This window comes from Hordeum vulgare, chromosome 5H (genome assembly GCF_904849725.1).
Source record: "Hordeum vulgare subsp. vulgare chromosome 5H, MorexV3_pseudomolecules_assembly, whole genome shotgun sequence".
Lineage (NCBI taxonomy): Eukaryota > Viridiplantae > Streptophyta > Magnoliopsida > Poales > Poaceae > Hordeum > Hordeum vulgare.
In genome coordinates this window covers 517,287,001-517,359,089 of record NC_058522.1, presented here as the reverse complement: position 1 = coordinate 517,359,089, position 72,089 = coordinate 517,287,001, and the positions used below count along the sequence as shown (strand labels likewise).

The following is a 72,089-nucleotide window of genomic DNA, read 5'->3' as shown; positions in this document are numbered from 1 at the left end:
GTCCTGCTCTTGTACTCGAATGATGCGCGGCCGGCGACAGTTTCACGAATCATCAAGCGGCGAAGAAGAAATATTGCGCGACGCCCGACATGGCCGACGATAGTGAAGACCTGGCGTGTCACGGAGAAAAAAAGCCAGGAAGCTAACTGTCTCAACAGCGTGAGTGCAGGTTTGTGTGTTGATCGTAGTGATCTATCCAGCCGATGGTGGATTGCTGAATGCGTACATACAGTGAGAATGTGCAGCCCTGACCCTTGTCGTTTTGGGCTTGATAAAAATTTAATCCATACATATCTTTACTAATGGACTTATGGCCGGATAATTAAGCCTAGTCCCCGATGCACTTAGTTGGGGGTGGCCGAAGCATAGGGGGGTCTGGCCCCCGCTCGCCCTCCACTGCCTCCGCCTCTGTGTGTCTAGTACACACCTTGCCAACCGCGCAGCTTTCCCAAAAGCATGGAATATCTAACCTCTCACGCTACGCATGGAGAAAACATGCATTCATATGTGTTGGCTAACATTCTGTTTCCTTCTTGAAAAGTAAAGCATACAAGCATGCTTAGAGCATCTTCAACAGACGCGCGGTCGTGCTAATTTTATTTTCTCAAAATAGGCTTTTCCCCACTATATATATATGAAATCACTATTGGGGCAAACACCACATCCACGCTTAAAACAAAAGAAAGAGAAAACAATGCCAACACCGACGGCTTAACAAAAACGATAATGACCCGCAACCGTTGTGTCTCCTCCGGAATATTCCCACCACGATCCAAACACCTTGATCCATCGCGTACCAAGCAACACCTTCAAGAAGGATAATGATGATGACGACACTGCTGCCCGGACAGGTCCTAGGGTTTCCCCCGATACGCTCCGGGGCGTGGGGAGGAGGAACACCCGACACCCTTCAGGAAGGAAGGGTGACACTCTCAAGCGTCACCGTGTCAGTGTCAAAAGACAAGGATTTCTCCCGACCCCCAAACCACCACCTCCCGGACAATCAGAGACGCTCCACCAAGCATGCCATCCACCAACAAACGTCACCACGGTCTTGTAATCACCATCGTCGTCTCACCATGGCCAACGTAGCAAGGCCAACTAGTCTGAGGCGAACCACCCGAAGACAAGATCCGACAGGAGGACAACCACGCATGAGGGGACCACCTCCACCATCCAAGACGGTCACCGTCCGGACACGATGACGAGAGCACACCAAACCATTGGGACCAGAGGGCGGCAACAGCACAGCCACCCTGAGAACGTCCTCCACCGCCATCGGCGTGTGTCGACCAGACACAACAACTGGGACACACTAGGCCAGATAGGCCCGGCCGAGCGCCAGCCAAGTCACGGGGCTCGTAAAGTCCCCGCCACCGTGCTGCTGCACGTAGGCCACCATCGCCGCTACCCTCATGCAGCCCAAAAGCTCAGTCGGGCATGGACAAGCCCGTGAAGCTCCCATCATCACATTGCAGCAGCGCGACGTCAACGCTATCATTACCACCGTGAGACACGCCGCAGACCAACCAGAGGCGACGAGGAAGGCCCGACCTGACACAGATCATGCCCGAGGGGCCAGATCTGGGCCAGCAGGGCCAGAGCGCCGCCACCACCGCCAGCCACCAACGACAGTACCACCACCACCGAGACCACCCGCGCCGCACCAAGGGGAGCCCCGTCGCCGCGCCGGACCGTTGCCGCCGAGATGCAACATAGGCCCCGGGCTGCCCCGCGCCAGTCGAGCCAGGAGGGCAAAGACCGGAGGCCTGACGCCATCGGGGCCGCCTGACCAAGGGCCGGCGCGATGCATCGGTGACGACGGGAGGAGGGAAGGAAGGGTGGTAAACCATGTGAAGTTGTACACAACTTCATTTCAGGGAATCACTGTAAGGCAAGGGCCTACTATATAATTTTATTAAAACATATGGAAGTAAATATTCCAATGAAATAGGAAAAATAAATAAAAACAAAATTGGCTGCTAAGTGAGTAACTCAAAGTTGGGACTCCATACATGGCATCAAAATATCATAATTATTGGATCGAAGGAGTTGCATTCCTAAAGATTTTGTAATTCATTCGGATCTAGAGATTCCAACAATAAGTGATTGTAATGTCCATCGAGATACCTTTTCGCACTACATATCAAGTGCATAAACACTCATCATAAAAGGAAATACCCTTGAGTTTCCTAGTGGTAATTTTGTATAAAAAGAATATATTAATATGACGAATATACCAATTACGTCCAGCCTCCTCAACAACGCAATACCCTAACGACATTACGACTACACACAGCCAAAAAAAAAAGAAGCTAAAAAAAGCCCCGCTACAGAGTTTTAATCCTTGCAGCAGCAGTACAACCACCGCCAAAACAACACCTAAAATTCAAGTTCTCCAAAATCGATGCCTCAAAGAAGTAAACGGTGCACAAGCACCGTCGTCACCCGATCGTAGATCTTGGTTTTCACCCTGGAGAAAATCTCTGCTCTCAAAACAATGTCTTCAACAAGGCCATTACTAGGCACAACCAATTAACGTCAGACCTTGGATTTTCATCCTGAATTGTAAGACCTTGGACAATCACATATGTTGTCGCCTCAACTTACATGCCACTGCTACGAATCCCGAAACTCCAAGCAAATTCCTTAGTGCCGTAGGCTCCAATCACCATTGCCAGTCCTCAACATCGGCTTCCATGATATTCTCCGCCTTTGATTTCACCATGGAGAAAAACATAACTCCCGAAGGCAACAGATAGCAGAGCTTCGCGCCGCCCCCTCTTAAACAATAACCAATGGACACGACCGAATCCCACCCGATCCAGCAGTCTCGAGGCATAACACGCCCATGGGAGCCTTCTGGAACCCGACACTCCAGCCAGATCACTAGGACATGCGTCAGGAAAATCTTCATCTTGACGTAAGAGTAATCCTAGGACCGTCGCCATTATTCTATAGCCTCGCAGGCCCCGATGCCGCGAAACCACTCGCAGCAGGAACGACAAATCTGTTGCCGTCCGGTGCCATCGACCTATGTCAAAACATGTAGATCGAGCCTTCCTGGCCACGTGTCCAGATCGAGCCAATCTGCCCCATCACCGCTGTCAATTGCCTGCTGCTGGCCGCCTGCCGCCGACGTGCCTCCGATGCCGTCGTCGTGCCTCACCGCGGGTGTAGGTATGTGGGTCGGCACCGCCTGCACATCCATGACTGCAACCACCAGGAACCCCACCTCCGCCATGCCACACGGGCTTTACCCAGCGACGCCTCCGACAACGACGAAAGGAGGGGAGGGGATGTAGGGAGTAGGGCTTGAGGGGCGCGCTGGACTCCTCGGTGCGGCGCGGCGCCGCAACACAGAGGAGGTCGTGGGGTGGGGTGGGTTAGGCGCTGGAGGAGTCTGGATCTGGGAAATATGGCCCAACTCATCAACAACAACAAAAAAGGAGTTTTTCATAGTGGTAATAAGTGTATGCCTGAATCTTGAGGAAACGGACATCCATAATGCAATTGCAGAGACTTATCGTTAAGAAGAAAACCAAACGAAACAATTTGACAATGTTGAACGGGAGTAGAGGATTGGTGGAATAGTTGTTGTACTGCTTAAGCCTCATGGACATATTTATAGGAGTACATGATCAACTTGGAGTACAAGACAAGCCAAAATAATTCCTAGTCTATTTTATCTTTCCTAAATAATCAATATACTCAACATCCCCCCGCAGTCACAACGGTAGCGACACGGACGGTGAGACTGGAGAAGGTAAGCCAACGGTCATCCCCCCACAGTCGTAACGGTCGATGCATCGCAGTAGTTGTGGCTAGAGTGGAAACCTATGAGGTTGCGCGAGATAGGCGGTAGCCCTTTGTGCCAATGTCGAGGTAGCCGAGAGCGTAGGGCCGTGTATCCCTGGTCGAGGTAGCCGTGCAAAGAACGTCGTGGTCGATGTCGAGTCAGGGTAGCCAGTGTCGAGGAAGCCGTCGAGGAGCCGCGGGCGCAAGGAGGCACCGAGTTAGTCATGGGGTGCAGTGGTGTTGAAGAAGTGGTGCGCCGGGAAGAAGACGTAGTTGACGACGCGTCTCGTCGGGTTTGCCAAGCCCGAGGACACATCATGGACGAAGGCACGCATCGGTGTTGCCAGCACCGCGCATACGTAGACGGACGAAGTCGATGTTGACGATGCGTAGCTACAGGCTTGCCAGGCCTGGGAACACACCGGGGACGAAGGCACACGTCGATGTTGCCAGCACGGGGCATGCGGAGATGATGGATCTGCACAAGCTGGACGTCATGTCGAGGAGTCGGGGTAGACGACTTCGACGCTGGCGAGGAGCTGGTGCTGGACGAAGATGAAGGAGGTGAACGGGAGGCGCGGCTCGGTTGAGCGAGTTGCGGCACAAAGGGAGAGCGGCGTCGGCGGCGACGGCGGCCTTAAGAAGGCGGCGGCGACGGCGACGGCTGGGTAGATACGCGACGGCGATTCTCGAAGTAGGCGAGGAAGAACCCGACAACGTGACGAAGACCGGCGCGGATGATGGCGTTCCCGCACCAAAGGAGACGGCGCGACGCATATCACATGAAGTCGACGAGCGGGGACGGCGGAGTGGACCGTGCGCCGCGTGGCCGGTGCAGGACGACGACGGGAAGACATGCGGTTGACGGCCAGAAGGGGCTGCCGCGTCGCCGTAGAGGCAGGATCTCGCCGATGTCGAAGTAGAGGCGCGGTGGACGACGGCGGCGGCAGGCGACGCAAACCGATCTTAGATCGAAAAACCAAAAAGAAAGAGCGCCGATCAAGAGACCGACATGAGAGAGAAAATCCGGATCAAGAGATCGGGAAAAAGACTCTCAAGGGCAGCCGGTTGATACGTCTCAAACGCATCTATAATTTTTGATGGTTTCACGCTGTTACCTTGTCTTGTTTGGTTGTTTTATGTACCTTTTATATCTTTTTGGGGACTAACTTATTAATTCAGTGTCAAGTGCCAGTTCCTGTTTTTTCCGTGTTTTTGACTCTTTTTAGATCTGATTTTGGAACAGAGTCCAAACGGAATAAAAAACCCAAAATGATTTTTTCCCGAACAGAAGAAGACCAGGGGCTTTTGGGCCAAGCCAGGTGGACTCCAGGGAGCCCACAAGCCCCCACTCCGTCACCAGGGGGGAGGCGGCGGTGGGCAGGCTTGTGGCCTTCCTGGCCGCCCCCTGACCTAGGTCTTTGGCCTATAAATTTCCAAATATTCCGCAAAAAATCAGGAGAGCCTCGAAAATACTTCTCCGCCGCCGCAAGCTTCCGTTTCCGTGAGATCTCATCTTGAGACCCTTCCCGGGGCCATGCCGGAGGGGACTTTGGAGTTGGAGGACTTCTTCATCATCATCATCGCCCCTCCAATGACTCGTGAATAGTTCACTTCAGACCTACGGGTCCGTAGTTAGTAACTAGATGACTTCTTCTCTCTCTTGGATCTTCAATACAAAGTTCTCCATGATCTTCATGGAGATCTATCCGATGTAATCTTCTTTGGCGGTGTGTTTGTCGAGATCCCATGAATTGTGGATTTGTGATCAGATTATCTATGATATATATTTGAGTCTTTGCTGATTTCTTATATGCATGATTTGATATCCTTGTAAGTCTCTCCGAGTCTTGGATTTTGTTTGGCCAACTAGATCTATGATTCTTGCAATGGGAGAAGTGCTTGGTTTTGGGTTCTACCATGTGGTGACCTTTCCCAGTGACAGTAGGGGCAGCAAGGCACACATCAAGTAGTTGCCATCAAGGGTAAAAAGATGAGGGTTTTATCATTGGTTTGAGATTATCCCTCTACATCATGTCGTCTTGCTTAAGGCGTTACTCTGTTCTTATGGACTTAATACACTAGATGCATGCTGGATAGCAGTCGACGTGTGGAGTGATAGTAGTAGATGCAGAAAGTATCGGTCTACTTGTTTTGGACGTGATGCCTATAGACATAATCATTGCATAGATATCGTCACGACTTTGCGTGGTTCTATCAATTGCTCGACAGTAATTTGTTCACCCACCGTCTACTTGCTTTCATGAGAGAAGCCACTAGTAAACACTACGGCCCCTGGGTCTATTCACATCCATCGTTTACAACTTCGCTTTTACTTTGCTTTCTTACTTTGTTGCTTTCAGTTCTCACTTGACAAACAATCTATAAGGGATTGACAACGCCTTCATAGCGTTGGGTGCAAGGTTTTGTGTTTGTGCAGGATCTTGAGATACTCTTCCGCCGAATTGATACCTTGGTTCTCAAACTGAGGGAAATACTTACCGTCGCTGTGCTACATCACCCTTTCCGCTTCAAGGGAACACCAACGCAAGGCTCCAAGGCCACGGGGGAAATCCTTTGCATACTTGCCTAGGAAGTCCCTTAAGGCGTAGCCGTAGCTGAAGGATTCCTGGTGCCGTCTACACAACTATTTCCTGACACCGTTGCAAGGGATACACAACAAACATCACCGGTCAACAGGAAGGTACGGGCGGCGCGGCCCCTGGGGGCGGTCATGGAGGCCGACCGCCCCGGGGGCGACGCACATGGCGGAAGTGGTGGTGGCGGTTAGGTCAAGAAACTCGCGGCTGATACCATATTGAACGGGAGTAGAGGATTGGTGCAATATTTGTTGTATTGTTTGAGCCTCATGCGCATGTATATAGGAATACATGATCAACTTGAAATGCAAGACAAAACAGAATAATTTCTACTCTATCTTATCTTTCCTAACTAATCAATATACTCAACAGACAATAACGAAGAAGTAGCATGCATCCCAAAGAATAAACGGACGGTGGATTCATGCCCGGGATGTTCCTTTCACACTAGATAAACAACTCTCTGTTACATCAACAACTCTTAATTTCAGGGTGAGCACTCTATGGCAAAGTGAACGACACGAGAAAAGTAAAACCCATCATTCGGCTCATAATTGAGCGCGTGTTTGGTGTGTGCAACTTCTCAACGCGGATCTATATATAAAAAAGAAATGGTCGACGCGGATGGCCTGGAATGCTCAACAGTGTGCGTATATATCTTAGAGTTAACCGTAGCACAACAGTGAAGCTCAAGCAAGAAGAAGCACCAAATATATATGATGCCAAGGAAGTCGGTGCCCATGGTAATCGCAGTAGCGCTGCTGCTCTCCGTGTACATGGGCATGGCGGCCGCGGTTCGCTTGCCGACTGCGGTGGCGCCGGACTGCAACACCACCTGCGGCGACGTCAAGGTGCCATACCCGTTCGGCATGGGGCCGCCTCACTGCTACAGGCAGCCGGAGTTCAAGCTCACCTGCGACCGCAGGAGCACGCCCCCGCGGCTGCTCCTCGGTGACGGCGAATTCGAGGTCGCAGACATCTTCCTGGAGAACAACACGATGCGCGTCCGCAGCAGCCACGCGCTGAACGTGAGCACCAGCACCGGGCGCGGCCGGTGGAGGCTCGGGGCCGACCGCGTTGGCGTGGAACCGCCGCCGTACCCGTACGTGCTGCTGCCGGACTTCAACGAGTTCATCCTCACGGGGTGCAACGTGCAGGCGACGCTGGTCCGGGATGGCAGCATCGTCAGCGGCTGCGCCTCCTTCTGCTCTGCCACCAACGACGGACAGCTGGTCACCGGCGCGTTTGCTCCCGACGGCAAGATCTGCTCCAACATCGGTTGCTGCCAGTCGAGCATCCCCATCGACGACGCCTCCTACGACGTGCGCATCAGGCGGCTGGACCTCGACGATGGCGGCCCAGGGCCGAAGGTGGACGTAGCCGCCGGCGGTGACTTGCCGCTGAACGTGATCATCGCCGAGACGGGCTGGCTGAGCCAAGATATTGCCACGTATCTCAACGACCCAGAGCATTCCCCACGGCCGAAAGCAGGTCTGCGGCGTGTCCCCGTCATTCTCCAGTGGGCCGTGCCGCACGGCGCGGCAACGACTGACTACGACACCCGTGCATGCCCTCTCGACGCTGCCCGGAGCATTTGCAAGAGCACCAACAGTGAGTGCAGAGACGAGGCTTATTATACACTTAGAGGCTACTCATGTCAATGCAAGGAGGGTTACCAGGGCAACCCTTACCTCACCGATGGATGCCAAGGTACCTTGTTTTCTTTAACGGCTTTGCCATCTATTCCCTCCGTTCGTAAATATAAGTCTTTTTGTATATTTTAATACAAACTACATAGAGCAAAGTGAATGAATCCATCCTTTAAATTATGTCTGTATAGATTCGTTTGTACTTTATAGTGAAATAACTAAAAAGAAATTATATGTATTTAAAAACAGAGAGTATCAAGTTAGAAATAAATATTTTAAGCAACCTGTCATGTCAGACTTTAGCATGTGTGCAAATGAAAATGAGTGAGAATCTTGATCTAGGGGCATGTCAGACTTTGTCTTTTACTTGAATTCTGCGTGCCTTGTTTTAAACAAGACATATCTGGTTTCTACCTTTAAAAAATAAATAAAAACATAACATGGATCAATTTATATACAGATATCAAAGAATGTGATAGGAAAGAAGAAAATGGGTGCTTCGGCGATTGTGAAGAACTACCAGGGAAGTTCCATTGTAGGTGCCCGGAAGGAACTTACGGGAACCCCAAAGTACGCAATGGTTGCGTCAAGCCCACGATAAACACAGGTATGAACACCACGTTTGTCGTACATTCTGTTTTTTTATGGGCAGCTGTACATTGTACTCCCTCGGTTCCTAAATATAAGTCTTTCTAGAGGTTTTCATAAGGGATTACATACGGATGTATATAGATATATTTTAAAATATAGATTCATTAATTTTGTTCCGTATGTAGTCCCCTAGTAAAATATTTAAAAAGACTTATATTTAGGAACGGAGGGAGTACTATATTACTCCCTCCGTTCCAAAATTCTTGTCTTAGCTTTGTCTAGAAATAGATGTATCTAAATACTAAAACTTGACTAGATACATTCATATCTAAACAAATCTAAGACAAGAATTTTGGGACGGAGGTAGTATTATGTTACATAGTGCATGCAAACAATGGCCAAAGAAATTGATGTTAATTATTTCAGGTCACAACCCGGGTTTAATCATTGGCTTATCGGTTGCTAGTGGTCCATGCCTTCTAATTTTGGTTTTTGGAGCAATCATATTAATCCGTGATTTCAAGCAACGCAAGGTGAATATGTTGAGGAGGAAATTGTTCAGTCAAAACCGTGGGCAACTGTTGAAGCAATTGGTATCTCATAGGACAGACATTGCAGAGAGGATGATCGTTCCATTAGCGGAGCTAGAGAAGGCCACCAACAATTTTGACCAAGCACGTAAGGTTGGCGGTGGAGGGCATGGCACTGTCTACAAAGGGATTTTGTCGGACTTGCATGTTGTCGCCATCAAGAAATCAAAGATCGTGGTGAAGAGAGAAATAGATGAGTTTATAAATGAAGTTGCCATACTCTCCCAGATCAATCATAAGAATATTGTGAGGCTTCATGGTTGTTGCCTTGAGACAGAAGTTCCTTTATTGGCCTATGAGTTCATTTCCAATGGAACCCTCAACGATCATCTTCACAAAGAATCACTCAAGTCACTGCCTTGGAGAGATAGGTTAAGGATCGCAAGTGAAATAGGCAAAGCTCTTGCTTACCTCCATTCTGGTATTTCAGCCCCCGTAGTACATAGAGATATCAAGCCTTCCAATATACTTCTTAACGATGCCATGACAGCCAAAGTGTCGGATTTTGGAACTTCGAGGTATATTCTTATGGATCAAACAGGGGTAACAACAACTTTAGTGCAAGGAACTAGAGGGTATTTGGACCCTATGTACTATTACACAGGTCGACTGTCAGATAAGAGTGACGTTTATAGTTTTGGAGTCCTTCTTATTGAGTTGCTTACTAGGAAGAAGCCAACTTTGTATGTATCCTCTGAAGGTGATGGTCTTGCTGCACATTTTGCTGCATTACTTGCAGAGGGCAATCTGTACAAAATAGTGGATCCGCAGGTTGTAGAGGAGGGAGGTAGGGAAGTCGAAGAAGCAGCCGCTCTAGCTCTGTCATGCATAAAATTAAGAGGAGAGGAGCGACCAACTATGAGGCAGGTGGAGATGGCATTGGAGGCCCTGCGTGCACCGGAGGAGCATGCTGTTGAAGATTTAGCAGCAAAAACATGTAAGGAGAAACATGTTGCACTGAGTTATCCATCAGCTACCGGAAGAACAAACACAGAGGACGCGAGCAGATGTTACAGCCTAGAAGAAGAGTTCATGTTTTCTGCGAGGTACCCTCGATAGGGTTTTTTTCTTGTGACTAAATCTATGCATGATGCGTTTTTTATCCTTATCTTTGAAATAAGTGTGTTTTTAGTGAAAATATAATTGCAATGCTTGTGTATATTTGTTTTCTGGAGTCAAATGGACGATGTATTACATTCATTTTCTTTCTTTTAGCCTTAATTACATGAAACAGGTCATAAACCAGTACAGACGCACAACGCACCAACACCACGCGCATGCGCGTGCGCGCACGCACACACGCACAACTACACACACCCGTTATGCACACACGCACAACTACACACACACGCACAACTACACACACGCGCACGCACACACGCCAACACTACGTGAACCAGCGGGTTGGGTGGCCACAGCCGCTACCACCCAAGGAGCTACAGGCGTGTAAATAAGCCTTATTTTAATATGAAAAATGTGTAACAAGCCTTATTTCCCGAAAAACAGGCATGCACATCTCTCTCACTGACTGAGGAACCTCAAAATTAGGCTGTTAGCGACAGCTTATAAAGTGTCGGTACTACTTTACATGGAATAGTACAATATTTGCATGTATGGGGCGTGAGAGAATGTTGTTGTTTGGTTCACATCTCACCAACCAAAAGGCCACAAAAAGTACTAAAACTCTAGTCTGATGGTTCATCATTCAAAGATAAACTAAAACTAAACGAAAATGCTAACCTCGAGTTGGCAGGAATTTAGAAACAGATTCGGACGATCTGTAACCCATCCATTCTAGGACGAACGGCCACATGAACTCAACACTAGTTTCTGGGCTTGAAAGAAGAAAAGGAAGAAAAGGGACAAGGATGGGAATCGAACAACAAACCTTCGGGAGGAACACCACTACACTAACCACTCCATCTAAACGTTGTTGTTGGAATAATTACCCATGCTTTGAATTTAATGTGTAACGGCTCTTTGTTTAAGACCAAAAATCTAAAAGAGCTGCTCATTTGATGGTGCATTTAGTTGTAAGATTTTCAGAGATGTTGACGTTAACTACCGTGATTTTTCCTAGATTATATCCACCACTATATTTTTTGTACACACCACAGACCTGATGAGTTCTATCTAAATAACATAATAATATACACACCACACACATGATAACTTAGATACAAACATCGTGATTACTTTGACCCATAAAAAAGTTTTTGAAGACACACCCGTGATAACTTTTATGTAAATAGCGTGGTGATATACGCGTCAAAAATATTATAGCTACCACACAAACACCATTATAACTTTTTCACCGGGAGAAAAAGATGTTGAAACAAATCTTGATGCTAGCAGTTTCCATACTTGTAGGTTTTAGTCTAAAAAATCAAGCTAAAGCTGAGAATTGAACTCAAAGACTTCAATATTGAGATTGAGATCTTAACACACTAGCCAATTCACCCACTACTGGCTCCTCACAAGTTTAAATAAAATACCACATTTTTGACCATCCGAGGTGAAAAAGTTTTTGAAATATACCCCTGATAACTTCTGTGTAAATAAGATAATAACTTACATCCAACTAACCTGATAACTTATATATAAACACACTGATAACTTTACACCTTGGGCGAAAAGTTCTAGAAATATCCCGTGATAACATAGTGCAAATAGCAAGGTAATTTACGCACAAGACACCCGATAACTTACATACAATACAATGATAACTTTTTACCAATTAAAAATACATTAATGAAACATGCCCATGTAACTTCTGTGTAAATTAAATAGCATGGTCATTTATGCACCAAGGACCTCATAACTTACGTTCAACCACCATGTTAACTTTGAATTTAAGGAAAAAATATTGAAACATAACTCTTTCGATTACTTTCATGTAAATTTATGATAATTTTATGCATGGCAATTTATCCTGTCAAGTAGTCTAATCATCCCCCTCTAGACATACTTTCGATCCTACAATAAGCGATGACGTACAGTTCAAAACTGCCTCGATAGTAGCCCTTAGATATGAGGACGGAAAGCCTCTCATCAAACCTGAGCAGTTGACGGAACTATCAACGATGATGCGAAGACTACATGATTGATACTTGAAAGCCTGGAAGGATGGGACCAACATTATCTATGTGGGAATTAAAGATGGGCACTTTTACAATGGAAACGGGTCGTTGTTTGTTGAATTTGACGAATTATTTCAGTTATAGAATCAAGACGCCCTCGACAACACGATTGTGAGTTCCTATTGTCTATAAGTATTATATGTGTAATTAAGTCTCTAGCTCAGCTCCTTCATTATTGCATGTGCAATTATCCATACTATATTATGCAGATTGAAGATCCTTGAATATGCAAAAGAGGACAAATATATGACATTGGGTTCATTAACCCAAATACCGTAAATGCACATAACCCATGTAAGAATACCATGGATACAGAGAACAACTTGCTAACTGCGTTACTTCGACAACATGACAGAAGCGATAAATACTATTTCCTTACAACTTCGGGTGACTGTTACTAGTTGTCTTCTGCACATTCTGTTTCGCTTACTCGAGGTTAAGTGTAATTGATGAGTTATGCGTACGCAGGTTTCACTTTGTTCTGCTAATCATTAGGGTTGACGAGGGATTAATACTTGTTTTGGACTTGCTACGTAAAGACCCTATAGAGTTGGCGTCGATTACTGAAATGCTTCAGAAGTAAGTTCAATCATTATCGCACCATATCAACAACTTTCTTTTATTTATCAAGTAATCATTTTCTATGCCGTACAGGGTTTGGAAAAAGTTCAACAAGAAAGCTAAAGGTGAATGGAATAAGGAGCTGCGATTTTCCTTCTCCAAAGTAAGTAGTACAAACTAGTTTCGTGCATCTTAATTTTCATTCATTCTAGTTTCAATATCATAATAATGCTTGATTATTATTTTGTTTAAACTCTATTCTCGTAAAGTACTGTTTGAGGCAGGAATCCGAGAATAATTTATGTGAATACTACATTTGTAAGTGGATTCACCATACGAGTGTGAGAACGGCAGATCTTTTAAAGAACTTGATGTACGTAAATAATATTCACATTTTTATTTTATTACCATCAACTGTGTTGAGTTTCATTCATATATATATATATATATACAAAAATGAAGATATAAAGTTTTGCTGGAGCGACTGCAATCAGTGTTGCACGTTATGTGTTGGGATCTGGTCCCTTCTCTTTCCTCTTTTTCATTTTCTATATATTCGGTGGTTGATTGTTATTTCCTCATTTAGATGAATTGGACCATACTTCACTGTTCATTTGTCAGATACGCGCATGTGTGTGTGTGTGTGAGAGAGAGAGGTTGTTAACTATACAACAAAACTTATATCATATGTTTACCAAAACGGTCCATGATCAAAGACCAATGCTAGAAAGGGGCATGTGTGCATTCTCTGAATACTCCTGCAATCACATATCATAGGCTGATGTTTTGGTCCGCTGCTTTGTAAAGGACCCTTACATGGCTTCCTCTTTGGTAATTGACATCATCCAAAATTCAAGAAATAGGAACCTTATCTACAAGAAAGTTCGAGTCTCGATGCAAACAAAGGGTTCAGATAGGAACCACCCTAGCTAGTGTTGATAGCAAATCCATACTATATATTTCGTAATCTTACCTCACTTAGTTTTCTTTCTTATCTTTGACCGTGTCCTCATCCAGAGTTACAAATAGCGTGACCCTATAGAAAGTCTATTCGTCATCCAGGGTGCATAATAAGTTATTCTTTACCCAGGTAATCTTACGACAATTTTATAAATAAATTACATTTGGAATAACAATAGTTACATTAATATTGATTCATTACGTAAAATTTGATGTAAAAAAATAAAAAATATAGGTCATCAGACCAGAAAAATTGCATTTCATGTACATTTTACATTATGTTTTTATGTTTGTAATTTTAGGTGACATAAAATATTTTTTATGATGACTATATATTTTCTTACGATCTCTTTTTACGTATGAAATAAGAAAAAAAATTGAAACATAAAATTACGGTGCATTGATGCAAAAATAGAGGGGTGTGAAGAATAACTATTCTTCACCCAGGGTGCCCAGGTGCCCAGGCGAGTTGAATATGCACTCATGAATATATTGGCTACTTTCAAATTTCACGTCAGGGTATATACATTTACGAAGATATGTACACATAAATTTTATGTCAAGGCATATACATTTATGGGTATGTACACATAAACTTCACATGGGGGAATATACATTTATGGGTATGTACATATAAATTTTACGTCGATGTATGCATTTTTTGTGTATACATTTTTTTGGCGACTTGCATATGCATTCACGAATATATTGGCTACTCTCATTTTTGGCATATCTCTAATTTATTTTTCATGGGGACTTGAGTATGTCACATGCAAGGCTATAGTTTTTGGAGGGACTTGAGTATGCACATGAATGATATAACATGCATCTTCTTTTGAAAATGAATCAATTGATAATGAGCAAATGGTATGTGACCTTTTTGGCAAGAAATCAATTATCGTGAAGGTCTAGTGCATGCATTGAAAATTTGGAAAGTGATCCAATTAATGTGGATGGAAAAGAAAAATCCTACCATTATGATCAAGGTGCCCAGGCACCTAGGTGCCCCAAGCATTTTACATATAGGAAAAATACATCCTACTACCCAAGGGTAGTTACCCCACATGTTCCATATACTACCACGCGGGAGTATATATATTAATTTATCATTTTCATTCTGTTCATATACTATATATAAGATTTTTCAAAATGAGTTACATGAAAAAATTACAAGTTGGCACATAGTTTTAATTATATTTGTGAAATACATATATTTTTGTACGTAAAAAACATACACAAAATATGATACATACTACCAAAATAGTAATATATATACTAACTAAATAGTATTATATACCACATACTACTCGTACATACTCTCCGATTTGATAGATATTACATACAACATACAAAATGCAAGTGGTGGTAACTACCACCGGTGATAGATAAAATTTGTCATATATATATATATATATTGACCCCCTTCTTTAAATTCGATCGAGCGGAAGCGGGAAGAACTCCTATCAACTGATCACATACGAGCAATTGAAGAGGAATTGATGGGATTCTTTGTTGAGCATGTCATACCCACAGAAGGGGAATATCATCAGGATTTCCTTATCGATGTTGGTAGCTACAAATAGATATTAGCTAGTTAGAGATCGCCAGAGATGTTATATATCGTATATATGCATGATCGTGTACTATATGTAGTAGTGTCCAAGCACGGAGAAAGAGAGGTCACTTCTCTCTATATATGTTCATGACGATGTTGTGTAACTAATGGTTCCTTCATTTGCTTACTAGCTAGCATGGAGTTCTCTCTATATGTAGTAGCTGCCGTCGAGCAAGCATGGAGAAAGAGAGGTCACTTCTCTCTATATGTAGTAGCTAGCAAACACAATTTGAATCCCCTAAAACCCTCCAAAACCTCTAAACCCCTCCCTTAAAAAAACCAACGCTTGTGAGCTGCTGACGCGTGGCTGCCTTTTAGTCCCGATTGGTGTTACCAACCGGGGACTAAAGGTCCTCCTACCGGGGCGCCCTGCAACGGCCACGTGAAGCTCCTTTGGGCCCGGTTCGTAAGCCAACCGGGACTAAAGGTTTGAGCCTTTAGTCCCGATGGTTTTGTCCCGGTTGAAGAACCGGGACTAAAGACCCTCTGAAACCGGTACGAATGGCACTTTTCCTACTAGTGTAGTACATCTTGCTAATATGTATGTTGCTGACTTCTCTACATACGAAGTTACTTTTTTCCTTAGGAACCAACTAGACTCATTCGTTCGGGAAGCAAGAGCTGATTCACATTTGATGAATTACAGTGAACTTGGTCATCTTGCCATTAATATGGTTAAAACTGATATGAACACAACTTTTCCCTTGGTTTATCGTCTTGTTGAGTTAGCAATGATTTTACTTGCAGCCACAACATTTGAAAGAGCATTCTCAACAATGAGCATGATCAAGACTGGATTGAGGAACAAAATAGGTGATGGTTGGATGAATCATAGAATGGTATGTTACATTGAGCGAGATGTATTTGTTACTATTGAAGAATAAAAGATCATCGAGCGATTTCAAGGTTATTGCACACGTAAAGGCATTTTTCCTCGTCCTAGAAGTAAGTTTTCACATTTTACATCTATTATTAACTTGTTTTACCTGCTATACTATGCACTGATTTGCATTTCAAAATTGATGATTGAAGGTTTAGTTTCTGCTATTGAAGATGTGGTCATGGGAGGCTCAGATCAACCAATCCTTTGATTTGGTATAAATCTTTTGTATCATCTATCTATGCTACATATTGTCGTTTGATTTGTCTTTATTGTCGACCCATCATGGAACAAATGTTGTCATTGAATATTATGTTTGGTTTCTTATTAGTTATTCAACATAGATTGACTTTAGTATACCTTAAAACTATTGTTTTTTCAAGATAGTTTTTAGCCCTTTGTTTCTCACTCGGAGCGTCAGACAATCCTTGGTCCGCCACTCGTACTATATGCCATTGTTTTTATTAAAACATTTGTTTCCCGCTATGACCAGCTAAGATATCTGGATGCATTGCTTGTGTTCAAAGGTAACATCTTGAGGACCAAGGTTGGATTCCTAGGTTTGCATCCCTTTTCCTAGGAGACTGTTTTCTGGGCATCGGTTTTCGCACGTAGTGCGGGATGCAGGTGGAAGGAGACCGCATTTCTCGGGTAGTGCGGGATCGTTCGCAAGATTTTTACGTTGGATCACGATCGACTCATACATATCATAGGGCAAGGAGTTCGTTCAGAACTGATGACAAAGTCCGAACGTTTGGAAATTATAAATTTAGAGAAGGTGGATGGTGCAACTTTATTCGGTTATCGAGAAAGTGGAGTATGAAAAGAAAAAGATAGGTTGATGCCTCGCTTATTAGCAATCTTTTATCTCGCACGAGGGCATGCAGGTGGGAATCTTCCCACGCATGCAGCTTGCGGATAGGCAATTAGTTAATTAACCGTATAGTTGTAACTAAAAACTAAGCAAGGGTGATGTGTTAGGCTACCTGTAATGGGAGTATCATAGGTAGTATCATGCATGTTAACTAGGCAATTTTGATGAGGTGGCATAGAATTAAATGAAGAAAGAGAGGATTGAGTATCATATCATGATACCGTATCATATAAAATGATGTGCTAATATGTGTCTTGCATGACAATAAATGAACCACCCTATGATACTAAGGCCCTGTTTCTTTAAGAAGTCCTAAGACTTTTTTTAGTCCCAACTAAAAAGTCCCTAGTCCCTACTCGTTTCTTTTCAGAGACTAAACAGGGACTAGAGGTCATTAAATGACATGCAAAAAGACCATGTTACCCCTAATAATGTATTAGAAGTTATTAAATAACATGCTAAAAGTAGGGGCACTGTTGTAAAAAGTGTCAAAAAAGCCCCTCCCATAGGGACTTCTTCCTTTAGTCCGAAATAACCCCTTTTAGTCCCTAAAAGTTCCTCCTGCTTCTTTCACATGGGACTAAGAGGGACTTTTTTAGTCCCTACACGAAAAAGTCCCTGTAAAGAAACACCCGCTAACACATGATACTATGCATTAGGCTGGCCATAGTGGAAGTAACTTAGGTAGTATCATGTTCTTGGAACTAACAAATATGCTGATGTGGGACACAATTAACGATGAGAGAGAGAGAGAGTTAGAGTAACATATGTCGATACCATAACATGTTAAAAGTTATGCTACTATGTGTCATGCATGTTAATAAATGAGGTTATATATGATACTAGTTTATGATGCTATGCACGATGGAGGTAGTATCATACAATATATAGTATCATATGCATGATACTACTATATGATACTCTCCCCTATAACCAGCCTTAGGTGAGATCCGAATGCGCAATGGTCAGCTCTATAGAAGCTAAATAACCAGCTGCCAAGTGTGAGTAGTTAGCTAGCTTGGATGGATAGGCAGGCGAGAGAATGCATGTGAGATCCACCATCATCAACTAACTAATGGCATCGTACACAACCACCTTACTTCCCGTGGCAGCAGCGCTGGGGTCATTAGCTCCCATGCGACGTCGTTGAGTTGAATTATCTCTCATGCGACGTCGTTGGTTGTAATGGCTCTCATGCGACATCTCCTAGCGCAGAAATAGCTCAAGCAACACAACCCATTGACGGGGCTGGCTCGCTGTTAGTTAGGCTGGGATTTGGTTAGGAATGTGCTCTGACTGGTGGGGTCCACCTAGGGCCACGTCGTCAAGAGTCAACCATCCACTACTCGACCGATGACTGTGTGACCATACTCGACTCGACCGTGCACGACTGGGCGAGCAGCGCCGCCGTGTGCATCTTCTCCGGGAGAGGCAGTAGTTTCTTCGCCGCGATGGTGGAGCGCCTTTCTCGGCAGCGGCAGAGCTATTGCGAGTGAGTATTTTCGAAACCCTAGTCCCATTCCCTAGAATTTTGGATAGATCTGTGGCCTCATGCTCTGTTTCTTGGCGATTTAGAATGTCAATTGGATAGGAGCGCATGGGCTGAATTAGATGGAGCGAGGAGACAGTGCTTTAAATCGGTAATGCTGCCCCTCCCTCTTTTCTCTTTTAGCTGTTATCAAACTCGATTTGGTAGTGACCGTAGCTTACACCTCCGCTACCCGCCATTGACAAAACATGGGAGGTTCTGGTTCTTCCACCACATTCGCAATTATAGTGGATTTTTTCCCATAAAGCCAAGCTCAGTGATGGGAGTGTCCAACACATTTATAGAGATACCTCTGTGAGGTTGGATGTCGAACTTGCGGATGTTGATCCCCAGGAATTAGAGAGCATGAATGAAAAGGTCGTGGGCAATTTGTTGGAGATAATTGGGGAGAGTATTTTTTGGGGTCCAGAACAAGAGGTATCTCTGCAACGTTTCGACAACTATTATGGTGAATATGTTAGAATTGAAGATGGAGAATCCATGGTTGCTGAAATTGATCAGCAAGAAGGATGGGCATACAAACAAGTAACATTTTATGCAGAGCTAATTGATCTGCAAACTAATTCCAGAATTGGTTATGTGCCATCAAAGATGGCTGCACAGCTAGAAGATGATGTATGTGTTTCACAAAAGAATGGTATGTTGGCATTGTTGACTGAACCGACTGTAGTAGATGAAGATACAGGGATTGATGCACATGGAGAGGAGGGAACTGCTACGTCAACAAAGTTACTTCCCTGGCAACGGTGCCAGAGATCCTTCTGTCGTCTCTTGAGCTTGCGTTGGTTTTCCCTTGAAGAGGAAAGGGTGATGCAGCACAGGAGCAGTAAGTATTTCCCTCAGTTTGAGAACCAAGGTATCAATCCAATAGGAGAATCTCGTCAAGTCGAGAGTACCTACGCAAACACAAAAGAGCTTGCACCCAACGCTATAAAGGGGTTGTCAATCCCTTCAAGATTGATTGCAAAGTGAAATCTGAAGACGGAAAGTGCAACGAAGTAAAAAGTGTAAGGCTGAAAATATGGTGTGGAGAAGACCCGGGGCCATAGTGTTCACTAGAGGCTTCTCTCAAAATAGCAAGTATTACGGTGGGTGAACAAATTACTGTCGAGCAATTAATTGAACCGCGCAAAGTCATGACGATATCTAAGGCAATGATCATACATATAGGCATCACGTCCGAGACAAGTGGACCGATACTTTCTGCATCTACTACTATTACTCCACACATCAACCGCTATCCAGCATGCATCTAGTGTATTGAGTTCATGACGAACAGAGTAACGCCTTAAGCAAGATGACAGGATGTAGAGGGATAATCTCAAACCAATGATGAAAACCCCATATTTTTACCTTGATGGAAACAACACGATGCGTACCTCGCTACCCCTTCTGTCACTGGGTGAGGTCACCGCACGGTATGAACCCAAAACCAAGCACTTCTCCCATTGCAAGAATCATAGATCTAGTTGGCCAAACACAACCCACAACTCGAAGAGAATTACAAGGATATGAAATCATGCATAAGAGAGATCAGAAGAAACTCAAATAAGATTCATAGATAATCTGATCATAAATCCACAATTCATCGGATCTCGACAAACACACCGCAAAAGAATATTACATCGGATAGATCTCCATGAAGATCATGGAGAACTTTGTATTGAAGATCCAAGAGAGAGAAGCAGCCCTCTAGCTACTAGCTATGGACCCGTAGGTCCATGGTGAACTACTCACACATCATCGGAGAGGTCATGGTGTTGATGAAGAAGCCCTCCGTGTTCGAATCCCCCCTCCGGCAGGGCACCAGAACATGCCCCAGATGGGATCTTACGGAGACAGAAGCTTGCGGCGGCGAAAAAGTACTTTTGATGATCTCCTGATTTTTTATGGAATTTTTGGGAATATATAGGCGCAAAACCTAGGGCAAAGGAGCCTCAGGGAGCCCACAAGCTAGGGGCCGCGGGCCCCCTGGCCGCGCCATGAGGGCTTGTGGGGTCCCTCGTGGGCCCCTGCCCTGATTCTCCAGCTTTCCGATATTTTTCTGTTCCGGAAAAATCTTTTTTGCAGTTTCATTCCATTTGGACTCCGTTCAAAATCCTCCTCTGAAAGGGGTCAAAAACATGGAAAAAACAGGAACATGCACTTGGCACTGAGTTAATAAGTTAGTTCCAAAAAAATATATAAAAGGCATACAAAACATCCAAAGTTTCACAAGATAATAGCATGAAACCATCAAAAGTTATAGATACGTTGGAGACATATCAAGAATCCCCAAGCTTAACTCTTGCTCGTCCTCGAGTAGGGAAGTGATAAAGAATGAATTTTTGATGTGGAATGCTACCTAGCATAGTTGTCCTTTGCAACTTTTTTCAAGTGACATGAATGTTCAGATCCGTAAGATTCAAAACAATAGTTTGCTATTGACATGAAAACAATAATACTTCAAGCAAACTAGCAACGTAATCATGAACTTTCAAAATAACAAGGCCAAATAAAGTTATCCCTACAAAATCATACAGTCTGGCTATGCTCCATCATCCCCGCACAACTAATGTAAATCATGCACAACCCCGGTATTGGCCAAGTAATTGTTTTCGCACTCTTACTTTCTCAGACTTTTTATAACTATCACGCAATACATGAGCGTGAGCCATGGATATAGCACCATAGGTGGAGTAGAGTGTGGTGGTGGTTGTGAGACAAAAAGGAGGAGATGGTCACATTGACTCGACATATCAAAGGGCTATGGAGATGCCCATTAATAGATATCAATGTGAATGAGTAAGGATTGCCATACAAGGGATGCACAAGAGCTATAAGTATGTGAAAGCTCAAAAGTAGAACTAGTGGGTGTGTATCCAACTTGCTTGCTCACGAAGACCAAGGGCAATCTTAAGGAAGCCCATCATTGGAATATACAAGCCAAGTTATATAATGAAGATTCCCACTAGCATATGGTAGTGACAAAGAAAAAAGCTCTCAATCATGAAGAACATGGTGCTATTATGAAGCACAAGTGTGGAAAAAGATAGTAGCATTGTCCCTTCTCTCTTTTTCTCTCTTTTTTTTTGTTTGGGCTCTTAGGCCTCTTTTTTTTCTTTTCTCTTTTCTTTTTATTTTTACTAGGACATATGCCCGTGCGTTACAACGGGAAAAATGTCAACGTTGACATGTCGATGGTTTCCGGTGACCATATAAATTTACTTGAGTGGAAATAAATTTTCAATCATAGTGATAGCTCCAGCCAAAAACCGAAAACATAGTCTCATTGGCTATAAGCGTCCAACTGTCCAAAGAGATGTAGACTTCAGAGGAGCAGTATGGAACATCATCATAAGAATATTGAAAAGGTACTATCAGCAACATGAACAAAGATAGACTGGCACACACTTAAATGATGGGGAAGAAACATGACGTGTTTATTACAATGTAAATAATAAGTTCTCCCTCAACTGGTGCAAACACATTATTGCCACACTTATGTTATTACATCCAATATACATATAGGATGTAATAACATCTTATATTGCGGGATAGAGGAAGTACTCTTTTTGTTGGTAATAGCACACAGAGCATAATTTAGACAATTAAATCAAGTTATAAAGTTGACATGTTTAATCATGTAATATCATGCATCTACACTCAAGAAAGAACAATGTCAATCTTGAAAGGGCACTTATCTTTGATAGAATTCTCCCGTTCACCGGCAGCATGAAAATAATGAAACCAAATGTAAATGCCATTATCGATTGACCGAGGGTCTTGTTGCCATTCTCCATTGTATGATTGGTCACATCCTTTATGCTTTGCATCTACAGAAGAAGAAAATATGTCAACACAAAGCAAGATAAATAACACCTAAACAAAAGTAGTAGAGGATGCCGTCATCTGCTTTGAGATATGTCATGTTCACTGTTGTTATCTTGCAACTTGATGGGTCTTTTGGATTAAATGAGGAAGCTCACTTGTGATGCCACTGATGCTTAGCTTCAGAAGAAACTGTGGATAACAAACTTAACAATTGGGTAAATTAAGAGTTGACTAACTGAACCTGTATATACCTAAACTACATGTGCACAATATTTCTTCTCCTGATGCTAATTAATCAAGATTAAATTAACTTGTTGGAGCGGTTGTATCCTCCGTTGATTCATCCGCTGTGAGATGGATGAATCGTATCTTTGACTTCACTTGAGAAAATCTGGAATTGATGAGTGGGTCGCTCAATTCCACCGTCAGCTCCCGGCGGGCCTCAGCCTTCGGTCGCTCGATCTCGCGCCTTTGTAAGACAGATATTCTCTAGGAGCCTGCCCAAGCTCTACAACGTCGTGGATCATTGGTGACAGAGATGAGAAAATCTGGAAATGGAAGGAGCAGTGTACTCAACTGATGACACTGCACAAAGTGCAGAATCAATCCTTAAAAATTACTTCCTGCAAAAAAAAAATCCTAAAAGAATACTACAACCATTGGAGCGATATAGGCATGTAATGTATGTATACGAAAGATCATGGGTGAGTGAAAACAAAGCAAACATAGTATATTGATTGAAGGGAAAAAGAAGAAATACCCACAAGTCCTCAACACTACTCACCGCAGTCACAAGCTCGCAGCTATGCATGCGTCAAAGTAGAGGGCAGGTGCACCATGACGTGTTTGCGCTCGGCAACACAACGTCCTCTATTAATTTGCTAGGCCAGTACATCGGTGCATGGAGGGAAGCAAGTGGGGGAGCTTTGAGCGACGACACACGGGATCAGCGGCACGCGGGGTGGCCTGACAGCGGCTCTTAATGCTCAGATTCGCGGCCGAATTCCTGCACATGCACAACGCTATACTTGATCTCGCCGGGAGAGGGGCCGGGGGTAGACTTCGAGGCAGAGGCATCGGGGTCGGGGTCGGCTTCACCTTGGGCATCTAGAGGAAGGGGGTGAAGTCTAAGTCGACGAGGGTCGGGGACCACATTCATTGGAGGGGGCGGTGTCGAGCCAGTCGCGGAAGGAGACGGAGGTGGTAAGGTTGGTGCGACGGGGCGGCATGCCGGCTGAGGTGCGGCGGCGGCGGCAAGTGGGTTGAGGTGTGTCGGCGGCTTGGGGAATCGCTCTGGCCTGGTCACACGCCAGGGTCGAGGAGAGGAGGCAGATGTGTTCTTTCCTACCGAACCGTTTCCCCCTCTTGCATGGGCGTTTAATGAAGGACTGCGGGTTATATTACCGAAAACACAAGGGCGTTTTTGCAAAATGGCGGCGACGGGTTTTCCGACAAAAACAGTAGCCTCTTTATTATTAGGTAAAGATTTTTGGGCTCTTTGGCCTCTTTTTTTTATTTCCTCACATGGGACAATGCTCTAATAATGATGATCATCACACTTTTATTTACTCGCAGCTCAGAACAATGATGACTCTATAGGAAATGCCTCCGGCAGTGTACCGGGACGTGCAACAATCTAGCTTGGCGTATGATGTTGAAACATCTCGTTAGCTATCTTACGATCATGCAATGGCAATATGAGAGTGACGACACAAGTCAAGAGACGGAACGGTGGGAGTTGCATGGCAATATATCCCGGAATGGCTATGAAAATGCCATAGTAGGTAGGTATGGTGGCTGTTTTGAGGAAGACATATGGTGGGTTTGTGTACCGACGAAAGTTGCGCGACACTAGAGAGGCTAGCAATGTTGGAAGGTGAAAGTGCATCTATACCATGGACTCACATTAGTCATGAAGAACTCACATACTTGTTGTGAAAGTTTTTATTAGTAATCGAAACAAAGTGCTAAACGCATACTCCTAGGGGAAGGGTTGGTAGGTGTTAACCATCGCGTGATTCCGACCTCAACACAAAGGATAACAATCAATAGATCAATTATGCTCCGACTTCCTAACATAGCGGTTCACTATACGTGCATGCTACTGGAATCACTAACTTCAACACAAGTATTTCTAGATTCACAACACCCGACTAAAATAACTCTTAATATTACTTAATCCATGTCTCAAAACTAATTGAGAGGAATCAAGACTTCTCTTTCTACTCAATGCACATGAAGATGAAGGTTTTTGTATCCTCTTTGGGTACCTATCACCTTTGGGACTACTTTCATAGCATAAGCCAACTACCAAGTCACGCACCACCGTGCTCTAAAAGATATAAGTGAAGCACATAGAGCAAAGTTATCTAGCTCAAAAGATATAAGTGAAGCACTATGAACATTCTAGCAAAATCACGATGAGTGCATGTCTCTCTCTCTCTCAAAAAGGTGTGCAACAAGGATGATTGTGACACAACAAAAATAAAATACTCCTACGATACAAGACGCTCCAAACAAAACACATATCATGTGATGAATAAAAATATAGCTCCAAGTAATGTTACCGATGGATTGAAGACGAAAGAGGGGATGCCTTCCCGGGGCATCCCCAAGCTTAGGCTTTTTGGTGTCCTTGAATTTGGATTGGGATGCCTTGGGCATCCCCAAGCTTTAGCTCTTTCCATTCCTTATCTCTTTGTCCATGAGAACATCACCCAAAACTTAAAAACTTCACAACACAAAACATAAACAGAAACCCGTGATAACATTAGCACAAGAAAACAAACTACCACCTCTTTTGGTACTGTAGAAAACATGAATTCTATCTATATTGGTGTTGGGTTACTGTATTCTCACTTTTCCATGGCTAGTACCCCCCCGATACTAACCATAGTTTCATCAAAACACGCAACCAACTCAACAAAAACAGAATCTGTCAAAAACAGACCAGTCTGTAGCAATCTGTATACTTTGTATACTTATGGTACCTCACAAATTCTGAAAAATTACGACTGCCTGGGCAAAAGGCATATCAATTAGCAGCAAAAGGAATCAACTCAAAAGTCTTTCTGAATAAAAATAAAAAATCATCTCGTGAGAGAAAAGTTTCTGTCTTTTTCCAACAGGATCAGACAACCATTACCAAGACTAATCATAAAGTTTTTGCTTGGCTCAAACACAAAAAGAAACACAAAAAACACAATCACAACAGAATTATGAAAGTGTGGGCGCAACAAAACAGAAAGAAAAAAATATAAATTCATTGGGTTGCCTCCCAACAAGCGCTATTGTTTAACGCCCTTAGCTAGGCCTAAAAGCGATAGAATCACGTATCCTCGGCTTTGGTGTTCAAACCATAAGTGGCCCTCATCATGGATTCATAAGGCAATCTTATTTTCTTTCTAGGAAAGTGCTCCATGCCCTTATTTAAAGGAAATTCTTCCTTCATACCGATGATAGCACCGATAGTCCTTAGGAAAGGTCTACCAAGAATAATAGGGCATGTAGGATTGCAATCAATTTCAAGCACAATGAAATCCACGGGTACATAGTTCCTATTTGCAATAATAAGAACATCATAGATCCTTCCCATGGGTTTCTTGACAGTAGAATCCGCAAGATGCAAATTAAGAGAACACTCTTCAATCTCATTAAAACCCAGAACATCACATAAAGACTTTGGAATCGCGGAAACACTAGCACCCAAATCACACAAAGCATTGCATTCATAGTTTTTGATTTTGATTTTGATAGTAGGTTCCCACTCATCATGAAGCTTTCTAGGGATAGAGACTTCCAATTCAAGTTTCTCTTCAAGAGATTTTATCATAGCTTCGACGATATGATCGGTAAAGGCCTTGTTTGGGCTATAAGCGTGTGGATAGTTTAACATGGATTGCATCAAGGAAATGCATTCAATCAAGGAGCAACTATCATAATTGAATTCCTTGAAATCCAAGGTAGTAATTTCATTACTACTCAAAGTTTTAATATCTTCTACTCCACTTTCAATGCTTCTAGCATCAAGATAGATGGACTCCGAATCATTGGGGCACTTTTCAACCAAAGTGGATTCATATCCAGCCCCATAATCATTAGGTTTGACACAAGAAAACAAATATTCAATGGGAGTCACACCAAGCACTTTAAGATCTTCGTGATTCTTATCACGAGAACACGCCTTTTTAAGCCATTCATGTCTAGCACGAATTTGGGCGGTTATTTCTTTCCTCTCAATCATGGAGACATGCATATCTTTCAAAGTTTCATCCATATTGATCTTGGGAGGAGCACATCTAACTTTCAAAGCATCAACATCACTAGACATTCTATCAACGCTCTTAGCCAAATTGTCAATTTTGAGTAGTTTTTCTTCTATGGATGCATTGATTTTTTTTTGAGTTGATAAACTCTTTGATATTACTCTCTATATCAGAGGGTAATCTATTCTAATTTCCATGAGTATTGTTGTAGGAGTTGCCAAAGTTGTTAGAGGAGTTACTAGGAAAAGGCCTAGGAACATAGTTTCCTCTAAAAGCATTGTTCTTGCCAAAAATATTCCTACCAACAAAATTAACGTCCAAGCTAGCGTTGCAACTCTCATTCAAAGAAGACAAGGGCATATCATTAGGATCTAAAGGAGCACTTATACTAGCAACCAAATTCATTAACTCATCCATCTTAGCACTCAACGAGTTAATTTCTTCTATAGCGTGTACCTTCTTACTAGTAGGTGACCTTTCAGTGTGCCACTGAGAGTAGTTCGTCATGATATTGTGTAGGAGCTTTGTGGCCTCCCCTAACGTGATTTCCATGAACGTTCCACCTGAGGCGGAGTCCAAGATATTTCTAGAAGCGAAATTCAAGCCAGCGTAAAAGATTTGTATATTCATCCAAAGACTCAAGCCAGGAGCGGGACAATTTCTAATCATCAATTTCGTTCTCTCCCAAGATTGTGCAACATGTTCATGATCAAGTTGCTTGAAATTCATGATATCATTACGGAGAGAGATGATCTTAGCCGGCGGAAAATACTTGGAAATATAAGCATCTTTGCACTTATCCCAAGAATCGATACTATTTTTGGGCAAAGAAGAAAACCAAGTTTTTGCGCGATCTCGCAACAAGAAAGGAAAAGGCTTCAATTTAATCACATCATTATCCACATCTTTATTCTTTTGCATATCGCAAAGCTCAATGAAGGTATTGAGATGGGATGCGGCATCTTCACTAGGAAGGCCAGAGAATTGCTCTTTCATAACAAGATTCAGCAAAGCGGCATTGATTTTGTATGACTCCGCACTAGTGGCGGGAGCAATCGGAGTACTAATAAAATCATTATTATTAGTATTCGAGAAGTCACAAAGTTTGGTGTTTTCATTCATGGTGACTTCAGCAAGCAAGCAAGCACACAAACGAACAAAGAGCAAGCGAGGAAAAAGGGCGAACAAAAAAGGCAAACGAAAAAGGCAAATTGGTGAAGTGGGGGAGAGGAAAACGAGAGGCAACTGGCAAACAAAGTAAATGCAAGAGATGAGTTTGCGACACCTACTTGGATGAGTTCTTGACTTGATCCTCCCCGGCAACGGCGCCAGAAATCCTTCTGCTACGTCAACAAAAGTACCTCCCTGGCAATGGTGCTAGAGATCCTTCTGTCGTCTCTTGAGCTTGCGTTAGTTTTTCCCTTGAAGAGGAAAGGGTGATGCAGCACAGGAGCAGTAAGTATTTCCCTCAGTTTGAGAACCAATGTATCAATCGAGTAGGAGAATCTCGTCAAGTCCAGAGTACCTGCGCAAACACAAAAGAGCTTGCACCCAACACTATAAAGGGGTTGTCAATCCCTTCAAGATTGATTGCAAGTGAGATCTGAAGTCGGAAAGTGCAATGAAGTAAAAAGTGTAAGGCTGAAAATATGGTGTGGAGTAGACCCGGGGGCCATAGTGTTCACTAGAAGCTTATCTCAAAATAGCAAGTATTACGGTGGGTGAACAAATTACTGTCGAGCAATTGATAGAACCGCGCAAAGTCATGACGATATCTAAGGCAATGATCATACATATAGGCATCACGTCCGAGACAAGTAGACCGATACTTTCTGCATCTACTACTATTACTCCACACATGATCTCTATCCAACATGCATCTAGTGTATTGAGTTCATGACGAACAGAGTAACGCCTTAAGCAAGATGACAAGATGTAGAGGGATAATCTCAAACCAATGATGAAAACCCCATCTTTTTACCCTTGATGGCAACAACACGATGCGTGCCTCGCTACCCCTTCTGTCACTCGGTGAGGTCACTGCACGGTATGAACCCAAAACCAAGCACTTCTCCCATTGCAAGAATCATAGGTCTAGTTGGCCAAACAAAACCCACAACTCGAAGAGAATTACAAGGATATGAAATCATGCATAAGAGAGATCAGAAGAAACTCAAATAAGATTCATAGATAATCTGATCATTAATCCAAAATTCATCGAATCTCGACAAACACACCGCAAAAGAAGATTACATCGGATAGATCTCCATGAAGATCATGGAGAACTTTGTATTGAAGATCCAAGAGAGAGAAGAAGCCATCTAGCTACTAGCTATGGACCCGTAGGTCTATGGTGAACTACTCACGCATCATCGGAGAGGTCATGGTGTTGATGAAGAAGCCCTCCATGTCCGAATCCCCTCTCCGGCAGGCACCAGAACGTGACCCAGATGGGATCTTGCGGAGACAGAAGCTTGCGGCGGCAGAAAAGTACTTTCGATGACATCCTGTTTATTTATGGAATTTTTGGGAATATATAGACGCAAAACCTAGGGCAAAGGAGCCTCAGGGAGCCGACAAGCCAGGGGGCCGCGGGCCCCTCCTGGTTGCGCCATGAGGGCTTGTGGGGTCCCTGGTGGGCCCCTGCCCTGATTCTCCGGCTTTCCGATCTTTTTCTGTTACGGAAAAAAAATCTTTTTGGCAGTTTCATTCCGTTTGGACTCCATTGAAAACCCTCCTCTGAAAGGGGTCAAAAACATGAAAAAAAAACAGGAACTCGCACTTGGCACTGAGTTAATAAGTTAGTCCCAAAAAAATATATAAAAGGCATATAAAACATCCAAAGTTTGACAAAATAATAGCATGAAACCATCAAAAATTATAGATACGTTGGAGACGTATCAGGAACCCATGGTGTTAGGAAGATTGTTGTTGACTCGAATGTAGTAGAGTTGAATGAAAAAACAGATTTGGTCATTGCACCAATATATGACATTGATATGGCCGAAATGTTTGGCATTCAAGTTGATGACAAATATAAGGAGAAGGATGATAGTTCTTTGCCTGCTGATGGTAACACAGGCCCTAGAAATGCAAATGAGGATGAAGAAGAGCTGATGAGAATGGCTGCAGATGATGTGGATGATACAAATGATAATGAGCTGGTTTGTTTGTATGACAAAGAGAACTCAGTTATTGAGGTGGGAAAGTTGTGGCCAAGCATGGTTGAGTTTAGGATGTCTTTCAGGACCTATGCATTGAAAAAATAGTTCGAGGCCAAGACTATGTGGACTGATCGAAAGAAATTTTATGCTCGGTGCAAAGGTTATGATGGTGGTGGCAATGCTTGCAAATGGTACATATCTGCCAGACTACAACCTGATGGAAGTACAATAAGGGTAAATCTAATACCACACGAGCATACATGTATGACCACTTCAGAGAGAGTTACAAAGATGACATCACAACTTTGGATTACAGAGAAGATTACTTTTATTTTAGCCAAGACTCCAAAGAATACTGCAAAGAGGCTTAAAGTTGACTTGGAGAGGGTGTACCCCATCCAACTGCAATATACCAATGTGTGGAAAGCAAAACAAAAGGCCATGAAATCATTGTATGGTGACTGGGCAAATACATTTAGGATGTTGTATAGTTTTAAAGCAAAGGTGGAGAAGAGGTCACCTGAAAGTGTTGTGGAGATAGAGACATAGGTAACAGAGGATGGCAAGGTTTTTTTGGATGAATCTGATAAAAAAATTCAGAGGAGATGAATTTGGGCGCATGTGGCCGACAGCAGGATCGTACACGAGACAGACACATTCCTATCACCTTGGTAAGATATTGACATCAGTAGTGATAATGAATTTGCTTCATGGTTGAACAACCACCATTCTCTGTTGTGGTACATATCAGGTTTTAATACTGTCATAAAATATGATCATATCAATAACAACTTGGCAGAAAGTTTTGACAACAAAGTGAAGGATTTGAAAGACTTGCCTATGCATGACATGGTGGACCAAATAAGGATCATGATCATGCGTTTGTGGGAGTTGAGAGGAAAAATTGCTAATATTTTGGAAGGGGACAAGCTTCCAGCAGTGGTACAACATGTGGTCAATAAGAGTAGAAATCTTTCACATCTATCTGTTGAGAAATCTTCCTTGTGGGGTGCTGAAGTTAGAGATACAAAGAGTGGCAAGAGGCATGTGGTAAATACTGGGTTGCATGAGTGCACTTGCCAAGAGTGGCAACACACTGGAAAACCATGTGAGCATGCAATACTTTTTTTGGCATCTAAACCCAGGTTAAATATGCACCCATATTTGCATGAGTATTATTCAGTGCAAAAATTCAAAGCTGCATATGCAAGTCCAATTCCTGCACTGACTGACCAATCTCAGTGGCCTGAGGTGGAAATAGAATTTACCTTGTGTTCCCCTTTCACTAGAAGAACGGCTGGGAGGCCAAAACAGAGCAGATTCAAAGCTTGGTTTGAGAAAGGTGCTTGTAGTAGGAAGGGGAAAAAGGAAAAGGAAAAGGAAAAGAATGAAAAGCTCAAAAGGGATCAACAAGGTAACAAAAATATGTGCAAATTGTGTGAGGTACTTGGGCACAGAATTGGTTCATCCAAATGCATCTACACTCCTCAGAGGTCAAAGTATGTTTATGTTACTGTTTTTGCAAGTTTTTGATTTTGCTACTTGGTCTAGTATATAACCAAGTGAAATGCTTTATGTTTTAGGAGGAAGCGTGCAGAAAAAGGCCCACCTCTTGTTGTTGAACAATGCTCGCCAGTGAAAAAAGCAAGACTCAATGTATTTACAAGGAAGAGAACTATTACTGCTGAAACTGTTACTGCTGAACATGAGCTAACTGAAACTGTTACTGCTGAACATGAGCTAACTGAAACTGTTACTGAATCTTTTCTGCACACGCTATGACAATCTAAAACTATTGCAGATGAAGCAACTGTTGTGCTGCCATGCCTGGAGGTTGTGCTGCCAAGTGTTGAACATGAGAAAACTGAAACTGTTACTGAATCTGCTTTGACAGCTGTGTTGCCATGTTTGGAGGTTGTGCTGCCAAGTGTTGAGTTGCAAACTGAAGAAGTTGAATAATGTGTGCCATCTACTCAATCTGCAGAAGTGCAAACTGAAGAAGTGGGACATGGTCAGGTTCAAAAGTTGAGGTGACCTAGTGGAGTTGTTGGCAAGAATACCAAGAGCATCAGCATCAACAAACTGTGCGCCGCGGAACCAAACAGTGGAAAAAAGGAGAAGAAATCGAGTGGTAGAAAGAAGCAAAAGAAATGTAGTCGAAATCATTCAAATGTGATGTGATTAGATTTGAAAACTTAAATTTGTTGTCATTTGATGTGAAAACTTATGTTCTTTGATGTAAAACTTATGTGCTATGATGTTGATTTGACTTGAAAATAAAATTCAAATTTGAACCGACATTCAAATTTGAACATATCTCCAATATTTTGGAGTTCATTTGTTTGTTCTGTGATGTTGCACTATTTTATATACTACTATGCACTTTATTTCATAAATCCAACCCTTTTTGCGAAGTCCAACTCATAGTCACTGAAAATGTTGTACAAACAGGCTCCAAAGTAAGAGAAAACAACTCCATTTCTAAGCAAGTTTTTTTCAACCTTCTCAAAATCACCCAAAAAGATTTTCTTAGCTTATATTATACCTATATACGATCAAGACGAAGTCTCACCTTTTTTGAATAAGTATTCATATTATTAATTTATTTTTGAAAAAAACACCCTTTAATACAAAGTCAACAACAAAAAAAGTTTAAAATTTTTAAATGCAAAAATAACTTCAGATCCTGCTTAGTCACTCCAAAATGAAGCTAAGGTGAGGTTTTCTGATTTTTTGAATTTTCAAAACCTGAAACCCTCTTCTCACTCTTTTGAACTCTATGTAACGTCAGTCGAGAGAGTCCAATTTATGAAGGTTTTTTCATGCAAAGATCATTACATCAAGTTTATCATTTTATATCATAACTATGTAACATAACAAGACTATATGCGCTGGTTTTTCATTTTTTAGATTTTTTTGAATTAGTTACACACATTTGAATATTCAATCAAACCTTTCAAAATCCCGTTGACTTCCTCCAAACCCGATCTAACCCTAACACCTTCTCAAAATCACCCAAAAAGATTTTCTTAGCTTATATTATACCTATATAGGATCAATACGAAGTCTCACCTTTTTTGAATAATTATTCATATTATTAATTTATTTTTGAAAAAACACCCTTTAATACAAAGTCAGCAACAAAACAAGTTTAAAAATTTCAAAATGCAAAAATAACTTCAGATCCTGCTTAGTCACTCCAAAATGAAGCTAAAAGGTGAGGTTTTCTTATTTTTTGAATTTTTAAAACCTGAAACCCTCTTCTCACTCTTTTGAACTTTATGCAACCTTAGTCGAGGTAGTCCAATTTGTGAAGGTTTTTCATGCAAAGATCATTACATCAAGTTTATCATTTTATATCATAACTATGTAACATAACAAGACTATATGCGCTAGTTTTTCTTTTTTTAGATATTTTTTTGAATTAGTTACACACATTTGAATGTTCGGTCAAACCTTTCAAAACCCCGATGACTCCCTCCAAACCCCATCTAACCCTAACGCCAAACATCCACCGTCGATCTAACCCTAACGCCAAACTGCGGCCATCGGATAGGCCGCGGGTGTGGGGGAGTATCTCAGTGCCCGTTGGGCCGAGAGGATAACGTTGAGTGGGGGAGCATCACAGGGACCGTTGGCCCGAGCGAATCGGCCTGGCAGAGCCTGGCATGCGTCGCAGCGAGATGGGCCACCCTGCATGCCATGCAACGGCGTCGCAGCCTAGCTATTCTGCCAAATGAACACAGCCTAGCCGCCATGCAGCGACGCATTAAAACGGGTGGCAGGGGCGCAGCGGTACGTCGCATCTAAGCTATTTTTAACAATTGCATGCACGAACCTCAGAACACGTGACGGACGCGTCGGTGACACAGTTTCTCACGCCGATTAAAAACTTTCCTAATATATATATGTATGTATGTTAAACTTGAAAAGAAGCTTGAACCATTTTTTTGTGGTTTTTAAGTGAATGGTAAGTTTTTCTTAATATATTGTGTGGAGATACGGAGGTTCGAATTTGGATGAGGGTTGTTGCTAGTTTGTGTGCGTGACAATATACACAAGTCAGAATTTTTCTAGGAGTTTTTTATGCATGTGTAATTCAATTCAATTTTAATTTTTCTGTTTATTTGTAGATTAAATCACATTATTGGTTTTGTTTTGAACATTTTTATCCACGTGCTAAAATTGCTAAAATTGTTCGATCTGTCACGCTAGATAGTTCTTTAGAGTTCAATAGCAGTAGTGGCTTGCAACACACATTGAGTAGTGATTGATCGTGAGATTGAGATCCCATGGGGGCGGTGATTTTCTATGACCCATGCGATGTAGCGCCGCGTCCGTCAATGGATAGACTATTTTTTAGCACCCAACGACTTGTGAACATGACCAAAAACCCAAACGAGTTGTGCGGGAATTATGACAACTTTACAACCCATTACATGCCACCGGTGGGCTCTCGGAGGACAAACAAAAAACACGCCGAGACAACTGAAAACGGGTTGGGACTACTAAAACATGGCATCATATTGCATCAGGTGAATGAGACCATAATATAACTCTGCTAGATGAGTTCTATGCACTCCCATAAAAATATCAACACCCCTCGCGGTCATGGTGTCATCTCTCCATCTTCCCTGGGGAGCTAGAGATCAAGGCTTTCTTCTGGGCTTCAACATCCTGGATTCTTGGCGACGACAGAACCTGCCTTTTTTTGGGGAGGACCACTGGCTTTATTGCCAATCTATTGCGGACCAAGCGCCAAAGCTAACCGCCCTTGTCCCGCGGTGATGTAGGTGCAACCGGCTTGTCTGCAATGGCCTCCACCAACGCACCTGGATTGGCGACATCCGTGGTGCCCTTCCCCCTCGCCACGATTGAGAACAGGGACCTCTGGTGCCGCGTTCAGGGGATCATTCTTCCTTCATGCCCTGACAAGATCGTGTGGCACTAGACTAGCTCCAACACGTACACCGCCAAGTCTGCCTACCTTGCCTTGTTTCATGGATCCAGGGAGTCCTTCTATCGTCTCATTTGGAAGCATTGGGCCCCCTAAACATTAAATTCTCTCTATGGCTTTCCTAACAAAATCGATGCTAGACAGTTGATCGCTTGGCACTTTTTGGCACTTTTTGGCAGCTTCACGCCTCTCCCTCCTTAATGGAGAACCAATGGGCTCGATCGAATTCCACCCGATCCAGCAATCTTCAGGCATAACACGCACATGGGAATTCGCCGACGGAGAGTTCCGGAACCCGCCATTCCGGCCAGATCAAAAGTACGGGCATCTGGCAGATCTTCGCCTTGAAGCAAGAGGAACCCTAGGACCGTCACTTTTATTCAATCACCCAGCAGGACCCACCATTGTTGTAGGTTCCGCGCCGTCGCCTTCAGCCAACACCATATGTCCTCCCCCTTCAGCCCATCGACGCCACCCTGCATCGCGCCGACTGGCGCCACACATGGGCTAGAGCCGCCGCCTCGCTGCCAGACCATCCTCGCACGAGGGGAATCCGGCAGGCTGCGACATCCTATACCAACACAAAGTAGAGTACGACACTGGTGTCATGGGAATGCGAGGGAAAAGCTTATGTTTGTTTCGTGGTAGCGAACTTCTTGAAGTTGCACTACTAGGGAAAACTTTATACACAGAAGCTTACTAGTAGCGCTTTTCAGAAGGACGCGATGCTGCTACTTAGCAGTAGCGTGTGTACAAAACAAACGCTGCTACTAAACTCATAGTAGTAGCGTGTCTCCTATAAAACACGCTACTACTATACATGCCACACCATTCCTGACACGCTAGGTACAGTAGTAGCGCACGTCCTAAACAAGCGTCTACTTAGCTGTAGCGCTGGGCACCAAACCGTGCTACTGCTATGCCCACCTTATCTACCCCGTATGTGCGCTCCCCTCTCTCTTCCTCACACTTCGCTCCATCTCAGCCCCCCGCCGCTCGCCGCTACCGTCGCCTACCCCTCCTCCCTCTGCCGCCGTCACCTCCCCCTCCTCCCTGGACTCGGTAATCCCCCCTCCTCCCTCTGCCGCCGTCACCTCCCCTCCTCCCTCCTCCCCGCGTCACCTCCTCCGTCCACCGCCGCTCGCCGCCGCCGTCACCTCCCCCTCCTCGCTCCGCCTTCCTCCTCCGTCCTCCTTCCTCCTCCCTCCTTCAGTCTCCCCTCCTTCTCCCTCCTCCCTCCTCCATCCACAACCCCTCCTCCCTGCTACATTTTGATTTAGTAGGCTAGTTCGTATTTTCTTGTTGATATGCAACATGCATTCTTATTTAGTTAATAGTTTGCAGTATAATTTTAGGGTTTAGTTGATATGCAACATTTTGATTTAGGATAGTTTCTAGGGTTTAGTTGATATGCAACATTTTGATTTAGGATAGTTGCTAGGGTTTAGTTGATATGCAACATTTTGATTTAGGATAGTTTCTAGGGTTTAGTTGATATGCAACATTTTGATTTAGGATAGTTCCTAGGGTTTAGTTGATATGCAACATTTTCATTTAGGATAGTTGCTAGAATGAACATGTCATATATATTTGTTTATTTCCTTGTGCTACCTTATATTTCAATATAAGTATAATGTAGTAAGTGTTTATTAGAAATAGTTTATTTAATAAGTGTTTATTATAAATAGTTTAATCGGTGAGGGAGTGTCCACCATATATGACAGAAGAAGAATGTCGACTGTTGTCATGGGGGTCGTTTCTCCTTCTTCTTCTTGTGCTAGATATTTGTTATGCACTAGGGGAAGTAGGAGTAACGACCATCATCGACGGTCGAAAAATCGGTGAGGGAGTTTCCACCATATATGAGAGAAAAAGAATCGTGAGGGAGTGTCCACCATATATGAGAGAAGAAGAATGCCGACTGTTGTCGTGGGGGGTCGCTTCTCCTTCTTCTCCTTGTGCTAGATATTTGTTATGCACTAGGGGAAGTAGGAGTAGCGACCATCATCGACGGTCGAAAAATCGGTGAGGGAGTGCCCACCATACATGAGAGAAGAGTGTCCATCATATGTCGTTTATTTAAGTTCCTCAACCATATTTATTAAGTAATTTATGTTGTTTATTTAAAAATATTTGACAATTAATTTCTTATTGTTTAATTTCTATTTATGTCATTCTCCTAGGGTTAGCGCCGCCACCTCCGGCCACCTCCGACGTCGCCCCCGGCCACCTCCGACGTCACCCCCGCACAGTACTACCACGCTCTCGCTCCCCTCTAGTTCATACTACCTCAAACTTGCAAACATGCACAATCATATTTGGTTAATTTGTCATATGATGTTGTCATGAGTGTTGATCCCCTGAACATGAGCTAATTAGTTTTTGTCATATGAACTTGGTTAATTTGTCATATGATGTTGCCATGTTATGATGTTGCCATGTAATATTTGGTTGAAACATTAAACATAAGCTAAAAAAATTCAGAGGAATTTGTCTCCACGTCGACGATGCCCATCCCGCATCCTCGTCGTCGAATAGGTGGCGGCCACCTGCTTGATAGGCGCCATCATGTGCGGGACTGGGCTCCGCCGGGCTGGCACTGGGAGGTGCTACCTTCCGGGGGCCGCACCTTGGTGCGGAATCCGGGTCTCATCATTGACCCGGAGCTTCTTTGGTGGTGGTCGCGTGGGCCATTATCGGTGACGAGGGAGCCAGCCCCCCACGGAGGTGGTACGTCGTCGTGTCAGGGAGGAGGACGAGCACGTCTATCGCTACATGGCTGCGTTGGATGCCAGGTTCTCCAATACCTAGCAGGTTATCCAGGGACATCACCCGAGCTATGATCCGGTGATGGTTCCTTATCTTTGGGTTGCCACCGCCTGCACCATGAGGCGTCAGCTGGATTATTAGTATGAGTTATATGAGTATGAGTTATATGAATATGAGCTATATGAGTATGAGTTATATGAGTATGAGTTATATGAGTATGAGTTATATGAGTATGAGCTATATGAGTATGAGTTGTATGAGTATGAGTTATATGAATATGAGTTATATGAGTTGTTAGATGAGTATGAGTTATATGAGTTAAATGACTATGAGTTATATGAGTTATATGAATATGAGTTATATGAGATGTTACGTGATGGTGCATTCTGAATACTGCTAATATTGTCGATGATGATGCATTCTGATAGTAAACGTTAACAGTAGCGCTGAAAAATATTAGCAGCAGCACTTTCTGTGATCAAGCGCTGCTACTAAACTTACCAGCAGCGTTGTCCGTATTTGCGCTACTACTAGTTTTTAGCTGTATGGCGATAGCAGTAGCGCGTGGACCAGCGCTACTGCTACTAATATAACCAGCGCTACTAGTAGGGTTTTCCTTAGTAGTGTTGGTTTCTCTTCGTGTTTTGTACAATCCTAAATAAATAGATAGACATGGATGCAGAGTCAAGGCGACACTTTTGAAAGCTTCTTCTAGAAGTTTCAAAAGTTTGAGTATACACATGTTTATGTTTAATCGAAAGCTTTTGAGAATAATTAATGACCGGGCATCCATTTAAACTTGTGATCGAAGAAACCAAGAAACAAGCATGCATGCGTAGTTCCATGCTTTTGGGAAAGCAGCGTGTTAGGTATATGGTGTGTCCTAATTGACTCTTGTGTTCACTAACGTCCTCGTCCTTCTCGTTGAATGATTAATTAATCAGGTCTCAGTGGAATGCAGTAGGTGAGGTATGATTGAGCAAACCATATAAGCGATGGTTGTAGGAAGACGACGGTGGTGAACTGTATAGCTAGCTACTACGATAACGAGAAAGGCTCGATCATCTCAATGGCGCAGATGACCACCTCATTCTTGGAGATCTTCATCATAGCGGCCACGGTCATGGTGCTCGCCCCCGGTGGAGGAGCTGCTTCACCTCCGCCGATGGGGATGCCGGGCTGCCGCACCATCTGTGGCAACATCAGCGTGCCGTACCCGTTCGGCATGGGACCGACCAGGTGCTACTGGCCAGGGTTCAACCTCACCTGCGACAATACTACGAACCCGCCCCGGCTGCTGCTCGGCGGCGGCGGCGGAGGCATCCTACATGTGGAGGATTTCAGCCTCTTCGAGTCCTTGGTGCTCGTCAAACGCACCCCCGGCGACGTAAAGATCGACGGCGACGGCAACGGCTCAATATTCTCCGGAGGGCCTGACCACGGGACCTACAACATCAGGCTGGCAGACACCTGGGTATACCGCCAGAACGAGCTCATCCTGCTGGGTTGCAACGTGCGAGCGACGCTGAAACACGGCAACGCCACCGTCAGCGCCTGCTCCAGCCTGTGCGGCGACGACCAACCCCATCAGCACAAGTGGTACGTACCGTCCAGGCTCGAGAGCAGCATGGTTTGCACCGGGCTCGGCTGCTGCCAGGCGCCCATCGTCGCCGCGGCAGCAGCTGTCGGCGAGGTCCGGGTGCAGCTAGAGTGGTTCGGCCGGAATCGCAGCGCCGACGAGGAACGGATGCCCACGCGCGTGTTCGTCGCCGACAGGGGGTGGTTCGAGAAGAAACAGGTTTCCGACCCGCTGCTGCTTCCGAAGTCGTCGGCTATGGAAGCAACGGGTATCCCCGTGGATGGAGTTCCCGTGTGCCTCAGTTGGGAGTTCGAAGCCAATATTTCTTCTTCACATGGCCACGTCGTGTGTTATGAGGGTACACGAGGAGGATATACATGCAGCTGCGACAATAACTACGAAGGCAACCCCTATATACCAGATGGATGCCAAGGTTAGTTGTTTTCTATTGAGTATTAATTAAATTTGGATGCATAGTAACCTCTTCCTTTCAAAATATAGTGCCCGTAGATTTTTCGTAATAAATCAAACTTTGCCTTCCCCACGCAAAAAAAAAAAAAAAAACCCGGTTTGGCTGAAACTCAGCTAGTTGATTTTCAAGTTTGGCATCATTCATCGTCTCAACCATTCTTGAGGAAATAGTTAACTCGTAGTTGCTCTGGCGAGTAGGATATTAATGGGCTAATCGGCCATTTAATCAATTAATCGGATGATTTTTCGGTTTATCGGCTAATTGATGACCCTATGAATAGGGATTAATTGACAAGTTAATTGGGTAATTGGATAAATTTTTGAACAGGTGTCTCAACAATTATACAACTTTTCATGTCGCGATTCATGCAGCTATTCGAGCGCCTTGTGTAATCATCCTTTGTTTTGTCTCATTTTTCCTTTTCACAGTTTTGTAGTTATGTGCATTTGTCGTGCATCGTATCCTCTTTATCGATGCCCAAATCCACTTTTTGGCTTAAGGGGCAGCTGATCAAATTATTGCTAATGTTGGACCAGCCCATTACGGAGGGAACAACGGGAACAATGTTAAGATCAGTCGCAGGAACCTTTTTTTTTTCAAAAGCTATTGGAATCTTCCTACCAGTTTGGGAAGCTTTCAGAAGGTTTTTCTATTTTTATTTGTTTCTGTTTTTTAACAGGTTTTATTGTTTATTCCTTGTTTTCTATCTTTTATTTTCCGGCTTCCTTTTTCTTCTTTGTTTTCAATTTATGAACATTTTTATTTATGAATATATTTTTTAATTTAAGAAAAATTTAAAGTCATGGAATATTTTTGGAATTCATGAAGATTTTTTAATTTCATTTTTTTTCTACGGGGGTTGTTGGATGCGGTTTTTTTGTTGCATCTTTGTGTTAAGAACAAGGGGGAGGGGGCTAACTTATTTGTGTCCGAAGCGATTTTTTATAGCATGCCTGCATGTTTAGAACCATTTTGTTTCTTAATATATATGTATGTGTGCTAAACTTGAAAAGAAGCTTGAACCATTTTTTTGCGGTTTTTAAGTGAATGGTAAGTTTTTTTTAATATAGTTCATTGTGTGGAGATACTGAGGTTCGAATTTGGATGAGGGTTGTTGCTAGTTTGTGTGCGTGACAATATACAAGTCAGAATTTTTCTAGGAGTTTTTTATGCATGTGTAATTCAATTCAATTTTAATTTTTCTGTTTATTTGTAGATTAAATCACATTATTGGTTTTGTTTTGAACATTTTTATCCACGTGCTAAAATTGCTAAAATTGTTCGATCTGTCACGCTAGATAGTTCTTTAGAGTTCAATAGCAGTAGTGGCTTGCAACACACATTGAGTAGTGATTGATCGTGAGATTGAGATCCCATGGGGGCGGTGATTTTCTATGACCCATGCGATGTAGCGCCGCGTCCGTCAATGGATAGACTATTTTTTAGCACCCAACGACTTGTGAACATGACCAAAAACCCAAACGAGTTGTGCGGGAATTATGACAACTTTACAACCCATTACATGCCACCGGTGGGCTCTCGGAGGACAAACAAAAAACACGCCGAGACAACTGAAAACGGGTTGGGACTACTAAAACATGACATCATATTGCATCAGGTGAATGAGACCATAATATAACTCAGCTTGATGAGTTCTATGCACTCCCACAAAAATATCAACACCCCTCGCGGTCATGGTGTCACCTCTCCATCTTCCCTGCGAGCTAGAGACCAAGGCTTTCTTCCAGGCTTCGACATCCTGGATTCTTGGCGACCGCAGAAGCCTGCCTTTTTTGGGGGAGGACCACTGGCTTGATTGCCAATCTGTTGCGGACCAAGCGCCAAAGCTAACCGCCCTTGTCCCGCGGCGATGTAGGTGCAACTGGCTTGTCTGCAATGGCCTCCACCAGCGCACCTGGATTGGCGACATCTGTGGTGCCCTTCCCCCTCGCCACTGTCGAGAACAGGGACCTCTGGTGCCACGTTCAGGGGATCATTCTTCCTCCATGCCCTGACAAGATCGTGTGGCGCTGGACTAGCTCCAGCACGTACACCGCCAAGTCTGCCTACCTTGCTATGTTTCATGGATCCAGGGATGCTTCCTTCTGTCGTCTCATTTGGAAGCATTGGGCCCCCTAAACATTAAATTCTCTCTATGGCTTGCCTAACAAAATTGATGCTGGACAGTTGATCGCTTGGCAAGTCATGGTATTGCCCACGAGAATGTCTGCATCCTATGTTCCTAGGAGGCCGACAACCCTGCAGCACCTCCTTATTGGTTGTGTGGTTTTGTGCATTTCCTGGCACGAAATCTTATCCTAGGCGTGCCTACCCTTACTGCCACCCGATGGTTGCATCAGTTTCTTCGACAGGTGGACCAAGACCACTTCAAGCAGCACCCAAAGTCTATGGAAAGGATTGGGATCCCTCATCACTCCCTCGGCGTGGCTAATCTGGAAACAATAAAATGCATGCATCTTCGATGGCGAGCCCCCCTCCAACCATGGCGCTACCTAAAGTTGGCAACAATGGCTTAGATAATATTGTACCTATAACTTGAGCCCGTGTACTTGGGGTTGAGAGCCCCCCCCCCCCCCCCCCTCTCCTCCTCCTCTTCTCACCGGCGCCCAAATCACTAACTGTTTGTGTATGGTGTGCTTGACCGTCTAACTCCCGTTTCTCTCCTATCAATGCAAAGGTACGTGCCCAGCGTATTAGCAGAAAAAATCAAACTTTGTGAAGGTTGTCCTAGTTTAAAACTGCACAAAAGTTATTGCATTTACATCCGAATCAATATCAGTAGGTACATAATAAACAAGTACTACTTGAAAGATGTACTCTCGTTGCTTAAACTGCAAAAGCGTCTTACATTTGTGTAGGGAGGAAGTAGTTCATTAACCACGGATGTTTCTTTTGTGTAGATATCAACGAGTGTGAGCTTCATCCTTGCTATGGTGGTGGTGTATGTACCAACAGAGACGGAGGGTTCGACTGCGGGTGCCCACCAGGAACCCATGGTGATAAGGCCTTACCCGATGGTTGCATACCTTTTGTCTCCGTTACAGGTAAGCTATGCTAATTAATTGACTAATTAAATATTGTGTAATGAAGGTTAATGAATTACTATGAGCAGATAAAAACACAATGTATCATTACTTCCTATGTGTTCTTTGTATGTAGGTTATATTAGGTTTTGTTAAGATAAGAATTTGATCAAGATCTTTTAGATTGATATACCGTTTCATTCACATGAGATGTTGGCATCATTAGAGTTGCTGTCAAAAGTACTCCCTGATAATTAATTTTTATATCATATATAAACAACATATTTATAGAGTAATATTTCATCAAAGCATTATCTTAATAAAGCATCATACACATTACATATGAGGATGGGCACCAATATCGTTTATTACTAATACACTACAATAGTATATAGTATGTGATCTAGAATATTGCACATTCGACTAGCTTAGGTTGTATATTTTTTTAAGCAGAAATCGAAGGCGGTACATGTGAAAGGACATGTGGAGATGTGGATATACCGTACCCATTCGGCATCGGTCCGTCGCACTGCTACCGGCCAGGCTTCAACCTTACATGTGACTATCCAAGCGACAAGCTCCCACGACTATTACTGGATAGCTACGGTGTCTTCCAGATTCAAGAGATCTTCCTCCCAAACACCACATTACATGTTACTAGCTCTGTTGTTGTCATTGAAGCCCCCTCCAGAAATAACTACGGTTTTGATTTCAATGATTATTTCACAAGCCGTGGGGATGCGCTCTACATGTTGTCCACCCGCAATGAGCTCATTCTCTCAGGCTGCAACGTTCAGGCAACGTTACTTGGGCATGACAATAATGCACCCATCATCAGTGGTTGCACTAGCTTCTGCTCCAAGGGAGATGTCGAAGCCGGGAGAGTGCCGATTTCGAGCAACAAGAACTGCTATGGCATGGGTTGCTGCCAGGCGCGCATTTCCGAGCCTATGGAGGGCGGCTTGCCTGGTTTGCTGAGCCTTGAGTATACTGACCCCAACAACTTCCAGTTGAACATGTCTCGACCCCCGTATGCCCTAATAGCGAAGGAGGGGTGGTTCGACAACCACCTTGTCTCCGACCAACAAATGCAGTCACTTCGAAACAAGTCCAAATTTGCACCATCAGTTCCTATTGTTATAGAATGGAAGATGTTGCCATCAGAATCACTAATCTTACAAGATGTTGTTGATCATGTGAAGTCATCATCCGATTTAAATTGCCCCACGGAGGTTGCTGTTGACATCTGCAAGAGCAAGCATAGTAGATGCATGCCAGCTGGGATGAACAAAGGCTATTCTTGCCACTGTCGAGAAGGGTACGACGGCAACCCCTACAAAACCCATGGATGCAAAGGTTAGCATGCAACATACATGTACGATAGAGGCATGTACGCGTTAATTTCATTGTCTGGTATTTTATGTAATTACCAGATGTTTGACTCTCTCTCTTTCATTATTTTTCTCCAGGTCGCAACATCTCATCTAAAGGTGAGCAACCTTGTATGGAGGATATGTTTTTACATTTTCGATGATGATAAGTATATAAATACTCACTCTCGTTCCCTGACCATTATTATTTTTCTATATAAGTTAAAAACTATTTCCTAGAAGATAATGTATTTTGTTTCTTACCAGGTCTAGGTAGATGGGTTGTACAATGGCAATAATGTGGTGGTTTTCAATTACGGCTTAATGTTTATTGAAGTTGATTTATTTTTTCAGGTATGAAAGCTGCCATTATAGGAGTTGCATGCGGAGTGGGTATAGTTTTTTTTACTCTCACTTCATACATTGTTTCAAAGAAATTGAAACATCGGAGAGCACATATGTTAAAACGGAAGTTCTTCGATCAAAATCATGGACAATTATTGGAACAATTGGTATCTCAAAGAGCTGGTATTGCAGAAAGAATGATCATAACGTTGGAAGAGCTAAACAAGGCAACACACAATTTTGATAAAGATCTTGTGGTTGGTGGTGGAGGGCATGGTACTGTTTACAAAGGGATTTTATCAAACCAACATATTGTAGCTATCAAGAAACCAAAAACGGTGGTTCCGAAGGAGAATGATGAGTTTATAAATGAGGTTGCCATCCTATCGCAAATCAACCACAGGAATGTAGTAAAACTCTTTGGTTGTTGCCTTGAAACTGAAGTCCCAATGTTGGTCTACGAGTTCATATCCAATGGAACCCTTTATGAGCATCTTCATGTAGAAGGTCCAAGATCATTGTCGTGGGCTCACAGACTACGTATAGCCATTGAAACATCAAAATCTCTCGCCTATCTTCACTCAGCTGTTGCAATACCTATTATCCATAGAGATGTCAAGTCTGCTAACATACTTTTGGATGATACTCTAACAGCAAAGGTGGCAGACTTTGGAGCATCAAGGTACATTCCCATGGAAAAATCAGGTCTACAAACAAGGGCTCAAGGTACAAGAGGATACTGGGACCCTATGTACTTTTACACTGGGAGGCTTACGGAGAAGAGTGATGTTTACAGTTTTGGGGTTGTCCTTGTGGAACTGCTAACCAGGAAGAAACCATTTTCATATTTGTCCTCAGATGACGAGAGTCTTGTTGTACATTTTGTTACCTTGTTTGCAGAAGGGAATTTGCTCCAAATATTAGATCCACAAGTTATCGAGGAAGGAGGCAAAATAGTCGAAGAAGTGGCTGCTATCGCAACAGCATGCGTAAAATTAAGTAGAGAGGATCGTCCAACCATGAGGCAAGTGGAGTTAGCACTAGAAGCCGTCCGTACAACAAAGGGACATGTTTTAGATAATGCTGTTGCTAATAATGATATCGAAGTAGGTGGTCAATCTAATAAATCAATTAGAAAAGATAATCAGGGGTCGACAAGACGGTATAGTATGGAAGAGGAGTTCATACTATCTGCAAGTTCTCCTCGATAGTTTTAGTTTAATTGTGCCCAGGCAACAGATTTCATGTGCACACTGAATAGCTTTGTTTTGGTGTATATGAGATATCCACTACTAATCTTAGTGAATTTGTGTTCAAATCAAAGAGTTCATGTGGACAGTTGGCAGCTTTAGTTTCTTGTCTATCCACTGCTGATAGTGTCGTCGTATAGATTAGTGCGCCAGGGTTGGAAGGGTTTATGAATAAACAAAATGAGTTAAACAGTTGTGGGTTCCTAATGGTAAAATAGTTATCCCTCGTACTACATGAATGTGAGCCCATGTTCGCTTATTGAGATAACAATCATAATATGATCTGTGTACATACGCTTTCTTGCTTAATATATAAAATAAATCAAATGCAATCCTTCTTTTACCGCGTGACGTACTCCAGATCAGTTAGGAATTAGTGGAACGCTCGGTTTTTATGTAAAGCTGGTCCGTTATTCTTTTATGTAAAGATAATTAACTTGTTCACCAAATCGTCCATGAACGCGATATACATTATCCGGACAGTACCACCTAGCCACAGGGAGGTGTCCATCAAAGCGTCCATCAGCATGACACGTTAACATTGGAACGATGCCACCTGATTGTATATGAAGGGGTACACCGAAGACGCATTAAGAACCATTCAAATCTTTGACATGCCTTTTGTATGACACTTCCAATCACACCACACATAAATAAATCAAAGCGCATCAAATTCACTATGGACGTACACTGTACTCCCTCCATCTATTTTTGTGGAGCTTAATTTTCAATGCAGCTGCGATAACAAACATTGGACCGCACATTCACTTTTTATTTAACCTGTTTTTCTTTTTTTATTGACCAACTATAGTACCCACAATCGGTTTAATTTTATTGGATCATTTTTATCTAATTGCATGTACTCACAATATATTTAATTTGAAGTTAGGGTTTAAAAGAAATGTTTCCCTTAAAGCATCTGCATTTTTAAGATGAAAAGCAACATCAGCTATACCATGTTTGAGCTATACAACATTATCCTAAGCCAGCAAATATTAAAAACAAAAGAGGAAAAAGGTAGAAAAGAGAAAAAAGGATGACAATGGGATTCGACCACGGGTCTCCGAGGTGAAGGAGCAAGGCTCAGAACAACAACCAACTTGCTTGTTTGGTACAGGCAAAAGGACTCACCCTAAATACCATAGAACGGACGGTAACTTGTGAAGAGAAAAAAAGAAGCACTTTTATCCACTTATCGTTGGCATGGTGAGAAATATTGATAACTTCGGGAACAATTTTTATGACGTACGACTAGAAACACTATTTGCTTTATTATTAGATAGAGATGTAAATAATCAATAGATCAGCATGTGTGCACCGATTTAAACGCCAGACAAAGAGTAAGTGTTAACCAACAACGCTCTAGATGTGGTGGAGGCGAGTCGTCATGGTTCAGCGGCTCAAGGAAAGTGTCAAAGCAGCCCCCTAGGTGAGTGGCCTCTTTTGGCTCCTATTCTTCTTCTTGCGAGCTTATGTCCAGCGTCGCCACCACGTTGCAGCCGGTCACCAGGAGCTCGTTGGTGTGGACGGACAGCGTGAAAGGCCTGTCGTCCTTGAGCCCGCCGTCGAACGCGTCGGTGCCGTCAGCCTCCTCCTGTACTTTGATGTCGCGGCCGCGTAGGACGCGCACCGTCGAGTTGTGTGCCCAGATGTGGTCGACGCGAAGGGTGGCGTCGCCGATCAGCAACGTGTTGTCGACGCATGTGAGGTTGAAGCCCGGCCAGTAGTGTTAGCACAAAAATGAAACCGCCGTGCTCTGGCGATCGCCGTGGACAAGGTGAGGAAGGAGGAGGAGGAACACACGGAGAATTCAGGCGCACAAACACCTCCGCCGCGGACACGGCGTTTTTCTGTTTTATAGGGGGTCGGGGTTCTTATACACGCGTGCACAGACGCACCGCGCTATGATCTCGATGCATGATCCCCACGTCCCCACGCCCCGCAACCCGTGCGCCCGGCGCAGCTGACGTGGTCACTCCTCCGCTCCGATCGCCCTAGGCTAACTAACACACGCACGGCACGTACGCACCCCCTAAGACGCACACACACACCCTAGTCTACCCGTCTGGGCCTCGTCACGCTCCCACTGCGTGTCCATGTCCACGTACACGCTGTAAGACAAAGGGTTTTGGGGGAACTGGCTCAACCCTCTAGGGGTGGCCTATCACATATATTTATAGATGGTGTACCAAGGGTACGTTACAATATACATGTATAGGTACAGATAACTATACAGTCTAACACCCTCCCTCAATCTTAACTACTTCCTAAAGAATCTAGAAGAGTAAGATTGCGCCTACAGGCCTCAAACTGTGGTAGAGGCAATGGTTGGTGAAGATGTCTGCAAGTTGATCTTTTGAAGAGATGAACTTGATTTGTAATAGCTTCTGAGAAACACGTTCCCTCACAGAGTGATAGTCAACTTCGATGTGTTTTGTTCGAGCATGGAATACCGGATTTGCCGAGAGGTATGTAGCACCGATGTTATCACACCAAAGTATAGGAGGCTGCGGTTGGGAGATCCCCAATTCCTGAAGCAAAGATTGTACCCATATGAGCTCTGCAGTGGCATTGGCCACAGCCTTATATTCAGCTTCAGTACTGCTACGTGACACAGTAGCCTGTTTCCGAGCACTCCAGGCGATCAAGTTGGAGCCAAAGAACACAGTATAGCCCCCCGTGGATCGCCTGTCATCCGGACTGCCAGCCCAGTCCGCATCAGAATACGTCGAAAGCACCCTAGTAGGGTTTGGCCGAAGGTGAAGCCCGTGAGACACTGTGAGTCGCACATAGCGCAAGATGCGCTTAACAGCAGACCGATGAGTGTCACGGGGCGCATGAAGATACTGACAAACCCTGTTGACCGCGAATGATATATCTGGCCTTGTGATCGTCAGATACTGAAGGCCACCAACAATACTCCTCTACATAGTAGCATCAGCAGAGGACATGAGCTCACCATGAAAAGCAGTGATCTTGTCAGTAGTAGACATAGGCGTAGTGGTCGTCTTGCACTTAAGCATCCCAGCTCACTGCAACAAGTCCAATGAGTACTTCTTCTGTGTCATAACAAGACCATCAACCCGAGGAGTCACTTCCACACCCAGAAAGTAGTGAAGTCTCCCAAGATCTTTGACAGCAAAATCAGTACCAAGAGCACGAACAAGGGCGTCAGCAGCAAACTGTGAAGAACTGAGCAGAATGATATCATCTACATAAACCAGCAAGTACATAGTGACCTCAGGCTTCTGGAGAAGAAATAATGATGAATCAGCAGTAGACGGTGCAAAACCATGAGCACGAAGAGCTGTTGCAAGGCGGGCATGCCAAGCACGAGGAGCTTGCTTCAGACCATAGAGTGCTTTGGTAAGACGACATAGATAATCAGGACAATCGGGATCAGAAAAACCAGGAGGCTGTCGCATATAAACCTCCTCCTCCAATAAGCCATGAAGGAAGGCATTCTGCACATCAATATGACGGAGAGACCAACCTCGAGTAACTGCAAGGGACAAAAGGAGCCTGATAGTAGTAGGCTTGACCACAAGGCTGAAAGTGTCCTCATAATCAAGACCATAGCGCTGTCGGAATCCCCTGGCAACAAGACGCGCTTTGTAGCGCTCAATAGACCCATCGGAATGCTTTTTCACCTTGAAGACCCATTTAGAATCAATGACGTTGACCCGAGGTGGTGGAGGAACAAGAGTCCACGTCTCATTGCGAAGAAGAGCGTGGTACTCCTGCTCCATGGCCTCTCTCCAATGAGGAATACTCATAGCAGCCTGATACGTACGCGGTTCCGAGGACGGATCCGCAAGGGCAGCAGTCATGCAAGAGGCATACCACGCAACAGTACCGTCAGTGCGCTTAAGAGGACAGACAACACCACTGCGACTGCGCGTGTGTGGGCGGGAGACCACAGGAGCCGGCAAGGGCCCAGTCAGCGAGGGACTGGGCGGTGGCGAAGAAGGCCCAGCCGGCGAGGGGCTGGGCGTCGGCGAAGAGGACCGAGGGGCTGGGCGTCGACGAAGAAGACCCAGCCGGCGAAGTGCTGGGCGTCGGCGGAGGGTGCCCAGCCGGCGAGGGGCTGGACGACGCCGACGCACGAACCGGCGGAGAGCATGCGGGCGAGGCAGGGCTAGTGCCCGCCACGGGTGACACGGGCGTTGACGGCCGCGCGGGCGAGGCGGGGCGAGGGCTCGCCTGGGGTGATGCGGGCCGAGAGGCCATCGGCGACAGCAAGGGCGCAGGCGAGTCGGCCGGTCGGACCGGCGTCTCTAGGAGACCGTGGGTGTCGCGACTAGCAGCAGCCGGTGCAGCTGCAGGCTCGTCCAGGAGCTGAAGACGAGCACCTCTACCAACACCTGCACCATGGTTAGGTAACAAAATAGGAGCATATGCAACATCATCAAATTGGTCAGAGGCAAGAGAGGATGTATGCATAGATGGCGACTCATTGGTGGACACAGGTAAATTGGCAAAGGGAAACACATGTTCATCAAACACAACATCCCGAGATATATAGACACGATTTGTGGGAACATGAAGACATTTGTATCCTTTATGAAGGGAACTATAGCCAAGAAAAACACACTTCTTAGATCGAAACTCCAGCTTACGTTTATTGTAGTAAGACAAAGGGTTTTGGGGGAACTGGCTCAACCCTCTAGGGGTGGCCTATCACATATATTTATAGATGGTGTATCAAGGGTACGTTACAATATACACGTATAGGTACAGATAACTATACAGTCTAACACACACGCACCTGACGCGTGCACGCCTCGCTCTAGCCGTGGCTTATTGCACTAACAAGTAGCAGCCAGGACCGATGTCGAACGAGTAGGGCACGACCACCTTGCCACAGGTGCGGGTGCAGTTGTCCGGCGACGGAGGAGGAACTGTTGGCTTTTGGACGTGCATATGCAGCTGTACAAGCATGCCTACGCGATTCTTGCTTCGGCCGGCTACTTGACGGAACTTGCGTAATAGCGACACGAATAAAACTGATCGATGGATTTGATGGCTAAAGTGTTGGGGAACGTCGCATGGGAAACAAAAATTTTCCTACGCGCACGAAGACCTATCATGGTGATGTCCATCTACGAGAGGGGATGAGTGATCTGCGTACCCTTGTAGACCGTACAGCAGAAGCGTTAGTGAACGTGGCTGATGTAGTGGAACGTCCTCACGTCCCTCGATCCACCCCGCGAACAATCCCGCGATCAGTCCCACGATCTAGTACCGAACAGACGGCACCTCCGCGTTCAGCACACGTACAGCTCGACGATGATCTCGGCCTTCTTGATCCAGCAAGAGAGACGGAGAGGTAGAAGAGTTCTCCGGCAGCGTGACGGCGCTCTGGAGGTTGGTGATGATCTCGTCTCAGCAGGGCTCCGCCCGAGCTCCGCAGAAACGCGATCTAGAGGAAAAACCGTGGAGGTATGTGGTCGGGCTGCCGTGGAAAAGTCGTCTCAAATCAGCCCTAAAACCTCCGTATATATAGGTGGGAGGGAGGGGGCCTTGCCTTGGGGCTCAAGGAGCCCCAAGGGGGTCGGCCGAGCCAAGGGGGGAAGGTCTCCCCCCCCCAAACCGAGTTGGACTTGGTTTGGTGGGTGGGAGTCCTTCCTTCCCTTCCCACCTCCTCCTTTTTTTTTCTTTCTCTTTGATTTTTCTTCCAATGCGCATAGGGCCCTTTTGGGCTGTCCCACCAGCCCACTAAGGGCTGGTGCGCCACCCTCAAGGCCTATGGGCTTCCCCGGGGTGGGTTGCCCCCTCCCGGTGAACTCCCGGAACCCATTAGTCATTCCCGGTACATTCCCGGTAACTCCGAAAACCTTCCGGTAATCAAATGAGGTCATCCTATATATCAATCTTCGTTTCCGGACCATTCCGGAAACCCTCGTGACGTCCGTGATCTCATTCGGGACTCCGAACAACATTCTCTAACCAACCATATAACTCAAATACGCATAAAAAAACGTCGAACCTTAAGTGTGCAGACCCTGCGGGTTCGAGAACTATGTAGACATGACCCGAGAGACTCCTCGGTCAATATCCAATAGCGGGACATGGATGCCCATATTGGATCCTACATATTCTACGAAGAACTTATCGTTTGAACCTCAGTGCCAAGGATTCATATAATCCCGTATGTCATTCCCTTTGTCCTTCGGTATGTTACTTGCCCGAGATTCGATCGTCAGTATCTCCATACCTATTTCAATCTCGTTTACCGGCAAGTCTTTTTACTCGTTCCGTAATACAAGATCCCGCAACTTACACTAAGTTACATTGCTTGCAAGCCTTGTGTGTGATGTTGTATTACCAACTGGGCCCCGAGATACCTCTTCGTCACACGGAGTGACAAATCCCAGTCTTGATCCATACTAACTCAACTAACACCTTCGGAAATACCTGTAGAGCATCTTTATAGTCACCCAGTTACGTTGCGACGTTTGATACACACAAAGTATTCCTCCGGTGTCAGTGAGTTATATGATCTCATGGTCATAGGAACAAATACTTGACACACAGAAAACAGTAGCAACAAAATGACACGATCAACATGCTACGTCTATTAGTTTGGGTCTAGTCCATCACGTGATTCTCCTAATGACGTGATCCAGTTATCAAGCAACAACACCTTGTTCATAATCAGAAGACACTGACTATCTTTGATCAACTGGCTAGCCAATTAGAGGCTTGCTAGGGACAGTGTTTTGTTTATGTATCCACACATGTAAATGAGTCTTCATTCAATACAATTATAGCATGGATAATAAATGATTATCTTGATACAGGGATTATAATAATAACTATATTTATTATTGCCTCTAGGGCATAATTCCAACAGTCTCCCACTTGCACTAGAGTCAATAATCTAGTCCTCACATCATCATGCGAATTACATTGTAATAAATCTAACACCCATACAGTTCTGGTGTTGATCATGCTTAGCCCGTGGAAGAGGTTTAGTCAGCGGGTCTGCTACATTCAGATCCGTGTGCACTTTGCATATATTCACGTCCTCCCCTTCGACGTAGTCGCTGATGAGGTTGAAGCGTCGTTTGATGTGTGTGGACTTCTTGTGAAACCGTGGTTCCTTTGCTAAGGCAATGGCACCCGTGTTGTCACAGAACAAGGTTATTGGATTCAGTGCGCTTGGCACAACTCCAAGATCCGTCATGAATTGCTTCATCCAGACACCCTCCTTAGCCGCCTCCGAGGCAGCCATGTACTCCGCTTCACATGTAGAATCTGCTACGACGTTTTGCTTGGAACTGCACCAGCTTACCGCACCCCCATTAAGAATAAATACGTATCCGGTTTGCGACTTAGAGTCGTCCGGATCTGTGTCAAAGCTAGCATCGACGTAACCTTTTAGGCGAGCTCTTCGTCACCTCCATATACGAGAAACATCTTCTTAGTCCTTTTCAGGTACTTCAGGATATTCTTGACCGCCGTCCAGTGATCCACTCCTGGATTACTCTGGAACCTACCTGCCATACTTATGGCCAGGCTAACATCCGGTCTAGTGCACAGCATTGCATACATGATAGAACGTATGGCTGAAGCATAGGGGACGGAGCGCATATGCTCTCTATCTTCATCAGTTGTTGGGCACTGAGTCTTACTCAATCTCGTGCCGGTGACAAGAAGGCGGCCAAAGAAAAATCGTGCCGGTACGAGATTGAGTAAGACTCAGTGCCCAGCAACTGATGAAGATAGAGAGCATATGCGCTCCGTCCCCTATGATTCAGCCATAGGTTCTATCATGTATGCAATGTTGTGCACTAGACCGGATGTTAGCCTGGCCATAAGTATGGCAGGTAGGTTCCAGAGTAATCCAGGAGTGGATCACTGGACAGCGGTCAAGAATATCCTGAAGTACCTGAAAAGGACTAAGGAGATGTTTCTCGTGTATGGAGGTGACGAAGAGCTCGCCGTAAAAGGTTACTTCGATGCAAGCTTTGACACAGATCCGGACGACTCTAAGTCGCAAACCGGATACGTATTTATTCTTAATGGGGGTGCGGTAAGCTGGTTTAGTTCCAAGCAAAGCGTCGTAGCAGATTCTACATGTGAAGCAGAGTACATGGCTGCCTCGGAGGCGGCTAAGGAAGGTGTCTGGATGAAGCAGTTCATGACGGATCTTGGAGTGGTGCCAAGCGCACTGAATCCAATAACCTTGTTTTGTGACAACACGGGTGCCATTGCCTTAGCAAAGGAACCATGGTTTCACAAGAAGACCAGACACATCAAACGACGCTTCAACCTCATCCGCGACTACGTTGAGGGAGAGGACGTAAATATATGCAAAGTGCACACGGATCTGAATGTAGCAGACCCGCTGACTAAACCTCTTCCACGGCCAAAGCATGATCAACATCAGAACTGTATGGGTGTTAGATTTATTACAATGTAATTCGCAAGATGATGTGAGGGCTAGATTATTGACTGTAGTGCAAGTGGGAGACTGTTGGAATTATGCCCTCGAGGCAATAATAAATATAGTTATTATTATAATGCCTGTATCAAGATAATCGTTTATTATCCATGCTATAATTGTATTGAATGAAGACTCATTTACATGTGTGGATACATAGACAAAACACCATCCCTAGCAAGCCTCTAGTTGGCTAGCGAGTTGATCAAAGATAGTCAGTGTCTTCTGATTATGAACAAAGTGTTGTTGCTTGATAACTGGAACACGTCATTAGGAGAATCACGTGATGGACAAGACCCAAACTAGTAAACGTAGCATGTTGATCGTGTCATTTTGTTGCTACTGTTTTCTGCGTGTCAAGTATTTATTCCTATGACCGTGAGATCATATAACTCACTGACACCGGAGGAATGCTTTGTGTGTATCAAACATCGCAACGTAACTGGGTGACTATAAAGATGCTCTATAGGTATCTCCGAAGGTGTTAGTTGACTTAGTATGGATCAAGACTGGGATTTGTCACTCCGTGTGACGGAGAGGTATCTTGGGGCCCACTCGGTAATACAACATCACACACAAGCCTTGCAAGCAATGTAACTTAGTGTAAGTTGCGGGATCTTGTATTACGGAACGAGTAAAGAGACTTGCCGGTAAACGAGATTGAAATAGGTATGCGGATACTGACGATCGAATCTCGGGCAAGTAACATACCGAAGGACAAAGGGAATGACATACGGGATTATATGAATCCTTGGCACTGAGGTTCAAACGATAAGATCTTCGTAGAATATGTAGGATCCAATATGGGCATCCAGGTCCCTCTATTGGATATTGACCGAGGAGTCTCTCGGGTCATGTCTACATAGTTCTCGAACCCGCAGGGTCTGCACACTTAAGGTTCGACGTTGTTTTATGCGTATTTGAGTTATATGGTTGGTTACCGAATGTTGTTCGGAGTCCCGGATGAGATCACGGACGTCACGACGGTTTCCGGAATGGTCCGGAAACGAAGATTGATATATAGTATGACCTCATTTGATTACCGGAAGGTTTTCGGAGTTACCGGGAATGTACCGGGAATGACGAATGGGTTCCGGGAGTTCACCGGGGGGGCAACCCACCCCGGGGAAGCCCATAGGCCTTGAGGGTGGCACACCAGCCCTTAGTGGGCTGGTGGGACATCCCAAGAGGGCCCTATGCGCCTAGGAAAGAAAATCAAAGAGAAAAGAAAAAAAGGAGGTGGGAAGGGAAGGAAGGACTCCCACCCACCAAACCAAGTCCAACTCGGTTTGGGGGGGGGGGGGAACCTTCCCCCTTGGACTCGGCCGACCCCCTTGGGGCTCCTTGAGCCCCAAGGCAAGGTCCCCTCCCTCCCACCTATATATACGGAGATTTTAGGGCTGATTTGAGACGACTTTTCCACGGCAGCCCGACCACATACCTCCACGGTTTTTCCTCTAGATCGCGTTTCTGCGGAGCTCGGGCGGAGCTCGGGCGGAGCCCTGCTGAGACAAGGTCATCACCAACCTCCGGAGCGCTGTCACGCTGCCGGAGAACTCTTCTACCTCTACGTCTCTCTTGCTGGATCAAGAAGGCCGAGATCATCGTCGAGTTGTACGTGTGCTGAACGCGGAGGTGCCGTCCGTTCGGTACTAGATCGTGGGACTGATCGCGGGATTGTTCGCGGGGCGGATCGAGGGACGTGAGGACGTTCCACTACATCAACCGCGTTCACTAACGCTTCTGCTGTACGATCTACAAGGGTATGTAGATCACTCATCCCCTCTCGTAGATGGACATCACCATGATAGGTCTTCTTGCGCGTAGGAAAATTTTTGTTTCCCATGCGACGTTCCCCAACATGGCGGCCATGGCACCTTCGTCGGACTCGTCATCGACGTCGTCGTCCGTGATTGCCTGCCACACTCGAAGGCTTCGGAGAATAATCTTCATCTTCACCGCCCACACGCCATAGTTGGCGTCGGTGAGCATCGGGTATTGGATGGGGATGTTGCGATGCGCCTGGACGTTGGCGCCGCCCGTTCCTCCACCACTGGTTGCTGACTTGCCGCCCTTCTTCACCTTGTCGCCGTTCTTGTTCGCCTTGGCACCGTCGCTGCCGGACTCGACCGACTCAGCGTCGCTGTCCGTCATCGTAGATCGTAGATCGTCGAGGCTCTAGATACCAATTGTTGGCTTTTGAACGTGCGTATGCAGCTGTACAGGCGTGCCTACGTGATTCTTGCTTCGGCCGGCTACTTGACGGAACTTGCGTAACTAGCGACACGAATAAAACTGATCGATGGATTTGATGGCTAAAGGCCTGTGTCGAGCCTTTGCTTTGTATTGCTTTTCGTTTTTCTGGTGTTACAATCAACACCCCTAGGATGTCTTTTATACATGTCCACAAGGGACTATGAAAATAGACTAGGACTAGGAATCCTAGTACTACTAGGACTCGGTTTGGCTTTCTTTCCTAATCCTAAAGAAACAACATGATTAACTTGTACAGGAACCACCAAACCAGCCCCCGTCGTTGCTGACAGCGACGACGAGACCATGAGCTACACCACCAAGGCCATAACTGGGACCAGCGCGACAGCTCCTGCCGAGATGCTACCATCCGGCGCCATTAGTTGCCATAAAGTTTGATAGGTTCTTCTAGCTTGCACCTTAGCTGAGGTGATCTACAACGTTTCTTTTCAGAAATAGAGGATTCCCTTCGGTCTGTGCATCAATACGGTACATGGAGCCATTTTATTAACGAAATGTAACAAAAATCCAGTGGATTCGAACATGCTCTAAACGAGCAGCAAAATAATGAAAAGTCTACCAAAAGATTCCACAATCGGCAAACATAGGCCTAGATGCCTAACCATCTGTCCAATTACTGGTCCGTCAGGAAACCGGTTGTAGATATCCCGAGTTATAATCTCTCACCAGATAGACCGAGTAACCAAAGGCTCCCTGGTTTCCGCAGGAGTGAGTAACGACCATATACGGATCAGCGCCGATGCCTTCTAGATTACCTGCAAGAAATTAACATTTGTTTTTCTGTTAAAGGTCACGTCATTCCTACAGTTCCATATAGCCCAACGCAATGCACATACTCCTATACGAATATATCTAGCAATAATTATGTCGACCTCATTTAGCCACGTCTCAAACAATGTGTCAATGCTATCCGGTGGTGTGATATTAAAGGCTATACGGTCTGTTTGCCACAGGATTTGATATTCTCATCATGGTCACAGAAGCTACATCTTTTACTTCCCTCTCAGTTGCGCTTTGCCAAACTATCCCTAGTAAGGATCACCTTCTTGTGAACAAACCACATGAAGACTGTGATACGCAAGGGCACTTTTCACCTTCCAAATATGATTAGACTTGGGTATTGGTGTTGTGTCAATAAGGCTCAAATACATCGATTCCACACTAAAGATGCTACTAGGTGTTAGCTTCCAATGAAGCCTATCGACTTCATCCGATAACTGGACATCCATGAGTCCTGTGACTAGGTGCAACCAAGCCTCCCATCTATGACCTAGTAAAACTCGATGACATTGAATGTTTAGAGGATTAGACTGTAATACTATGGCAACGTATGCCTTTTTACGTTGAACAATATTATAGAGAGATGGATATTGTATGGTCAGAGGCGTTTGCCTCAACCATGTACCCTCCCAGAATCTCTTAGACTTTCCATCTTCAATGATAAATTTAGCTTTGTGAAAGAAGCCCGCTTTCATCTTCATCAAGCCTTTCCAGAAAGGTGAATCATTGGGTCTTACTGTTACCTGGGCCAAGGTTTTAGATTGTAAGTACTTATTACACAAATTTGTACCCACATGCCTTCCATCTCCACAGATAATCTGAACATCCATTTTCTTAGCAGACATCTGTTCTTTACCTCCAAATTCTCAATTCCCAAACCTCCCTGGTACATAGGTCTGCAAACGATATCCCACCTAGTAAGCATATATTTCTTCTTAACTTCTTCACTCTGTCAGAAAAAGCGGGATTGATAGAAGTCCAATATTTTTTGTACCCCTACCGGTACCTTAAAGAAGGACAGAAGGAACATCGGCGTATGAGACGTCCTCCATAAGTCAAAAGCTTACCCTTCCAACAACTTAGCTTTTTCTCAAATCGATCCTCAACACATTTCCAATCTTTGTTGGATAACTTACAATGATCATTTGGTATTCCTAAATAGCTAAGCGGTAGACTTCCCAATTCACATCCGAACAATTGTTTATATATCTCTTATTCATCTTTGTCTCTCCCAAAGCAGAACAATTCACTCTTGTGAAAATTAATTTTCAAGCCCGACAACTGTTCGAATAAGCACAATATAAGTTTCATGTTTCTGGCTTTTGCAATATCATGTTCCATAAACAAGATAGTGTCATCAGCATATTGTAGGATAGACACACCACCATCCACTAGATGTGGTACGATTCCACCTACCTAGCCTTCCGCTTTAGCCCTCCCTATTAGAATTGCCAACATGTCTGCAACTACATTGAATAGGATGGGGTACATTGGGTCTCCCTGCCGAAGACCTTTGTGCGTTTGAAAGTAATGACCTATATTGTCATCGACTTTAATTCCAACGCTACCTTTCCGTACAAATGATTCAACGTGTTTCCTCCAAACCTCGTCAAATCCCTTCATACGTAAGGCTTGTTGAAGTAAAGGCCGTTTAACCTTATCATAAGCTTTATCAAAATCCACCTTGAAGATAACCCCATCTAGTTTCTTCGAGTGAATTTCATGCAGGGTTTCATGTAGGACAACCACACCCTCTAATATGTTTCTGGCCGGCATGAAAGCCGTCAGACTATGCTGCACCACTACATGCGCAATCTGCGACAATCTATTCGTCCTTACCTTCGTAAATATTGTGAAGCTCACATTAAGCAGGCAAATAGGTCAAAATTGTTCAATTCGCACCTCCCCCTCCTTCTTTCGTAGCAACGTAATTGTCCCAAAGTTAAGGTGTAAAAACTGGAGGTGGCCATTGAACAAGTCCTGAAACATCGGAAGTAAATCACCTTTAATAATGTGCCAACATCTCTTATGGAACTCAACCGGAAATCCATCTGGACCTAGTGCCTTATTGTTTTTCATTTGTGAAATAGCATCAAACACCTCTTGCTCTGAAAATGGCACAGTTAATATCTCATTCTCATCAATCCTGAGCTCAGGAATATCACCGACCGTCTACTCATCCATGGACACGAAGTTGTCATCATGCTCCCCGAATAGTTGCTTATAGTACTCAGAGATAGACAACTTCAGATTTCTGTGTCCAACAATTCTACCTTCGTCTTGTTCAAGTTGGTAAAAAAATTCTTTCTGTGTTTTCCATCCGTAATGAGATAGAAATATTGCGTGTTGTCATCACCATAAACAACCCATCGAACTTTAGTTCTAAGAGTCCATTTCAACTCCTCTTGTCTAAGAAGTTGTTTAAGATTTTGTTCTATCTGTGCTCTAGATGACCTCTCGTTGTCATCTAACAACGTGGATTCGGCTTTTAAATCTAGCTGATTAATAAGACTGAGAAGTCTTTCTTTCTCCTTCTTATATCTGCCGCTTTCGTGTTTAGCAGAACCTCTTAGGAACTGCCTCAGGTGCCTAATTTTATTTTGCCATCGGTCGACATTCGATACCCCCCTGTGACCTTAGTCCCTTCTCTAGCTATTAGGTCCATAGATCGTTCTCTCTCAAACCATGCTAACTCGAAACATAAAGTATTCTTGTTACCCGCATCTGTTGTGTCACCCGAGTCAACAAGCAAAGGGGTATGGTCAGAAATCGCTCTCGGCAACGCTCATGCTATTACGAGAGGGAATTTCTGCTCCCACTCCACACTACTCAGAATTTGATCCAATTTCTCAAAAGTTCGGTTGGGCAAGGCATTGGCCCAAGTAAATTTTCAGCCCGATAGCTGAATCTCTTGCATATCTAGGCTTTCGATAATTGTGTTAAACATAAATAATCATCTACCATCGAAGTTCTCGTTATTATTTTCCTCCCTACGCCTAATTATACTGAAGTCACCCCCAACTAAAATCGGTAGCCGCTCATCTCCACAAATCCGGACAAGGTTATCTAGGAAGTTCATCTTCAACTCTGGTTGGGCGGCACCATACACTTCCACAAGTGCCATTAGAAGCCATCCTCCTTCGACCGCACCCTAAATTTTACGACGAAGTCCCCGAACACTACGTTCCTAGTACAATGTTTCTACTACCGTGAAAACATATACTATATGATTAACTACTAGAGCGTGCAGTCTGACGGTCGCCTTCATTTATATAAAACTAACAAAGCGATATGCGCTGGTAATTTCTCAGTCAACTATAAGATAAATGTCAAATAAACAAGCATGTTCTTCGTCCGTATAGGCTAAATTATCTTCATCATAGATTATATCATGAATCATGATCCGAGGTATAACGTGTCGGATTCCACGACAACTATGTCCATTGTTGAAATATATTGCGTGCCTCCCTCCATCAATTCGTATTTTTGGATGAGTTGGCTGAAGCATGAATTCAATATGATATTAGAGCCAAGAGATTTTGAGATCAAGATCCTGCCAATGTAGTATTAAAAATAAATGATTATGTGGCCTACATCGATTCCACATCTAAGGATTAAAATAGCCTAGACGTGAGGACGATTGTTGATATATATTGCCTACCTCCCTCCATTAGTTCGGTGTTTCGGATGAGTTGGCTGGAGCATGAATTCAACATGGTATCCGAGCCAAGAAGTCTTGAGATCAATACACTGCCAATGCAGTATTAAAAATAAATGATTCTATGGCCTACATCAATCCCACGTCTAAGGACTAAAATAATCGAGACGTGAGGTAGGAGACGCAGTCACTGTATTAGATGATGAGGGGGGTGTTGAAATATATTGCCCAGCTCGCTCTATCAGTTTGGACTATTGAATGAGTTGGTTGGAGCATGAATTCAATATGGTATTCGAACAAAGAGGTCTTGATATGAAGACTCTGCAAAAGCAGTATTAAAAATAAATAATTCTATGACCTACATCTATCACACGTCTAAGGACTAAAATAGCCTAGACGCGAGGAGGAGTGCTGAAATATATTGCCTGCCTTCCTCCATCAGTTTGGACTTTTGGATGAGTTGGCTAGAGCATGAATTCAATAGAGGAGAAGACAGGAAGGCACCAGAAGGGGACACAGTAATCGACCTATGTGCCGATCCATCAGAGATGCAGTTGATGATGGCGCAGTGAGACTTCAAATTTAGCCGCAATCGTTCGCTTCACTCTCTCTAAGACTGAGGGGGGAAGTTAGAATATAATATTGATTTAAAGATAGAGATAAGGAGTAGATATTGAATAGTTTAAGCCATGTATAATATGTCTTTACTCCAAGTCTCTACCCCTCATGTATTCTATGTATACTCCATATGATGATCAGGTCAATACAACACACAACAACAACAACAATATTCAGCCATCACACAATTTCCACATCCGCCGTTCTAGGTTGTCAAGAAAAAATCAATTCATTGCAGTCCTGGCTAACCTGTGTTTAAAAGCAAGTTGTGATGTTATTGATGAGGTCAGCAATCAATAAATCATATCTCTTTGCGCCCATTTCTTCCTTAGCAATCTGTGAACCCTCTTCCAACTCCGAAGCAACCTTGTTCAGCAACTTCATTTACAATCTTGCCCTCATTGACCTCCCGCCTCGTGACCGCCTTTACACCTGGTCTAACAAACAATCTTCCCAAGTCCTTTCTCACCTCGACCTGATGCTCATCAACATCGCGTGGGTTGGCGCATTCCCACTTCACCACCTCCATCCTCTCTCGTCATTTGCACGTTGAATGTGATGTTATTGATGAGGAGACCAATCAATAAATCAATTATCTTTGTGTTCGGTTCTTCCTTGGTACTCACTCCGTTCAAGTTTATTGTCTCTCCTCATGTTTTGTGTCAAATTTTCATTAAAAAGGTCAAGTTGTATGTCACAAAGATTATGAAAGAAGTTTTATGACATTGTTTGTATGTTATACTTTGCTAGCTAAATCTAAGGTTGAAGTTTGATCCAAAATAAGAGAAGGCCTAATCAACTCGGACGGAGGGAGTAGTATAATGACATGCCTGTCCTGTGAGCGCGCTCAGGAGAAAAAAGGAGGAGGGTGATGGTGACAGAAATTAGTAATTACCTTCAACTTTAGAAGGATAATGGGTCATGAGCAATCCATAATCTGATGGTTTTATCTAGGATAGAATAGATTATAAATTTTTAATAATCTGTCTATCTAGTTTTTATAATCTACAAAATAGTATGTCCTATTTAAAAATAATATAGATTATAAAAACTGAATTATCATAATATGAATGGTTTCAAACAGGGCTTTAGTAGACTAGGAAATGGAATACAAGTCATCAATCCATGCACGGCTACTACAATTCCTTCCTTTGATCTTTGGTGGGAAACGGTATGCGTATTTATCTATCTATCTATTATTATATATATAATACTTTACTCGTTCAATAGACAAAAGAAAAATATTGTACTCCCTCCGTTCCTAAACATAAGACCTTTTAGAGATTGTACTATAAACTTTATACGAATGTAAATAGACATACTTTAGAGTATAGATTCACTCATTTTGCTCCGTATGTAGTCTTCTAGTGAAATACCTAAAAAGTCTTATATTTTGGAACGGAGTGAGTAGAAAATACCATGATAATTAGAAAGATCCATGCGCTTAATTCAAAGAAAAGAAAGATAACCGTTGGATAGAGGCAGTTTTTTCTGTAACATAGAACAGTGAAAAATTACCACCAATGCCATTACATAAAAATACCTTTTCAACATATAATAAAACAAGAGTGTGTCTAGCCTGCATCTGGATGTGACATAAACATGTCACATATAAATTGATATCATCACTTTTTTCTTTGTTTTCCTTTTTCTCTTGTTTTTCTTTTTTTATTTATGCAAGCCTGGGGCTTGCAGCAGCGAGGCGGAAGGTGCCGTCCCCAACATCGAACGTGCCATGAGTCTATGTTCAGTTTAGTTTTCGTACTAGCAAAAGAGCCCGTGCGTTGCAACGGGAGCAAACCGTACAAACTTGTCATAACCTAATAATCATGATTTAAGACCTTTATTAAAACTTACTACATAAATAGAATTTAAAAATTCTTAAATAAGTAAAATAACATCATATTTAAATTGTACGCATCACTATAGATTCAAATTACATTATAAATAGAAATTTAAAAATTAAATAGGTAAGAAACATTATATTTCAATTCAACACATTTTTTGAATGAAAGTTCATATGTAATAATTCAAAATTAGAGTTACAGTTTAAAAGATATAATTTTTTAAAGTATTTGTTAATTATAATTGAACCGCGGATTAATAAACAACATGGACCGGCCTCGTTATGAAAAAATGGATTGTACGCTATTGATTAAAATTACAGCATAAATATAATTTTAAATTGTTAAATAGATAAAATAAAATTATATTTAGATTCTGCGCATCACTATTGATTAAAATTATATTATAAACATAATTTTATAAAATTAAATAGATAAACTAACATTATATTCAGATTCTACATATTATTCTAATAAAATTTCATATATAATAATGTAAAATTGAAGTTATCGTTTAAAAGATATGATTTTTTAAAGTATTTTGCACTTATAATTAAACTACAGATTAATTAACTAAAAACTGTAGGGGTGTTTTCGAAAACATACGGAAGACGATTGTTTTTTTACTCAAATATGTACTGCGGGTTTATTTTCTGAAAACAGAAGGAGCGTTTTACAAAAACTCCAAAAACGTTTCGTTCTCTCAGCTAATTATGTACTGCGGGTTGATTTCGGAAACTTACAGGGGGTTATCTATAAAGAATACAAAAACGATTGGTTATTCATTAAAATTGGGACTGCGGGTTTATTTTAGAAAACTTTAGGGGGGTTTGTGCAAAACAACCACAATGATGCTTTATCATTAAGGAAGATATATATACTCTAGCTTCGTACGAACCTTCATTCTACTGTACTCGCGTAGGCTATCCTCAGTTTGTCTTCTTTTCTTTTCTTCTTCCGTTCCATGATCTTTTCCTTCCCAAGAATGGATTTTTCCTAGGAATTTTCTTAAAACAATTGTTATACTGCATAAGAAATGTTCACATGATTCAAAAAGAATGTTCCCTACCATTCAAAAAGTGTATATACCATTTACCAAAAAGTAATTTGTGCCGTTTTATAAAAATGTTTATATAATGTAAAATACGTCCATGAAGTATAAAAAATCTTCCGTAAGATTCAAAAACAATTATTTAAAAAACATGTTAAATACACAATGGAAAAAATGTAGAAAACATATATTTTATAAATATTAATCATGTATTTGAATAATTTTCGACATGCATAAAAACAATTCCAGATATATACAAAACATATATAATGGGTATTTGGAAATAATTTTATAAAATATTTTTTTTTAGAATTATATTAAGAAAAATGTTAATAATGTATTTAAAAAATGTAACACATCTAATCAAATGTGAAAAAGGAATTAATAACATAAATATGAAAACCCATGATTTCGCTTGGGTTCATAATTTTAATAAAATGTTCATGATTTTTTTACAAAAAAGGTGAGAAAGAAAAAAAAATTAAAAAACATTTGGATATGCAACCGGTCAATAGCCCTCTTCCCGCCTCTATTTGCAATCTGGTTGGGGGAATACTGTTGTGTGTTGAAGGTGGACTTGCAAGTTGGACAAAAATGGATCAGTTGTGTTTCAATGGTGGACTTACAACTCGAACAAGAATGGGATGGCGCCCCAGTTGCATATCGAGACTGGAGTTGTAACTAGGGAAATAATTGGCGAGGCCCCAATTGCGCATCAAGGATGGACTTAAAACTAGGACAAAAAAGATGAACCCCTAATTGCATTCTGTTGTATAGTTTAACTTGCAAATGGACAAAAGTATTGGATTCTACCGGAGGTGCGTCGCATGTAAATAAAAAAATTGCTACGCGTAGATTGTTATCACTAAACGCACAGTATCGTGCAGTGGAAGTGGAGTCGTGGTAGAGCGTTTGCGGGGGCCGTCTCCTCCTCGTCCAATCTCCCTCGAATAGCTGGTCGTTGGATCCCATGTATAGGTTCGCCGAACGGTGCAAGTGCACCGCCTCTAATGGTATCCGTGTGTGCAGGAGGAAACCGTGCGACGGACTGCTAGGTCCGATCACAAAGTCGGCGGCAAGTGAAGGTGGCTAGTTGGAAAACATGCAAAGCCCTAATGACGGCACCGAAGTGATCAATCGAATGAGTGTGTTGCATCTCGACTATATATAGGCATCTGTCGGGGCTCAACTCTTGAGCCTTGCACGGATCCTGAAGCCCACATGATCCCTTCATTTAAGCGCGCAAACCCTTAGGTTCTCGTTCACTTGGTCACGAGTCAGATCACATCCTACTAGGCTAGTCAGTAGCGGCCTCTAGCAAAGCGTGTCGACTCCAAGTGTCCGAGGAAGATGGTTAGGCGAACCTATACTTCACACTTTTGTTTCCTTTGCCACACGATATATGTTGCCGTGGTCAACGCGACATGATCATCCTTGTTGTAGGACAACCTCTTTCTCGTTCCGGTGAATCCGACCAACATTTTGAATTATCTCATAATCCTCATCGCATGGCCATGCTTATCCAGGTCGGATCACCCGATGGGGCCCAGAGGTAAATCCATCTTGCTCGACCATGTCTCAGCCACATGCATGGACAACACATAAAACCATTCCTCTTGTTTGTCTCAGCTGTATGCACAAAATTATGGAGACAATTAATGAACTCGGAAGAACGTCGGTTATCGTACATCGATTGCCAGCTCATCTTCATTACACAACATCAAAGTGACCAAATTAATCCAAGTTCATCACATTAAAACCAAACTAGAGTAGTGACCAAATGTTATTACTGCAAAAAATATATACATCAAGTTCACACATACTTCTCATAAAATAACATATAACTATCTAAAGCATTTAAATGCAACAGCAAATGCGGTCAAAATCGCAACTAAGATAATAATTGATCCAACAACATCATGATACCAAGCCTCTTTATTAATACATATTTCCTAATCTTTCTAATCTTTAAATGCATTGCATCCATCTTGATCTCGTGATCATCGATGACATCGGCAATATACAATTCCAATTTCATCTTCTCTTCTTCAATTCTTTCCAATTTCTCTTTCAAATAATCATTTTCTTTTACAACTAAATTTAACTTCTCGACAAAAGGGTTGGTTGCAATTTCCGTTTGACATACCTCCTAGATAAAATATTTATGTCAACTTAATGGGCATAATTGTCATAAACACGAAATAAAATAAATAATTATAAAATATAATATACCACATCTAAATCATAAATCGGACAAGGGCCGATCGGGTGGATATCAAAACCATGGCCCTATATATATATCAAACAATCATACAAGTAAGAAAATTTTACTAGTAACTATCTAAATCATGCAAATAAGATTATTTTTTTACAAAAAGGATAAGAACAAGAGGCTCACCAAGGTAGTGCAGGCCACAAGACAGCGCGGACGATCGACGCTGGTGAGGACGGGGACGGGAAGACACTAAGTAAACTACACCTACACATATGCAAATGAAGAAGTTAATTTGATCCCAGGTTACATATAAACCAAATAAACTCCCACATAATTACTACCAAACTAAAACTCACAAATCGCTATACTTATAGAGCATGAAAAGAGCTAAACTAGCAATGAGAGATGAAAGCATGAAGTTGCTAACCTTTTAGAACCCTTGGTTAGATGGGGTGCCACCAATTTTGACAAATCTTGGCAAAACTGGAGGATCAACTCGGGCTTGGGGAAGGAAACAAAGATGAGGGCAAGCTTGGACTCGGGCTGAACGAAGCAGCTTTATATAGGGAAGACTTTAGTCCCGGTTGGATATACCAACTCGGTTTAAAGGTCTATCTTTAGTCCCAGTTGGTATCAGTTGGTGATACCAACTGGGACATCACCAACCAGGACTAGAGGTCCCATTTAAACCGGGATTAATCCTAGCCGTGCTCAAGTCCGCTTCTAGCCATAGGAACGAGACTAATGCTCACATTAGTCCCAGGCCCAAACCCAGTTGGGACTGAAACTCCGGGTGAAAGGTATGTTTTCTCCTAGTGTGATGTTACTCATAGTGTGGCAACTAGCTATGTTACTTAAATCATCTCTCTACTTATTAAATCATTGCCAAATAAGTAAATTTGCTGAGTTGGACCTTCTGTTACTATTCAATATACTCCCACTATGGACAGTCACACACTATGAGTAACATCACACATATTAAGACAAAATGAGTCTATAACCTAATAAATAAAGTTTGCATGAGATCACACATATGTTACTTCCACTATGGACATCCTCAGCTCCGCCAAGGCTGCACCACGCCTCCACGACCACAAAGCCAACACGTCTGCTTGCACTGCCGGCAACGAGGAAGACTAGTGAATGTAGGTCGCCGTCTATCGGGTCCCAAGAAAGCCCGCTTCTTCCCTCCTGCTAAAGCTTAGCTTGTCAGGCTCAATATCGTCGTCCGATTAGTTGCTCACGCAGTCGTGGCGGAGACTGCAAAGGTAGAGCTGAAGTGGCAAAACCGGAGAAGGCGACGACAACAACTGGAGCTTCACTTTACGTGGCTCACGGCCGGACATGGAGAACGGGCGTCGGCTATCATTTATATTGGATTCACTTTAAGTATTGCAAAATGCAATGAATATCATCTTGCCTGAATTATGTCCGGTTTGTTGAAAAGGTGTTTGAGATGTATAGAGAGAGCGTTGGATGTTCAGCTCCAGCATCAATGTATGCGGACTGGCAGGGCCGTCTCCAGAAATTCAGAGCCCCGGTGCAAAAACCAAAATGGAGCCCTAACATTTAGAAAAAAACATACAATAACACTAGCATGATCACCTAATTATATAACTAAAATTTTGTTATTTCATACAATACTTAGAAAATTCTCAAGTATCAATTTAAAATACTTAAACCAATAAACTGACCTCATGCTTTATTGAAAAGTGTCATCCGTCTTGTGTTTCTTGAAATGAAATCTTTTATATAATTAAAAGCTCACGGCAAAAGAGACAAATTTCGGATGTGTGAGAATACTTTGAAAATCGTAATATTCATGCCTGATTCTGTCCTTATTGCCGTGAGCTCCTCGAATATCCAAACTTCATAAAATTTTACAGGAAGTTCACACATAGGAGAATTTTTTTTTTTAACATTTTGTTTAGTCCAAACGTCGTACTGTTCACCGGGCTCATATTAACCCAGGCTCAGAGATGAATTACCATCTAACTTGTATAGATAGTTCAAGAAACTTAGAATCAGATAAAACCTTGATTTTGGAATTGGACGATAGTACGTGCAACTACAGAATTTATTGAATCTGCGACAACTGCTGAACTTCGGCGACTAGACAAAAAATCGTTCCAAAAACATATTAGTAAAATATGAACACAACTTTGTAATTTGTATCAAAATTAGAGAAAAGGGCAAGAGCGTAGGGAGGGAACCACACCGCTTTTATTCCTGTTGGGCGCTTCCGCGGCGGCCTGCTGGCGGCGTCCGACGTCCGCTTCTACTCGATGCCTCGCTGCGCTAGTCAACCTGCAAAGTGATCTCAATCGCCACCGCTGTTTCAGTCTAAAGGAAGAGGAATCGGTGCCGGAGGTTACGGACGGAGTGCGTTTGGACTTTCGTTTTCCGTATACGTTCGCTAGTAGAGTACATCTTTCCACATAAACGGCATCCTTGTAATTTTCCACGCTAGTACCCTACATTGGGCAATTCCAAAGGCCTCGAACGGAACAGGCCTAAGAAGGCCTCGAGCGGACCCTGCTGCCTCAGTCAGCGAACTCCAGGAGAAATGCTACATCTACGGACAATTACATAAGGTTACAGGCTGATGCTGATTTGGCAGCTTTTTAATTGGATGAAGGAGGAGGAAGGGCCCCACCCTGGTGAAAATCAGGGGGCCGGTGGAGATTATTTAAGAAAGGATCCGTAGCCTTCTGTAGCAGGTTCGTAGATGTATCATTTTTGGAACTCTAGCGTACTGGTATATTTATTTGGCCTATAACTAATTTTGTTAGACTATATACATATACAAATGGACCCTAGTTGGAGGGTCAGAATTTTGAGGGCCCTGTGCGAGCGCACTCGCACAAGCCCCTCAACTGGGAAAATCCTATTTGCCGCTCTATGTGAAGCGGTGTCGAGGCTTCACACAGAGCGGACGGGGGATCGGGTTGGCCCAGGTAGCAAGGTGCCGGAGATGCCTTTATCACCTTTTCAAAATGTAGAAAACATACTCCTAAAATATCTGTACTCGGTTCCCTTTCCAGCCAATCAAATAATTCAGATAGCTCTGCCTCTATTAAAGTGGTTGTACGTAGTTAGTTTTTTAAAAATAAAATATATTGCTATAATATATGGACTCATTCCCACTTCCAACCAAACTGTTACAAACCGACTAAACTGGACGATGATTAGTGAACCGTCATTAGGACGTAATTAGTCAGTTATTAGTCTAAACGCCGTACGGACGCGTCCGTCCATACAGGCACCTTTTTGTACAGACGCCTTTTGCTTTGCGTCCCAAATCCTTGTATAAATATTCCGATCAATCAATGAAAGAGATCATTCACACAAACACTTTCTGTTTTCACTTTTACACGTTATCAAGCACTGTCTCTACCAAAAGAGCCATCACAGAACACAGAGAAGACAAGAGAAAGGTGAGAACAATGGCAGGAGACTTGTCTTCCCTCGCTTTTGCCTTCGCGCGCTTCATCCAGAAGGAGACATACTGCCGTCGCTTTCCTCGCGCTCAGGACCACCAAGCCACCCGTCGCCGCCATGGACTTGGAGGATCCAGTGGCCCTCGACGCACCTTCTTCGCGAGGAAGAACCGCCGCCGTGCCCGCTCCCGTCGTGGTCGCCACGGCCCTGCACCGCCAGTGCAGCAAGCAGGACCGGGCACCCACGATGTGCCCGCCGAGATGGTCGCACCGGCACCTCCAGCGCCGGCCTTTTTCGCCCCTGGTACCGGTTGGCTTCTCGCTGGACCGTCGGCACCGTTTCTTCGCGAGGAAGACGTTGGACTGGTTCCACCGCCAACGCCGCCGAACTACCGCGGCCTACGCGAGACCGCTCCAAACCTGCATGCACAACTTCCAACACCGACTCCATCAGACGAGGATCCGATGCACTTCTTCCCCCCTGGCTATGGCCCGATTTCGAACGGGGATTGGGAAGTGGTACCAACGGAGGAGGAGGAGCAGTGGCTCACCGGTGTGAAGAACGAGCCCACGGCTCCGGCGACGGCCGATGCGGTCACTACCCCCATCCACGACCCCAACACCGCCGCAGGCGTGCAGATCGAGGGGGAGGCTTCATCTTCAACACCACCAACCGCCCCGAGACCACCAACTCCACCACCGGAAGCCCGCCGCATCCTCCGCCGATTCGCAGCCGCCCTGGAGAGGACCCGCCCCGGCCTGAGCACCGGCTCGTGGGCTCCGGCGGGCCTCAACCTCCCCGGCTACTCTGCAGGAGGATCCGCCCTCCTCTGAACCGGGCCGACTCGCGGCTGCGGCGGTGGCCGGGCGCTCCGGCTGCTGCCATGGGAGAGGAGGCCGGCGTGGTGAGGTGGGGAAGAGTGGAGAGGAGGCCGGCGTGGTGCTGTGGGGGAGCGTGGTGAGGTGGGGAAGAACTGGAGAGGTGGATATCGTGGAGAGAAGTGGGGAACGGGAGTGGAGGGGCTGGCGTCAGATCTGGGAGGAACCAGATCGAGCCGAGCGGACGGGGAAAGCGGCGCCGAGGGGAAACCCTCGTGCGTCTCGCTCTTATCCCTCCTCTGTCGGTCGGCTGGGATCCTGGACCGGACCCCCTCCTCTCTCCCTCGCCGCTATGGGCTGGGCCCTTCTCCTCTCCCTCTCGCTGCTAAGGAATGGGCCCCCTTCTCTCAAATAAACCAACAGGGCAAAACATCTAGAAAAAAAGTATATATATTGTAGAGGCTGCTGGTGTTTTGGTATTTCCATCAGGAAAAAGCCCATGCACTTATATTGCATAGCAGCCTAGTTTTTTATTTTTTTTCTTTTAGTGTGATATATTATTGTATTTGAACCTCACTTTATACTCTGTCTCTGTTGTATTAGCAATTTGTATATATTTAGACTATGTATCGTCTAAAAATAAATAAAGTCTCAGACTATGTGTACATATTCTATATGATTGCCTCAACATTTTTCAATTTTTTTAGAATATGTAATTCTCAAGTACAACAATTTATTTTCACAATTCGAATTTTGGGAATCACAAGATAGATGAGGCATCTACTGCACTTTGTAAATTATCCTCATCAATAAAAGAATATCTTCGAGTGCTCTCCCAAATATGCGAATTGATGTGACTACCTCGAGTTTTTGCAAATCACAAGGCAATTGTGTGATCTACTGCATAATTTGCAGATTATCCACTCTCACTATGAGGTCTACATCCAGTATTTTGACAAGATGATTACCTCCAAAGTGATTTTGACACAAAAGTAATGGACATATGAACATCTATTGGTCAAAACAAGAATATGCTCTCCATTACTGTAAGATCTACACCGCAACCGTGAATATCTTTAAAGTGTCATCCACATAAAATGAGGTCT

The 72,089-nt window shown here is 43.7% G+C and overlaps 2 protein-coding genes across 2 annotated transcripts; both read left to right on the top strand.

The window, feature by feature from the left end:
- The first annotated feature begins 7,033 nt into the window (after window positions 1–7,033).
- On the top strand, window positions 7,034–10,394 carry LOC123452018 (wall-associated receptor kinase 5-like). Its single transcript, XM_045128590.1, has 3 exons — window positions 7,034–8,108; window positions 8,508–8,654; window positions 9,065–10,394. Exons 1-3 carry the CDS (start codon window positions 7,115–7,117, stop codon window positions 10,285–10,287), a joined length of 2,364 nt encoding a protein of 787 aa, XP_044984525.1. The 5' UTR covers window positions 7,034–7,114; the 3' UTR covers window positions 10,288–10,394.
- Window positions 10,395–38,799: 28,405 nt separating this feature from the next.
- On the top strand, window positions 38,800–45,903 carry LOC123398972 (wall-associated receptor kinase 3-like). Its single transcript, XM_045093408.1, has 5 exons — window positions 38,800–39,787; window positions 42,748–42,891; window positions 43,324–44,226; window positions 44,340–44,360; window positions 44,595–45,903. Exons 1-5 carry the CDS (start codon window positions 38,845–38,847, stop codon window positions 45,794–45,796), a joined length of 3,213 nt encoding a protein of 1,070 aa, XP_044949343.1. The 5' UTR covers window positions 38,800–38,844; the 3' UTR covers window positions 45,797–45,903.
- The last annotated feature ends 26,186 nt before the right edge of the window (window positions 45,904–72,089 follow it).

Coding starts and splice junctions, on each gene's coding strand:
- LOC123452018 (XM_045128590.1), top strand. CDS start 7,115: ATGATGCCAAGGAAGTCGGTGCCCATGGTAATCGCAGTAGCGCTGCTG. Junction 8,109..8,507: donor CCTCACCGATGGATGCCAAG/GTACCTTGTTTT, acceptor ATTTATATACAG/ATATCAAAGAATGTGATAGG. Junction 8,655..9,064: donor CAAGCCCACGATAAACACAG/GTATGAACACCA, acceptor TAATTATTTCAG/GTCACAACCCGGGTTTAATC.
- LOC123398972 (XM_045093408.1), top strand. CDS start 38,845: ATGGCGCAGATGACCACCTCATTCTTGGAGATCTTCATCATAGCGGCC. Junction 44,227..44,339: donor CAAAACCCATGGATGCAAAG/GTTAGCATGCAA, acceptor ATTTTTCTCCAG/GTCGCAACATCTCATCTAAA. Junction 44,361..44,594: donor TCGCAACATCTCATCTAAAG/GTGAGCAACCTT, acceptor TTATTTTTTCAG/GTATGAAAGCTGCCATTATA.